The 67,166-nt window shown below is 41.9% G+C and overlaps 4 protein-coding genes across 9 annotated transcripts in view; 3 read left to right on the top strand and 1 right to left on the bottom strand.

Annotated features, from left to right (window-relative positions):
• Positions 1–2,227, bottom strand: part of LOC308079361 (protein bicaudal D homolog 1-like) — a gene marked incomplete at its 5' end in the record, with an annotated part of 59,238 nt that extends 57,011 nt beyond the window's left edge. For both annotated transcript variants that reach the window (XM_080420813.1, XM_080420812.1), the window contains one exon: positions 2,006–2,227. In XM_080420813.1, the coding sequence (XP_080276939.1) occupies positions 2,006–2,227 (222 nt within the window). The remainder of the gene's footprint in view (positions 1–2,005) is intronic.
• Positions 2,228–6,809: 4,582 nt separating this feature from the next.
• On the top strand, positions 6,810–16,952 carry strap (serine/threonine kinase receptor associated protein). Its single transcript, XM_080420671.1, has 9 exons — positions 6,810–7,277; positions 7,778–7,913; positions 8,604–8,685; positions 8,988–9,060; positions 10,264–10,363; positions 10,812–10,949; positions 11,439–11,575; positions 14,617–14,766; positions 16,056–16,952. The coding sequence occupies exons 1-9, from the start codon at positions 7,166–7,168 to the stop codon at positions 16,118–16,120; spliced, it is 993 nt and encodes a 330-aa protein (XP_080276797.1). The 5' UTR covers positions 6,810–7,165; the 3' UTR covers positions 16,121–16,952.
• A 2,627-nt stretch (positions 16,953–19,579) lies between these two features.
• On the top strand, positions 19,580–41,050 carry tmpoa (thymopoietin a). Its single transcript, XM_080421727.1, has 6 exons — positions 19,580–20,310; positions 26,077–26,194; positions 28,522–28,671; positions 29,374–29,537; positions 38,660–38,760; positions 39,320–41,050. Exons 1-6 carry the CDS (start codon positions 20,032–20,034, stop codon positions 39,744–39,746), a joined length of 1,239 nt encoding a protein of 412 aa, XP_080277853.1. The 5' UTR covers positions 19,580–20,031; the 3' UTR covers positions 39,747–41,050.
• A 2,349-nt stretch (positions 41,051–43,399) lies between these two features.
• Positions 43,400–52,093, top strand: slc25a3a (solute carrier family 25 member 3a). Of its 5 annotated transcripts, none has more exons than XM_080421707.1 (8): positions 43,400–43,504; positions 44,151–44,311; positions 46,637–46,761; positions 47,229–47,408; positions 47,964–48,145; positions 48,893–49,065; positions 50,891–51,001; positions 51,548–52,093. In XM_080421707.1, the coding sequence occupies exons 2-8, from the start codon at positions 44,167–44,169 to the stop codon at positions 51,706–51,708; spliced, it is 1,077 nt and encodes a 358-aa protein (XP_080277833.1). In that variant the 5' UTR covers positions 43,400–43,504; positions 44,151–44,166; the 3' UTR covers positions 51,709–52,093. The 5 variants fall into 5 exon arrangements, with proteins under 5 accessions (XP_080277833.1, XP_080277832.1, XP_080277829.1 ...); XM_080421706.1 differs by lacking the exon at positions 46,637–46,761 and adding an exon at positions 45,618–45,742; XM_080421703.1 differs by lacking the exon at positions 46,637–46,761 and adding an exon at positions 45,615–45,742.
• The last annotated feature ends 15,073 nt before the right edge of the window (positions 52,094–67,166 follow it).

Here is a 67,166-nt window from a genome sequence, read left to right as displayed (position 1 = left end):
TGCCGAAAATAGCCGATCTACACGCTCACACTAGGGTTCAAGAGTAAAAACAAAAAAAATATCCTATCACAGAAAGATTTTGCGGCCCCCTTGTAGTAACTCTGAGGACCCCCTGGGGTCCTGGACCCCCTGTTGAAGACCCCTGCTTTATATCAATCTAGGCTGCGGTGTCACAGATTAAAATATGTGATGCTTGACCCAGACCTATTGTGTGATGACAGAATAGAAATGTGTTGTGTCACCCATGGGATGGGTTATCCACCATGAGCGACGGATGAGAGGTGACAACTTGAAATATCAATATGGCGCAGCACGTGTCCTTAGCTTCACAGACAGTGACATCATCATGGCATTGAGATGATGGGGAGGGGGTTTGTTTCTTGGATCACTTGAGAGTGCTCCGGACACAGTGTGAGTGAATGAGCTTTACCCTCGCCTGAGACGAGACAAAAGACAAAAGGCTCGGCCTCATTAGTCACAGAGTGGCATGTTGTCAAGTGCTGCGAAATGTGTGTTGTTGTTGCAAGCTTAATGCTGCACTCAAACTGGCAGCTAACAAAAGACACAAAACTACAAAGCGGCGCAGTGTATCAGTCGCTAATGAAGTGTTGATCGACACGCTCGTTGACGTCCACCAAGCGTGCGTCTGACGATTGAGAAGAATATGAAGGAAAATAAAAGCCTGGGGTTAAAAAGAACTGCTGAGGGAAATGATTAAGTTTTGTAGATTTCGTAGCGGCTACAAACGTCAGGCGTCGCTTTATATCTTCATGGCGTTGGCCTCCTTTGAAATTAATGGCTGTAGCTGCCAGTGTGAACACAGCATAACACACCAGAAAACACACACACACACACACACACACACACACACACACACACACACACACACACACACACACACACACACACACACACACACACACACACACACACACACACACACACAGCAAGCAATATTGACATACCGGTAATAATCAATATTCCTGTCAACCATACAGAAAAAACTGTTTCTACTCCATGCTGGTTTGAGGTTATTACACTTGTAATATGCATACATTTGGCTTGCTACCAGTATAGGCTAATATACACTACCAGATACAAGAGAACTGGCACTGTCTAGAGACAATAAATCTTACTCTGAGAGTGTAAGGACCCAGACTCCCGGAGTGCTTATTTAAATTAAAAGTCTGTATTTTTATACTGAGATTGCATTGAGGCTAACAGACAGTCTTTCACGGCTGACGGCTCTAAGCTTTAGAGGCCACAATCAAATATTTAAAATGTGTGATGATGTCCTTCTAGCCCTAGAAAACCATGGACCTGCTGAACTGAATGTTGTCAGACCCATTATGTTGTCCATAATTTATGGTCTGTCATATGAAGGCGCATGTGCGATCTACAAACTCCCATCCGTGAGTCTATGACAAAGTAGCCTACCAATAAACCAGTCAGACACTCTGTAGACAGATATGTCAATAGACACTGCACTCAAATTTAAATATATATATATATATATTATTTTTTTTAATATATAAAAACAAAAAAATCGATAAACATTCTCCTAGTTGCAAGCACAAATTGAATCTTAAAAATAAAGGATTACTTCAGCATCCCACCAAGGCAGCCTCTCTGTGCTCTGATTTGCGCAGAGCATCAGGTTACTACACTGAACCCCTCCCTGTTAGTGGACTCCATCCAGGACAATGAAGACCATCCCTTCCCTCTGTCAGACATACCCCCCACACCACACCTCCTCCACCCCACACACACACACACACACACACACACACACACACACACACACACACACACACACACACACACACACACACCCTCCCAGATCTGCAGATGGGCCAGTGCCAACTTCTGGAGATGATGATGCTGCGGAATATAGCTATTTTAGCAGCCTATATCAGAATATATACCTATAGTTAAACACACACACAACCCATGTCAAATCCCATGGGGCTGAGGAGGAGCCCATCCATCCACAACATATACATACCTCCTGCAGTTGCTCCAGCTCCTGCCGGAGCGCCTCCTGCTCGGCCTCCAGGTCGGCATACTGCTGCTTCAGCGTCTGGTTCTCCTCCAGCACCACCAGTCCGCACTCCGCGGCGCGGACCTTCTCCCGGTTCGCCTCTGCTAGCTCCCGGGTCAGGCGCTCCACTTCGGCCCGGCACTGCTCCACGGTCTCCCCGCATGATCCTCCTCCGCCCGCAGCCATCGCCCTCGCTCCCGCACCCCCCGTACTGGTGGTTCCTCCGCCGCCGTTCTCCTTCTCCTCCTCCTCCTCCTCCTCCTCCTCCTCCGTGTCCCTCCCTGATGCGTCGGATGAGAGATCGGTTCCTCCGGAGGGAGAAACAGCTGAGACAGACAAGCTGAGACAGACAACAAACCCTCCTCCGCCTCCTCCTCCTCCCCTCCTCCGCCGAGCAATCACACCACAGTTTAAAAACGCATAAAGAAAGATTCCAGTTAATATTTAGGCTATAATATCATTGTCATCGACACCCATCAAAGGTCGTCTTTTCATGTTAAATGCTGTTAAAGGGAAGCAATGTGTTATCCTTCTAGATTAAAACGTTCAGCATCTCGTGGTTCTTCTTGTTTTTCTGCTTATTCACCGGGATGTGTGGACGCCATCTCTGCCAGCAGCCATAAGGCAATAAGGTGCACTGATCACAACTCTCTCCCATCCTTCTGCAAGTGACGTGGAGCAGCAGAGAGCTGTTGGGTGTGTGAACGCTTTGTGAATGCTTCTAGGATACAACAAAAAAAAAAGAAAAAGAGAGAGAATCACGGGGTGCCAGTAGGAGTGCCAGCCAGATTGCGCCCTCTTGAGTTGAAATAGTTTCACTGTTGCAGGGGTTTCCAATCTGTGGGCCGGGGCCCACTGGTTGGCTGCAAGGATATTGCCTGTGGGCCCCCAAAACATTCAGATTTGATTGATAACTAGGCACTGATTTACGTTTTTTGTCAGTGTCTGCTTGTAACAGAGAGAGGTCCTCTGTTACTTATGTTTGCACATGTAACCCTTTTTATTGAATGCCATTTGCACAGCACATTTGCACTTTTAATAATTTGCACAGTTAACCTTAGTGCAATTATGGAGAGTGTAATATATTTTTATGTGGGTTAACTGTATAGGTATTCATTGTATTTTAAGGTTTTAGATTTAGAATACACCCCTTGGAATGGAGCAGTCCAGGCTCATTAGCTGCAACTTGGTATAAATGCTGCCAAGGAGCTAAAGGGTAGAAAGCTGGACACCACCATGCCAAGAGGTTGACAGAATTGGTTGTCTTTGTTGGTGTTTGGTGAATAAATACACCGTCTGATTGGACTCTATACCATGCCTCTGTACTAATTCCAACCACTAAAGGTCCTTGCACACTGGTGCGTCTTTTCGTTGCGTTTTTTTTACAACAATGAAAAAAATTGAAAAAACAATGAAAAAAAATAAAACGCAACGAAAAGACGCACCAGTGTGCAAGGACCTTTAGACGGTCATTCTCACACTGCTCAAAACAGTTGAATGCCACCGCCACCATAAACCTGCAATAACCAGCATATATGAATTGTTGGATTAAGTATAGCCATGCACACACATTTCAGCACCATAGGGAATGAACAGCGACACACACGCACGCATGCAACAAGTTAAACAAGTTAAATCAGTACACATGTAAAGAAAAAGATTGATGCTTAAGAGTGTTCCTGAAAACTCCCATTGCCCCCTAACCCATATCCCTCACTGCATATCCCCCAACAACCCATACCCCCATTTTCCCATCCCTTTTGCCTGAAAGCCGACCCATACTCCCCGCCTTACCCACCCCAACCCATTCCCTCCACCCCCCCCCCCCCCGCATGCACCACCATATCCCCCCACCCCACTCCACTGACTCCATACAGAACCCCCACCCACATACCCCCACCCCCCTATGCACCACCATATACTTTTTACATAAAAATACACACAAAAAATATTTTTCTTTTTACATTTCTTTTGGCATATTGTTAAGTATGTCCTCATATGCTTTAATGGTGTGAAAAACATATTTTTCATTTCATTAGGTCTTTAAGAAACTTATGTGGAATATTGGTGAATGAGGCCCATTGTATAGACACTGTTATGGTCTATAGCTGCCACTGGGGATTAATTCAGCTCCACTCCAGCAGAGTGGCCATAAGTGCAAGAAGTTGGGCTATAGCCTGCACATAGTTAGATTCCATTACAACATACAGTATGGTGTATTTGCGCAGCACCAGAGACAGCATAATAGGCTATAGAGAAAATAAAGAAGGAGGTAATGCCCTTCACCTCAATAGCCTATAATTCAAATGGTCACAAAATCCAGACGATATGGTCTGTTCAACAGATGTTAAAGGATCATACCAGCCTTTTTAACATGGGGTCTTACTCCTTTGTCACTTAATTACTTTGATACATTTAATTCCTCAAAACATTATTTTAAATATATTTTTCCATTATTAACTTGAGCCTCTGCACACAAACACCTCGAACTTCATCAAAATTCTATTCTGATGTTAATGGTCTCACTTACAGTTTCTAATCTAGGTCCAATTGTGCCCCACACACAAGTAAGTAATGGGACTGGGTGGGATATAATAAATACATTTAAAAAACTCATTTTAAAGCGCTTTTTGAAACAGGGTTACAAAACATGCTCTACTTTATTTTATTTTAGGAATTAAATCCTATAGAGAATGGCAAAGGACCAACATGACAAAAAGGTTCATATGGTCATTTAAACAGCTATAATTCTGTAAAGTGATATTGATGATAGCCAACATCAACTTAGGTTTTTTTTGTGGCTAACTCCATCAGACTTTTTAATTTGCAGCTGCTGTCAAACAGTTGGAAGGAACCCTCCTGGGTCACCAATTTTGCAAGCAAAATGGGCTACACTAGTTACAAATATCATTTCAGGCACAGGTGGTGTACAATGCTGCATTTTATTCGTATTTATTTTAGCAAAATGTGCATACGTGACTAGAACTTTTAGAATTTAGAGCAGTGGTTCTACCATTTTTTCATGTGAAGGATCCCCAAATTGATATTTGGCCATGGACTCCCATCTCAAAAGATTTTGTGCCAGGGACCCCCAAAAGAGAAGATTTGTGTTAAAACATTTCAAAATGATTCCACATTTTTTAAATATTTTTCTAAAAGATTAAAAAAAAAATGCGTCTAACCCCGTTGTGCGCATGTAGATCAGCTATTTTTGAACAGCCTAAGTATAAAATAGAGTTAAACAAAGTGGTTAAAAATTTGCTGGGGTCCCTGGACCCCACTTTGAGAAACACTGATTTAGCGGTAAATTCTTGTATTGTATTTTGTTTCATCGTGATGCCAAGTAATGTGCATTCGTACTTATGTACTCTGGGGGGCAACATAACTGTCTTTTCCTGCAGTAGAAGTTCATGATGCCGGAAGTGTATTGTCTGTCAAATAGATCCCATATCCAGGAGAGATGGTCCCCCTGTGATTAGCTAGTTGGTTGCCAGGTAACTGTTGACGCGAGGAGATCCACCATGGACTTGAGATCTACTCATCTACCCGTTGTAGATGGTTAGATAGATGGGTAGATTACCGGTAGATCAGTCACTGATCCACTGATCATCAGTGTGGTTCTCAAACCTTTTCATTTCAAGGACCCTCAAATTAAGATGTATTTCGCCACGGACCCCCATCTGAAAATATTTAGTGGCCAGGGACCCCCATACAAGATTTGAGTTATTACGATGTATATGATGCCAGTGGTGTAAAGTAAGTACATGTACTCAAGTACTGTACTTTACTTTACTGGAGTATTTCCAGTTTTCAGTCGGCTACTTTTACTTCTACTCCACTACATCCCAAAGGCAAATATTGTACTTGTACTCCACTACAATTATTTGAAAACTTTAGTCACTTGTTACTTTGTAGATTTGGATTATTATTATTTTTAAACACACACTAACCACTTCAGCCCTATATTCTATATTGCAGTATTGATACTTTTACTTAAGTAAAACATTTCAGTACTTTTTCCACCACTGGATGTTCAACAAATATTCCAAATTTCGGCTCAGACAGTCAGACTGTGAGGAAGCCCAACGTGTCATCACCAGTTGCCTAGGCAACCGTCTTAAAGCCAATCACAGCGCGACCACCCATCTCTTCGTCAGTGTTGCCATGTCTGCTTATTATAAGCAACTTTGGGCTTGTTTTTCTGTAAAGTTGCTTGTAAATATTGGTAGCTGCGGGATGCGTTTTTTTTTTGGGGCTTGTTTCTGAAGTGTAGTTGCTTATTTGGGCTTGTTTCCTAATGTTATTCAAACCAGTGGTTCTCAAACATTTTCATGTCGAGAAACATTAATATGTTTTTGTCCGCGGACACAACCCCCCCCCCCCATCTGAAAACATTTTATGCCATGGCCCAGGGACCCCCAGCCATACAACATTTCAGTTGTTAAAATGTTTCAAAAAATATTCCACAATTCTTTCAAAATGTCTTCAAGATGTTTTTGAAAATAGCAGATCTACAAGCTCACAACGCGTCATGGCGTTGTGAGCTTGTAGATCGACTATTTTCAAATAGCCAACGTATGTTTAAAGGGCGAAGGGCTCGCTTCTTTTGGGCTTGTGTTCCCTCGCAGATGAGTGAGGCTGGGACCGAGGTTATTGTGTTCCTAGACATGGTTGCTTATTTCTCTCGCACAACCTGGCAACGCTGCTCTCCGGGCTATGGGACGCAGCCCGTGCCTTCAGTACCGTGGTTATATTTGTGCGGTAGCCGCTGATGATGCACGTTTTGCTAGTTAGTTGCAATGTTGTAGCTAGTAGCAAGTTTATTCCTATGCTGGGAGGACTGGAACCTCCTCGAACACTCACTCATTTTTTTATTTTAAAATCAATGAATTACTTATAGACGCTAAGCTAAGCCAACGACGTTAGCTACATGACAAAACTCTAGCTATATTATTTATTATCATCGCTTCCTCGGCTTGGGTTGTTGCCGGGTCATAGCATTCTGAAGCTAGCAGTGTTACGATCGGCTAGAAGCGTTTAGCGTTTTTATACTCAGTTCTCCAATTCCCTTTGAATCGCTGAATTTAATCATTTTTAACATCATTTTTTCGGGCTGTTAGAGTCATGGCTATGAGACAGACCCCACTCACCTGCTCGGGTCACACCAGACCTGTGGTGGACCTAGCCTTCAGTGGAATCACTCCCTATGGGTACTTTCTCATCAGTGCCTGCAAAGGTGAGGAGAATCACATCAGCAACATCTGTGGATCTTACGTGATGTGGACTTGGGTTCATTTGACCAATGGGCTTTATATTATTATTAGTATGAATTATTATTATTAAGTGCTTAACAACTTTCACTCTGGTATTCCTATTTTGGGCATGCCATTATAGGTAAAGTAAAGTATAAAAATACCAGATCTACCAGCTCACAATGCGATGCAAGACTGTAGATTGGCTATTGTTTTGAAAATATTTGAATAGGGCTTAAAGTGTTTAAAGGCTACCTGTGTTGATTACAGTGTAGGATTGTGGTTGATTGTTGTTATTCAACAGCGTACCACTATAATTTGCTTCAACCATGCACGCATGCAGCTGTGTTGACTACTGTTGGACTGTTGCAAATGACACCACTGACAATTATTATTAGATTGATTGTTTACTTTGACAGTATGATTGTGTTGGAGACACTACACCGTGTGTGTTTTTAAGAACTATATAATATACTTTTTGCAGATGGTAAGCCCATGTTGCGCCAGGGAGACACAGGGGACTGGATAGGAACGTTCCTGGGTCACAAAGGTGCTGTCTGGGGAGCCACTCTGAATATGGATGCCACCAAGGCAGCCACTGCTGCAGCTGATTTCACAGCGTGAGTGTCGAGCGTGGATCTATCCCCTATCTATCCCTTAACACCTGCAACACATGTGGATCTACCCCTTATCTATCCCTTACACCACCTGCAACACATGTGGATCTATCCCCTATCTATCCCTTAACACCTGCAACACATGTGGATCTACCCCTTATCTATCCCTTCTAACACCACCTGCAACAAATGTGGATCTATCCCCTATCTCAGTGGTAATCAAACTTTTTCGTGTCAAGGACCCCCAAAAGTATATGTATTTGGCCACGGACCCCCCATCTCAAAATATTTCGTGCCAGGGACCTCCAGAAGCAAAGATTTTAGTTAAAAGAAAATCGCTTTAAAATATGTGATTCAAAGATTTGCACAAATTTTAAAGATTTTTGAATAGCCAAACTATAACACTTGGTTAAAGTGTTTAAAATGATTATGACGCTATATTAACTACTTTTGCTGGGGACCCCCTGGTACCACTCCCCCCCCCCCCCCCCCCAAGGACCCCTGGGGGTCCCCGTACCCCACTTTGAGAACCAATGCCCTATCTATCCCTTACACCTACAACACATGTGGATCTAACCCATATCTATCCCTTATACCTGCAACACATGTGGATCTTTGATATAAAAAATGTGAGGCATTTTTAACAACACATCTTGTATGGGTTACCTGGTACCATGTCATGTTGTTTTCCAGGAAGGTGTGGGATGCAGTGACTGGAGATGAGGTCCTTACATTGGCACACAAGCACATTGTCAAGTCTGTCAACTTTACACAGGTATGCGCATGGATGCTGCATACAGAAATGCTAGTAAATGTGTTTGAATGCAATGCATCTAAGTTACTTTGAAATAATAATAAATAATGAAGATTTAATGGTACAATATTCGTATTGAGTAACAACAATGCATGTCCAAATGTCTGTTAATGAACAGTCTTGGCTGTTATTTAAAAGTCCTGTTAATAGCTCATAAAACATGTATGTATATTAAATAATCGGGATTGATTTGAAGTCGTATCACCCATTCTACTACTACTACTGCCCCTCTCTTAATCTCTCCAACGATCCTCCCCCAATAGGACAGCACTTGTCTGCTGACGGGAGGAAATGACAAAGTGCTGCGCATCTATGATCTCGGCAAACCTGAAGCCGGTGAGTAGCCACTTTTCATATAGAGATCCCGCAATAGTGGCGTAACCTAGAGCTGTCATTAATTCCAGGCTTTGCTTTTTTTTACAAGGAACCAAACAATGCTTTTACATGGCCTGCCGGCGACTTGCAATCAGAGGCGTGACATGTAACACAACACTGTGCCGGTTAAGATGACAGGCTGTTTTATAAGAAGATCAATTAAACCATTAAAGTCTACCATACCAGCCCTGACAAAAAAGGATAGTCATTTTGTGTTTTAAAGCAATTATGTTGATGCCTGACCATGAAAGATGTAAAAAATACATTCTACAAAACTCGCATTATAACGTAATTTCACTCTCAGAAATATGTTGTTGCCATTGGGTCTCGCCCGTTTTCTCACAAAATAAAAGCTTCATATTTTTCTGTTGGAAAAAAAAGGTGTGTGTCATTAATGAATGCAGGGCGTGTTGGGTTGTGAAAAAGATGCGTTCAAGCCTTGTTTGTGTGAACAGAAATGCATTTAGAGGAGAAATATTGAAGTGAAGCAGGGAGCGGTTCAAGGCAGAAAGCTGCACGGACGTTAGACATCACACCCCTGTCCCACCTTGCCGGCTGTGCCTTGTACACAGACGTTGATTCGGCTCAGTGGCGACCTTCACTACTGGCTCAAAAGTGACACGGGGGAATGCTGTGTAAAATGGGCTATGACAACTTCACCAAATGTGAAATGTCTTTTTGCAATATTGTTTTTTTCCCAAGATATCTGTTGGGGTTCAGATAATGTGTGATGAGCATTTACCATCATTTTGTATTTAACTACCTTATTTTACCGTAATTTGATATCCTATACTAAAATTGGCTAATGGGAGGGCTGGTGGGCGGGCATGGATTTGACCTATGACTTAGACATAAATAGAGGCCGGCCTGTGGCCCGTCACTATGACTCAGACATAACCCCGTCACATGCCCATATATTGGCATATGCTGATGACATCAGGGATCTCCATATACAGTATGGGCGTATCGGTCGGAGCGGCCGTGCGACGTATGTGTGAGGGCCACATTGCGGCCTGAACCTCTAGTTGCAAACTATTTGCAACGTTTAATCATATAAAACAAATAAGTACTTTTCATGGATGTGACCTAGATATGATTTGAATGTATTTATTTTTGTATGATGGTCATCTGACACCACTGCTGCACCTTTGTGCTTCCTTTTAGATCCACATGAATTCCCAGGTCACACTTCAGCCATAAAGAAAGCCCTGTGGTGCAACGATGACAAGCAGATCCTCTCATGTGCTGATGACAAAACCGTACGGTCAGTGACAGGATGTGTATAAAAGCTGGACATTACATTTGGACAGTTTCAGTGGTCTCAGTGACCTGCTATAGTGGGTGCTTTTGCACGACTCAATGACAATTAGCAACTATCGTCAAGTGTTGCAGTAGATAATCACTTAGTAAAATGGACATGAGTTGCACTGCACTTGGTGCACCCTTTTTTTCCCTCTACACCAAATCTCTTCGCCGAAAATAGCCCATCTACAAGCTCCCAACACCCAACGTGTCGAGATGTTCAAGTGGTTAATTGTGTAGCACCTTTAATTCATAGCAATGTAAACTCTAGGTGCTATTTTCCCTATGTTCCCTCAGTTTAGGGTTAGGCTTGGGGTTGGTGTTAGTCTTGATGGAACATAAGAGCTGAGGGAACATGGCTACACTTCCGGCATATTTATATGCAAATGCAATTGTATGTGTGTCTCCAGTCTGTGGGACAGGAATTCCACGGACGCCGTGAAGACGCTATCCTTCGACTCATCACCGAGCAGCATGGAGCTTGTGGCTGATGGGGAGATTCTGCTCATCACCTACGGAAAGACTATCGCTTTCTACAACGCCCTAAGGTATCCTCTTCAAAGCCTGAGATGAGAGAGAGGCCAACTTGAGCAATGTTTACATTTACTTTGTTGTAAAAGTGATTTCCAACCTTTGGTTAAGGGGTCAGATGGGTGGGATTTTCACAGCATGTTTTTTTTAAGGATTAAAAAAATATTTGATTGTGTTCCGGCTGTTCCACTATGAAAACTAAATTTTCAAGGTTTTAAAGAAGATGGTGACTTATTTTTTTATATATTAATGTTAATCAATACAATCTTAGTGTTTTGCCAATTATTTGGGGGCCCACTTGCAATATCCTGGTGGCCCACGAATGTGCCCAGGGCCACAGGTTGGGAATCGCTGTTGTAGACGAGTATCGTTCTTATCCAAAGCGACAATAAGCTCAACAGTCAGTTAAACTTTCATGTAAACATCACAAGCAACCAGTAGGTGGAGTCCAAGGTTTAAAGCAACAATGTGTTGGTAAAAGATGTCTTTGTGTCTTTGTGTTCTAGCTTGGACCTGATAAAGACAGTTGAGGCACCAACTTCCATCAGCTCAGCTTCCCTTCACCCAGAGAAGGACTTCCTTGTGGCTGGTGGAGATGACTTCAAGCTCTACAAATATGACTACAGCACCATGGAGGAATTGGGTGAGCGAAAAATCATAATGCATGTTTTTAAAAGAATGGCTTCTCACTACCTGCAATGGGTTGTATGGTTTTGTGAAATATACAGCTTTTCATACAGGGAGCGACACAGCTCCTGCATTCTCGCTTGGATCAGCGAGATCGCACTGCACTCCTCGTGTGAATAGATGCGTTTTGACACTTTGCTTAGAAAAAAGCTCTTCACATTTCAACTCGGGGGCGACAGTTTCACGGGAGAAACCTGTGGAGGTTGATGTCAGATAGCCACAGTCACAGAGGAGCATTAATGCAAAGCATGGAACTAACTTTTTCGTCTATGGGTTATAGCAGCATGTGCAATTTACTACGCCAAAGATTTTTCTTTTCTTTTCCCAAATATTAAAATAGGTACATTGGCAGGTTGCATGCTGGCTGAAAAATGATTAGCCACACTACAAACATATCTGGTTCTGGCTGTTGGCTTGTGTAAATACTCCACTGTAGATATAAAGATATAAGAATACTAGCATGGCTGACATGTTTCCTCAGGAGTGACTCCAGAGTCTGGGAAGACTTCATTGATCGGCAGATAATGAAGGGACTGTCCCCTCAGGGCTCTGTTTGGATATTCCCATTTTTAACGCATTTATACCTGAGGCCGATTGTAAAAACGCCTTCTAAATCCAATAAAGCTTTCTGAAAAACTTCAAATATTTATTCAAAAATTACAAAACAATTATGTACAAGTACCCCAAAAGGGGTTCCCGGATTGAAAGGCATAGTTATGTATGGGGGTTCCAGGTCTAAATGGGTTAATCAAATTGCACAGTCTGTATTACATGCCACCACATGAAACCACAGTGCCACAACGAGCCCCCGCATCTTCTTGTGGTTGTCCGCAATGTCAATTTGAAGCTCAGGGTTGACTGTGCCTTTGCTGTCGCAGCCCTTAGACAGTGTAACAGTATTCCCCTCCTTATCAGATCTGCCCGTACACGTCATTAGTCTTTTATTCCTTATGCTCCCTGTTGTGAAACGACACGTTTGAATCATTTTGTGGCGTCCTAATTAATATTAATACACAATAATAGTAATACACAGAAGACATTGGGTGATTTAGCCAGACGATCAGAGATCTCTGTCTACTGATACGTCTGGGGGCATCTAAATTCAGTGATGCGTTTGAATGCCGGAGAAAACCAGCAGTAACGAACCTGCTTTTAAAACCAATCCTCTCCCGATACCATCCCATATGAAGGAACGCCCTAAAGTCTTTACATTGGTTCTGTAATGCTGGTATTTTTTTACATTTCCAAAAAATTTTCCACATCAGCAAGCAGAGATCTCTTAACGCCTGGCTACGCAAGAGTCGAGACTGTGTTTTTGCCACATTATATTATTGATCTCCTCACATCAGAACAATGCCATTTAGATTGAAAATCATTGGATGTTTGCTTAAAGGTGATACACCATGCATTTAAAAAAAATATCATATATTTAATATCATATTGTTTATGTCCCTCAAACGTTTTTCAAAAGGTTTGAGCCTAAATCAAGCCTCAGATATACTCATTCCAATTAATGTATAACTTCTCTCTGGCTTATAAAGCACTTTCACCTGCAATACCACATTGTCCTTATTTGGCACATGGCGCTATTGAGCCAGTTTGTATGCATGTTATCTCCTGGTTCTGTGTGGAAAAGTAGGGAGAAAACAAACTTTTTTTTTCTTTGTAGGTATCGCATGTGACGTCACAGGCGGGGGCAAATCAGTTGGCCTGTTTTGAGACCAATTTACATAAAACCCCAGATATGCTGTGAAAGCCTGAGTGCTCAAACTTGGGTATTTTTTGGGATAGAAGAGAGGTATGGGAGACCAAAAACACACACAAAAGAAGGAAAAGTAAAAATTCATGGTGTAGCTCCTTTAAGTCTATGCTCAAAACTCACTTATATTCACTTGCGTTTTAATCTTCTTGAAGTGGTTGGTTTTTCGCTTAATGCATATGCTCATGCATTGTTTATTTATGCCTCTAGGCACTGTGTCTGTAGCACTGTGTCTTCCACAGCACAACAACAACGGGGTTGTTGTTGTGCTTCATTATTATATATAAATTTGACTTGCCTTTACTCTACTCCCTGTTTGTTTTTCCGGTATCTCTAGTTGGGTCGTAGCTAATTTATTGGCTGGCAAGGGCTGTTGTGCATTCAAATACAACCAATCAAAACACTATGAGAGACTGAGAGAATACAATGATTCAGCTCACTCTACCATGAAGGCGCGTTAATCCAGAGTCCAGATTATTAGATGTATCTGTATCAACATTTACCAACTGTAATACTATTATTCTACTTGTGTTTTGAATACTTGAATAGTTTAGTCGTCAGATCATCTGCATGCTAGAGCATGTTAGTCAAAAGGTGTGTCAAGTTCAGTGTCAGGACAAGTGTACTCCGCATGAGTGCACCTGTTCAAAACACAGTAGGGTGCGGATTCCCCCTGACAAGTCTGACGAGATGTAAATGCTGAACTCCTGCAACCTGTACCCAATTGTGAATGGAGCAGTGGTCAAATAGCAGTAGCAAAATACTTGGTTCTCTTGTATACCTAAACAGTACATGTGTAATTTAGCCACGTTCAACCTGGCGTCCTTTTTTTCAAACATAAAAAAAATGAAAAATAGCGAAAATGGCTGATATATGAGCTCACAACATGTCTCATCACACCGTTGTGCGCAGGTAGGTATTGGTGTCGCTTTGCGGCTATTTTCGCAAGGGCTTCAGTGGTTAGCTCACATCTCTGTATTTCAACTTTTTATGTTTTCGTTGTAAATTGATGCCCTACGTCATCATACAAGAGTCGCACAAAATTATTGAAAATAGCAGATCTGTGTGAGCTTGTAGAATTTGTGAGCTTGTAAAATCTTTTGAAAATAATATTAAAAGAAAGTGGTTTTGAACAGGTCTCAAGGTTTCCCACCCTACAGCAACGATATGCAGTACACTGTTGTTGGTGAATTATTGGTTTCATGTTCCAACACTGGCATGTTCTGTCCCGTTTGTAGAGTCCTACAAGGGTCACTTTGGACCGGTCCACTGTGTGCGCTTCAGCCCAGATGGGGAGCTGTATGCCAGCGGCTCGGAGGACGGGACACTGCGTCTGTGGCAGACGGCAGTGGGCAAGACCTACGGCCTGTGGAAGTGTGTCCTTCCTGGTGAGTCTCGCTCTGCATGCCCAAGCTCTGCACCAGCTGGTTGTCAAACTCTTTCATGTCAGACAAGGACCCCCAAATTGATATATTCTATTATTATATTATGTGTTGTTAAAAATTATTCCACATTTTCAAAGCTTTTCAAAAAAGAAAAAATAGAACCTCGCTATTGTTGAATAGCCGAAGTATAAAATAAGATCGATGTAGTTAAACTGATTTTCATGATGTATTAACCGATTTTGCTGGGAACCCCCTGGGGCCTCCTCAAGGACCCCTGGGGTCCCCAGACCCCACTTTAAGAATCACTTCTCTATACTACGTCTAAAGTGCAGATCTCAGCATAATACTGCTATTTTGTTTTATCCAAAAGAAACGGATCAATAATCAAACCGAACCATTTGACTGAACCACAGACCCACCAGCTACAGTTTAACCACCGTCTTAAATCCTCTAGCCTTACTGAAACCGACCTGAATTGCAACTGTACTTGGACCCCTTATTTTTGTCTGCACCAAATCTCTTTGCTAAAAGTTGCCGATCTACAAGCTCACAACCCCGAGGATTTCAAGTGGTGTAAAAAAACAACAACAAAAAAGACAGCTTTTGGCTGATGTTGATTTCTCTACTCATCCGTTGGTCGTGCTGACATGAAAATGGTTTTGCAGGAATGCTATTCTACACTGCATAACCCATTAGCCAAATATGCCTACAAATATGTAAAGAATGTACTACAATATGTACGGCTTGTGCATGGAGTGTGCCATATGGACAGAATGTGCAGGGTGTGTAGTTTTGCATGTGCACCATGTGTCTGTAGAAAAGCATTGTACAACATGTGCAGGTAAGAAGAGAAGACGCCTGCCCACTGTCTTCGCTTGCTCAATAAAGATTTGATTTATTAAATTGTAACATACTGAATACAGGTTATGTAAAGGTAGAGTGTATTTTTAAACTGCATTTGTGAGCTAGGGGTATCATATGCTCTACACTGTAGAGCGTATGATACCCTACCCCTAGCTTACAAATTGCAGTTTAAAAATGATTGGTATGTATATAATGAAAACCCTGAGCTCTTGGCTATCTCCTTATCATATTCATCCATCCAACCATCTAACTCCCATTTAAATCACTGGAGGACACCGGAGGCAAGCTGTCTTTCTTGCTGTGCCCTGTTTATAAACAAAAAAAGTAAAATAAATGGTTGCATTCACTGTTGTATGTTAAAAAATAAAATGCATGTTGGGGGACGTGAATGCTACATGTGTTTCATTCTCTTCATTTCTTTCTATCAGAGGAGCTAGCATCAGAGACCGTTGAGCCGTTGATCAATTCCACTACAGTTGACATCAAGGCCTGATGATCGAGATGAAAGAACCCCATCACAGGTGGGAAAACGTGAGACGAGGGAAGGACGACGAAAGTGAGGAGATGAACAGCGGGGTATTCCAGTGTCTTCATACCATGCCCCAGCGAGGAGCAGAGTTCATTTCACTACATCTTCATCTGTAACCGATGTGGATGTGATGACAGGTGTTACCTGTCATAGACCAGTGCATTACACACACACACACACACACACACACACACACACACACACACACACACACACACACACACACACACACACACACACACACACACACACACACACACACACACACACACACACACAGTTTGAAGCAGTCATATATCATTCTGGGCTCTAGAGTAAAGCAGTAAACCTGTGAGCGTCTGTGGCTCATCGCTGCCTGTTTCCTCTCTGATCTAGCCCAGTTCTGTATACCTGCTCTCTTCTGTAAACTAACCCCCCCCCCCCCCCCATTGGAAATGACAAGGAACTTTTTTCGTTTTGTTTCAAGTCACAAACTTCTGGTCTGAAGATTTTTATTTGTAGTTTATTTTATTAATACGAGAAGACACACGCTTGCTGCACAAGGTGTGGAGGAGGTGTTTAGAATTGGAGCAGTTTCATTTATATGAAATTTGTATGAATTTCAAAATCTATGAATGTTTCTGTGGGTTGTACGATTGGAGCATATCCATGCTAATGGAAAATCTTATTTTGTGATGAAGTGGAAAGGGAAACACTGTCACTGGATTTAATTTCGCCTTTGTGTTTTATGTCGTTATTTGTGTCCAGTGAATGAATAAACGGGTGCTTTACTATTTTGTAAATGCACAAAAGGCTGTCATTGTGTCTTTTTAATTGTGTGCATATCAGCTAGTGCTGGGCGATATGACTTCGAATCAATATCACGATAATGTTTGTAAATATTGTGAAAATAGCAGATCTACATGTTCACAACGCGTTGTGATGTTGTGAGCTTGTAGATCGGCTAATTTTAACTATTTTATGTATGCCACATTGTACAACATTGCATTATACAGGGTTAAGTGGTGAATCAGACTAATTTAGTCGATTATAAGAACTACTGTATATTAGGATTGTTTTTGAGTCGATTCATTGATATGTAAGACATTTATTAAAAATGATCCAACCCCTCCCCCGCATTCTCCAATTAACCTACCTGAGCAAGATTAAGTCGGTTATTGATCCTAAATATGGGTTTTGACATAATTTTATATATACTGTCTCGCAGTTAAGAGGGGTTGGACTAACAGTTTTTAACGTGCGGCACGCCGTATGGGGTATCCTGGACAAGAACTACTGACTTAAGTGTCTAACCAGAAGTACAGGGCTACAGAAAGATGTATCCCTGTACTTCCTGTTGGACACGTTTGGCAGTACTTTTCCAGGCTTTTTCCAGGCTTTATCTCCTCATGAAATGGAGATAAACTGGGAATGGAGTTAGGGTGGGGAAAGTTCATGTTTTATTTATTTACTTGTTCATATTTTTGCAAATATACCAAATTTGACCTCTGCATTCATCCATTTTAACTTGTAGGAGCAGTCAGCACTTCTTCCCCCAAACAGCAAATTACACTAACATTAACATGCGATGTCTGATTGCTCCAGGGAATAACAAGTGTCTGTTTATAAGTATTAAATATTATATAGGATTACTGGTTCCATGGATAATAAGCCTTATATACCTTAATACATTATAATTGCCCTCTATAACAAAAATTAAATATTTTAGAAACGGTTGAGGGACAGCACCCGTTGCAAGTTGATGTCATTTGACCATGTGTGGTCCAGCCCTATGGAATGCATGTGCAAATAAAACATTTAAAATATTTTTATTTTGATGCTCGTATTAACCTTAGGAAGTGTTAAGTAGTTTTTTATTTGCACATTCATTCCATTAATGGCATAGGACTAGACCGCACATGGACAAATGACATCAATGTGCGATGGCATTGTCCCATTTGAGTAAAGATGAACTATTTCTAAAATATTTAAGGTGTTTTTAATTTTGGTTATAGAGGGCAATTATAATGTATTAAGGCATATACAGATTATTAGCCAGGGATCCTTTTAATAATATAATAAACTATATTTATAGAGCACTTATCAAAAACAAAGTTGCAATGTGCCTTACACAAAACTGAAGAAACATCTAATTAAACAATAGAACAAAAACAGGTGCAACAAGTGAGGTATGAAGTACACAGTCACCCTTTATCTTCAGCCTTGACACAGGAACAATCAACAGGTTCCCACCTGAGGACTTCACTTATACAGTATGTTCTCTTCTCCCGGTTTTACCTAAAAGCCTAGCAACAGAGTTCTGTACCAGTGGCTGTGGTTCTCAAAGTGGGTTCTGGAGATCCCCAGGGGTCCTTGAGGGGGTTCCACATCCACAACACCCACAGCCACAATACTAGAGGGAGCGTAAACAACGATCTGGTAACACCCACCTATTAAAAAAAAATCTCCTTCTAACAGCACTGCCACACAAGTGTGGAATGCCCTGACCTTCCTTTAAAACAGTCCTGAAAATTCACCTTTCAGGAGGCCATAGGGGGATGTACTTCTCCCTTATGACAGGCGAGGCGACCTCCCCCCTCTTTGCCGGACCCAGGGGGTCTGGCTTACATGAGGCTTTGTACCTGTTTTCTCCATACATGGGCATGGTCACTTTGTCCTTAGGCCCCAGCCATAAAAGTCTGTCCCCCTTTCGTCCATACATGGGCATGTTTTGTACCTGTTTTCTCCATACATGGGCAAAAAACTGGTTTTGGTCACTTTGTCCTTAGGCCCCAGCCATAAAAGTCTGTCCCCCTTTCGTCCATACATGCGCATAGACACAGGCTGACACGTCATGTGAAGTCTGGGTCTGGCAGAACCAGGTCTCCTGGTCTTGCTTCTTTACACCCCCCCCCCCTTTTCTACTCTGTCCTTATAGTGTTTTATATTTGTGATGATATTGAATGTTTGGTGCTATTTTTGTTGATGAATTGAATAATTTAATATGGTGTTATCCTTTTAGACAAAGTGTTTGACCGTACTCGTGCTGTTTTACATTTCTGCCTCATAAAATATTCAATCAATCAAAAATAAAATCACAGTCCCCACCTAGTAATACCTACCACTACTATACTGGACTGAATTCATTTCCTACCTATTTGTTGCTATTTCATCTCTTGCCAGGTCTGATAAAAGCCCAAAATGTTCGAACAATTTGGAATAATGAGTACGATTTTTAATAACACAAATCTGCACTACTAAATCTGATGGGGGGTCTTCTTGTGGGTGTGGGGGGGGGGGCGTGGCGTGTGTGCGTTCTACACTTTGTGCTGTGCGTATTCAAAGAGCGCTAGCATTTTGTGGGGCTGCACGTTCCACCAATGGCAGAGCCCGTTCTTGCGGCAGTCGTCCAATGGGGGCAGCTCACACGGAGCAGTCCTGGTCCCACATCATCGCTCACAGTGTGGCAGCAGCTGAGCAGACAGAGCGAACTGGCGTATCTTTACTTGGACAAAAAGAACGCTCAAGAAGTGAACCTACTAGCAACATACTTTACTCACTTCTTCATTCTATACGGGGTTAAAACGGATAAGAAGAGGAACTGAAAACCAGCAACACAAGCTCCAACTGTTCAACGCCTGGGTGAATGTTCTTGCAGTGTTGGCCACCTTTTTACTATTTTAGTTCGTGCGGATTAAATCCGATAAGAGGCGCTGGTTAGCCGCTCCAGCTCCCAGAACCCCAACTCTTCCCTTCTTCCTTCGCCATTTATTAGAATTTTTTTTCTCTTCCCTGTCACGGCCAAGTAAAGGCAGGACATCTCTTCTCCTCCCCACCACCATAACAAGCCGTATCTGTAGCAGCCAGCCCAGCACAGACGCACAACCACCACCACCATGCCGGAGTACCTCGAAGACCCGTCCGTGCTCACCAAAGACAAGCTGAAGAACGAGCTGCTGGCCAACAACGTGGAGCTGCCGAGCGGCAACCCGACAAAGGACGTGTACGTGCAGCTGTATCTGGACACCCTGACCGTGCAGAACAACCAGACGAAAGCCGCCGTCACCACGACGACGACGACGACCACCATCACCCAGACCCTGGACGCCTTCAGCAGCGACGAGGAGCTGCCGCCGCCCGTCGTGTCCAACCGGAGTAGTCGCTCCTCCGGCAGGGTGAGTCTATTAATGAGGAGGTGCTGCTACTTTGCAACTTTGGCTACAATGTTGCAGCAGCTGCTGCCTTCCATGCAGCCTGGATACAATAGTTGCAAGAAGTTGCAACCTTTTACTATCACTTTCGATGGCCTCTCATATTATAGGCTGAAGGAAAGATTCGATTGGTTCATAATTAAAAACGGGGCACACCACACGCCAGTCCTGGCTGTCCTTTTTTTTTTAAATTATGAACCAATCGAATCTTTTAATAGAATGATTAATGGCCGATTCGAATCTAAACTGATCGCAGCTGCTTCTAAAGGGCCCTCAACCAAGTTCGTGCATCGTTTCCTCTGACCGTGGCACAGCTGTAAAAGGGGTTTCCCGCTTGAATGTTATGATGGCATAATGCTATCCGAGTGTTAAAGGTGCTATCCGTAACTTTTATGTCGCCTTTTATGTCCTCCTATTTGGGGTTTGAACCATCGGATTCGGTCTCCCCCGCGTGGAAGACTTACATTTGTATCACTGAATCTAGATAGAACTGGCCTGCTTGCTTGACATGGGGAGATAATTGCACCTATGAGCTTCAGGCAGTACTGCTTGTGTAAACCTGTAGGTGTCCTACCCGACATCAGGGTCTATATTTCGCAATGGAAGAGTAGGGAGGCCACCTCAAAGCACTGCAGATCATGTAGGCATTCTAATAGCTAGCCTATAACATTGTACCATACAGTTAGAATGCAGATATATTCTTTGAAATAAGTTCCGGATATCAGCTTTAAGTTTGGAGTGTATTTTGGAAGTAATTTGTTCATGTACAGTCACTAAACATAATTTGCTGCAGGTGGTAAAAATGTCCGATCCAAAATTGCATTAAGCTGCATTTGAACACAGGATGGGGAGATTTGCAGAGGTTTGAATGAATGGAGCCTTTGTTGAAGCACTTGTAGTTGTTGTTGACGTTCTTTGGTCTCAAGCCCCAAAGTCACTGTCTGCCTGGGTCTCGAATTTCTTATTTAAAAAAATAAAAACAACTTGTCTGGTAGGACTCACGGATTTTCCTTTTGTAACAGCATGGCTACGCTACTTTGGCTACTGTCCAGTGCTGGCAAGTGTGGTTTATGCATGGAAGTTGCATCATCAGCTATTCTCAGTGTCACTACTAAGTTATGCCTTGTGTGACTTAGTTTGGCAGAATTTATAATCAGACATGAAATCATGTCTGTCTCTGTTTTGAGTCATCATGTAAATTGTTGGATAAGAATGAACCTTTTGATCAATGTTGTGTCATTGAAACTGTGTCATTTAATATACTTGGTTATATTTAGTGATTTTCAGTGAATGAGTTTAGTTTCATTGGTTCATTTGTTGTCTCTTTTGAGCATTACTGCATTTGTTCAGGACTCATTTACTTTACTGATCCAGAGTACGTCTCATTCATTCTAGTGTTGGTCTTGATTTTGATTGATTGATTGAATACTTTATTAGTCAGAAATGTAAACAGCACATTGTACAGTCAGACATTAAGGCTAAAGGGATAACACAAAAATGTCCTGGGGGCTTGTTTCCATCGTGGTCCTATTAGACACCTTTTCTACTACAACCTTTTATATACAGTCCATGTGAATAAAAGGCATGCCGTGAGCAAAGTAGAACTATGACAAACAATTCCCTGTTATTCCTCTAATGATTACCATAATAGTTACTTAATAGTGATTTATTTTGATTCACAAGCATGAGTTGCAATTTCACTGATGTTTTATTTGATGCATGTGTGGCTTTGGCTTATTAGTTCATTTCAAACCTGAGCCCTTGGAATTGAGGTAAGGTCATGTCACTTGATTTGTGTTTGTTTGGTAAAACCACACAGAAGCTCTCTTTTGTGCTGTACATATGAGTATTGTGAGGTGTAGACAGCTGGACCATTGATCTTGTGTCCATCATTTACCATCCAGGTAATTACTGTGGACAGAACCTTCAGTTTTAGAAAGGACCGTTTTTTTAATGTGAAAAAGTTTGTGATAATAGCAGCAGCACTGGTATGTTGGATGCATTTCTTTGGGAAAGAAAATCTAATCCCAGGAAATTGAAGCTTGATATAGCCTTTTAGGCTATGATCTCACCCTATTACCACGTTTACTACAAAAACAAGTAACTTCTGCGTTTACTGCCGGTTCTCTTTATTTGAACAGAGTACATTTTGGATCTGAGGAGCTTTGAACTGTGATCTGATAGGCCTATGTATAGTAAGTAGTATTGTATGAGACTTTGCTTTTTGTTCAAGTTGTAATATATAATTGTTTTGTTTCACACATTCCAATCATATAGCCTGCCTGCTACATCACAACACTTTCTAGTTTCAACACTTGGTTAACACCCATTTTTCAAAAACAAAAACTCAAATACCCTGCCTGGCCTATTTTTGAAAAAGAAATTGACAATTTTCACAAATATTCACCTAAGATAAGTTAATGATTAAACATTAGTAATAATAATGGGTTGTTCTATTGTGGCGTTTTGGGGTGGGTCAAGATTTGAAGGGGATCACCAACCTTAAGTCCTGTTGCGGATGGGACTGTTTTCCTATTGGGTTTGGTTTCTTTATTGAGGAAATACTTTCTCCAAACGAGGAATGCGTGCTCTGACTGCTACCATATAGAATAGATGGGGCATGTCCCTATGTGTAAGACTGAGTGCATAATGTGTAAAGAGAGGGGGTGGGGGACAAAAAGTTGACGTGTGTGTAATTTGTTTAGTCTCGATGTTGCATGGTGCTGCATAGTAAGGCTGCTGTTGTTCCTTTGAAACCTGACACTTAGGCATGTCTGAGCGATTATAGGCTTCTGATGAAGGCTGGAATTAACCATTCAGCACAGGACATTCATTCCTGACATACCGACTTTTGAACACACATAGTTTTGTTCACTAGAGCATACAAGAATGAAGATGGAAGTTTTGTACAGACCAAAAATGCATGCATACTTTTGGATAGTTTATTTTTTTATATATTTTTTCGGCCTGCACGCTTTGTGTGCAGACCTCAATTTTTGCCATATTGGGAAAAGTTATAGTAGAACATGGTGCCAACCAAGGCATGAGGGCGTAGTGGAAATGGGAAGACGCATACTATGAAAGCCACCGCCTCCCAGCTAGTGTAAATCATGGTTAACCAATTTCCCACCGTCATTACTCAGGCCCGCAGTTTGTCTGAAAACCACCTGGCAACCGTCACTACCTCATTACATCACCAGGCCACAGTTGCGGGGCCTGCCTTGGCTAGAGCACACACTACCCCATGCAGACGTTTGTAAAAGCCTTATGGAAAATAAATACAAGCTGTGTTGAGATCATTCTCTAATCCATACTGTGCTCATAAACACTGTTTTAAAATAAAATCATAGTTTAGCTTACTTCATAGGATGTTTTGACGGTACAGGGCCAAGACGATTATGAGCTTACGGTTCAAATATGCCATGGGCGTGGTTGCTATAGTGAGCAACGCAGTTTTGTGTTTTTACATTTTCATTCCGTCTTCCTTATTCTGCTTCTCCCGCTTTCCCTCCGTCTTGGAATGTTGTGATTATGAAACGGACTGTTTTCACTCCAGCCAAGCCCTACTTTCCCTGGCCTGGCCCTGGCCCACAGTAAACCAGAGCCAGCTAGTACGCAAGTCAGTCCTTCCCCCGTCTCTGTGGCGTTCCCTCCCTGTCTCTCTGTTTTGGTCTCATTATTTCACATATCTGGAATTCTGATCAGAAGTTAGTACCATTGTTAATGTAATAAGGCCTACAGCCCTACATTCCTTACATTTTCCTGTGTAAGGCCTACAGCCCTACATTCCTTAAATTCCTGCTGGAGTTTATCAGCATCTTGAAAACCTTGTGATAGTGACGTTTAGACGACAGTTAATTGGCACATCACAAATTAGCAGGTGAAAAAGAGTGGGTGAAATTATTTTCTGCAAAAGCTTCCACGAATTGCAGTTGAAAAGCTTTGACATCTTAATGAATAATGTATGATATTCGTTCCGTGTTGTGTGTGTGTGTGTGTGTGTGTGCGTGTGTGCGTGTGTGTATATATAGTATTTTGTTAGTTTTGCGGAGGTGTGCATCATGCAGGGTAACACTGTGTCCACAACAAGCCACCTCCAAACAAAAACATTTTATGACCCAAGTGCCTGGCTCGCAACCACGCTCTTATTTGTAGAACACACAGTACTTCACTTCAGAGGGGATGACTTCAAACAAAGTCTAATTTCCTGAAGGCTAGTCTGTGAGGGGCTCATGTAGGCTACTAGGCAGGTTGTTTATGCTCTGAAATGGCAGCTAGCGCACAGCTGTTAGCGCTAGCGTGGACACAGTACTAAGCTACTATTGTCTTTTCCTAGCCCTCTGTCTTTAGAAGCAGGAGGATACTGATTATCCTCTTGCAAAGTCTAGCATTCCATTGTGTACAGTATGTGTGTAGATGATGCATGTCTAAGACACGTTCCTCCAAATATTTATTGGGCTTATGCATGAAGCAAGCACTGTAAATTCATACCGAGGAAAGAATCTGCCCTGTTCAATTAATGCTGCACCTACTGGAACTTGTTGTGCAGGTTTCTAATGAATTCCTGCAGGCGCTCGCAGCGCCTCAGGAACACACCTGTTTGGGTTGATGCAACAAACGTCATAAAGTTTCAAACTAGGGATCCCGGATGTACCAGTTTTTACATCTGTATCTTGACTGCTGTCGATGGATCAGTAAATAATGACATTCACTAATGCCAGTGGCTGATGTTTGTTTCATAAATCTATGGTTGAATTTGTGCTATTTAAAAAGATGTGGATGAAGGCCTAGAATGCTTTTTTTAGAATGAAGATGTATTTGTTTCCCTGGTACAAATGTGGGAGTGAATAATAACAAAAATTACAACAATCGGCCATTCGTTCATAACCCAAATTGTTGCTTTAAACGTTGGCCCAGAATTTTCCAATCTTTCCAATCGGTGCATCACTGGTTCAAAGAGACTGTGGCGGTCATGAGGGGGACAGACGGAGGCAGTAAATTGTTAGATGTCAGGGAGCAGCCAGTCGATCAGAGTCAACGTGGCCCCAAGCAGTAAGGAGTACAAGGAGAATCCCTGGCACTGGGCTAATAACTTACCTGCTGTGCTTCAAGAATGATTTCAAAGCACCGTACGTACAACACCTGTGCTGCTGTGCAGCAGTGGTTAACACATGTGTGCAGAATTTCAGACCTGAACTGAATGTGAACAGTAACACGGCTGTCTCCAGCCAAGTAGGGCTGTCATGATCACGCAATCTTGGTTAACATCCATTGTTGTACAAATAATTGCAATTAACAATTTAATTGTGTTTTTGGCAACATTGGAACATATAAATAATACTTGCCTCTGTAAACATAAATGGCACAGGACGGATATGACAAATAACTTGTATACATATACATTACACACAGAAATGATTGACAGCGACCGCTACCAATAATCCAAAATAAATGTACAATGACCAAAACGGGCCATGCAAGGTAATAATTTCATGCTTTCAAACATTTTCAAAAAGTAGCGAAAATATGTGTTGCGAGATTGTAAATCTGCTATTCTTTGCTATTTTTCAACAAGATGAATTCATAGAGATGAACGAAAACGTTTCTGACGATAATTATATGAAACATAATTTCGATTATCTCAAATAATTGCAATTCGGTGATTATGTAACAATTGTGAAAGATCTACTTCTACAGCCAAGCTGACCTCTGCTGCTTCTCCGTCCACAGAAAGCCACCAGGAAAACAGACAAGGTTCGCTCAGATGAGCTGGACGTGACTGAGCTGGCCGCCGAGGGCCTGAGGGATGAGCTGGTCAAGTACGGGGTGGACGCTGGGCCTATCGTGGGTGAGTCACATGTGACCGCACTACGGGTCCATTTTTACACTCAGATTTAGGTTGATACTCAGGATTTTACGGTTTGATGTTTTATGTGGTCAGTGATTCTCAACCTTTTTTAATTTCAAGGATCCCCAGTTTATGCAGATTAGGCCACATTTGATATGATTTAGTTTTCTCTGGGAACTCAATCGACCCCAAATCCTCAAAGTTAATTTAACTCATTCACTGCCAGAATAAATAAATCATTAAATCATCACCACTGCCAATTGGTCGATTTTCTTACCTTTTCAAGTGGTCACAGAATATTTATCTCCAGTATTATCAATCCCCTGATGGTTGCTAAATCACGGAGGGTTTCACTGTGCTGGAGTGAGGAGTGGGGATCCCTCAAGGAAACCTGGTGGTCCCCGGACCCCACGTTGAGAACCAGTGGTGTACGTCAGTGGTTCTTAAAAGGGGTCCCTGAAAGGGTTCCAGGGGGTCCCCAGCAAAATGTGTTAATATAGCCTCACAATCACTTTAGCCACTTAACCTATCTTATAATTAGGCTATTCAAAAATAGCCGATCTACAAGCTCACAACGCTTCAGTGTGATGCGTTGTGAGCTTGTAGATCTGCTTTTTATTATTTATTTTTTTATCTTGAAACATTCAGGTACAATGTAAGAAAGAACACACATCCCTTCTGAGAGTTCATGGCACAAAATCTTTTCAGAAGCCAAATACAAGTTTGGGGGGTCCTTGACATAAAAATGTTTGAGAACCTGTGGTGTAGGTTACATTAGGCCAGGGACGTGCGGCAGCATCTGGCTTTAGCCCAAACAATGCACCAGTGCACGTTCACACTTGTGCCCAATGTATCATGTAAGTGCCACACTCTGTACGGAGGTGGGGGAATTTAGCAAATGCTCTTGACATAATAGCTGTTTGCAAACAACCTTTGGCACATTTTCACATTTCCAGACTGAGAATTAGCTAAATCTGCTCACACGTGCACTGACTCACATGCGCTTTTCAGTATTAACCCATTCAGACCGGGAACGCATCTGTGTGTCATTTTAAGATTTCTTTGGGCTATTCAAAAATAGCAGATATACAAGTCATAGGGCGGCACAGAGTGCCGCGGCACAGAGTGCCACGCTATGAGCTTGTAGATCTGCTATTTATTTTTTATCGTGAACATTTGTGCAAATATATACTTTTAAAGCAAACCTTTTTTACTCTGTTACATCTTCTGGGGGTCCCTGAAACAACATATTTTGAGATGGGGGTCCACGGCCAAATACATAGAATTTTTTAGAAATTACAGCAACAATTATAGCAACACAGAAGACATTTGTAGAATCCCCAGAAGCAAAGATTTGATTAACAAATGTTCCCTTTTAAAAATATATATATTCAAAGACCCATGATTTTCCAAGATTTTCCAAAAAATAGCAGATCTACAAGCCGAGTGCCGCGCTAGGAGCTGGTATATCTGCTATTTTTGAATAGCCAAAGAAATAAAAAAATTACACACAGATGCGTTCCCGGTCTTAATGGGTTAAAGGAATATTTGCTTGCACACACAACATTCAACGCCACAAGCATTAAAGATGGAACTCCCTAAAAACAGGTGTTTTGCCCGGGGACAGCCCCTTACATCCCGTCATGCATTTGTTATTTTAAAAAACTGCCATGTCCTGATAATAGCCTACACGTGCATCTGGGTGAGAACACGTGGTCTCTAGTGAGTCTCCTTTGAAGAGCTGTCAGCTTCCTGCGTTAGTAGTAGTTACTCCTGTCACCACTGGATTGAAGGTTTTCCTGCTCTTTTTGTTCTTTCTACTTTCATGATTTTTGGACTATCAGTTGCGTCTGTGTTTGTGCTCATGTGTTGATCGACTGTCTTTTTTTTGTTCTTAAACTTCTGCTCAATTTAGTCATTATGCCAATAAAAATGTTTTATCATCAATATACATTATAGACCAAATCATCATGACGTCACCAAATATTTATTTCCAGAAAGATAACGCCGGCAGCGTCGCATTGGAGCAATAGTATTCATTAAGTTTATGTCTGGAAAAACAGGACACTTGATATTGTTAGGAATATATTATTTTGTTCCAAATATTCACAGGTTTACTACTAGACATAGCTAATGTTCTGGACACTATAGACATTCTACACGGAAATGTCTGTTTGTTTACAAACATTCTGATCTGGTCTATAATCAGAGTGGTATATTTCTTTACATTTCATAGTAGAAATAGAACAGTATTAATGAAGTAACCGACCAAACCTTAACCTTGCACAACCTGTTGCTGTTCCTCCACCCTCCCCACCCCCTACCAGCATCCACCCGTAAGCTCTACGAGAAGAAACTGCAGAAGCTGATGGACCAGGGTCCACCGGAGCCCCTCACACCTCAAGTAGTCCCCACAGAGATCGATGCCAACCACAACGGGAACTCTGACTCAGACCACTACAGCGACAAGGAGGAAGGTACATAACCACTGTTATGCATCGATTAGCATAAATGTGTCACACACAAGCGTACTGCAGAGTGTAGCGTGTTTGTATGCGTGTTACTGTTACCACCACACATGCTGTGGTAATTGAATGTTCGCAGCATGTCAAGTGTTTAGTGTTTCCTGCAGTTCAGTATTTCTGTGCACGCCATAAAATAACTTTTGAGATAACATGATTAGCTTAATGATTTACTGATGTACTCTTTTTCTATACTTTATTTTAGTAAAATCTGGTTGTGAGTGCAACTGGTGGACTATGCACACTGGCTCATTTTCTGAAAGGAATTATTTCTGTGTTGTTGGATTCCAATTCTAACAGAAAGTACAGTCGTTTTAAAACCCTTATTAACCAGGGAAATGAACGGCATGTTTTTATTTGTAGTTATTGAACGGGGAAATGAACACACAGCATGTTTTTATTTGCAGTTATTTCCTGAGTTGAGTATTTCAGTGAGTCAAGTGAGTAGACCAGTGCTTCCCAACCTTTTGTGGATCAGGGCCCACTTAACCCGGCAGCCCTGTTAAGTGGTCAGAAGGGTGGTCCGTGTGCACAATTTTGATGATGGTTCCAACTTGGATCAATGGAACTAACATAGTGTACTTTAAGTTCCCATTCATGAGTATCACAATGAAAATACATTTTCAAGAAAGAAGTTTTGTTTGTGTGTGTTGACAGATGAGCCAGCAGTTCCAGAGCCAGTGGTACAGGCTGAACCAGAACCAGAACCTGAACCAGAGCCTGAGCCAGTCCCAGAGCCAGCTCCAGTGGTGGAGAGACCCTTAAGGAGCCGAGGGAAGGTCCCAGTCACCACCCGTGCACGTAGCAGCCAGCACAACAAGGTAGATGGCTCTTTATTTATGAAGGTTAACCCAGAACCTTCCACAACCTGAAACTTTCCAGAACCTGTGAAGTTCTGATATATATTTGTTGTTTACTTCTCCATTATATCCAGAACCACTCCTGAAGGGAGAGGTATGTCATAGAAAAAAGGAAATCCGAAAAAACTAATTTCTGAGTAGAACTCAGTTAGTACCACGTCCTGAGCAGGCCCCAAGGTTCTGAGAACCGTAATCCGAAACGGAGCCGTAGCGCATGGAAACAAATCCGGAACCTGTGAAATACATTAGCGGCATGGCGCGGTTCACTTAGGTCTTGTAGTCAAGAAGAGCCATTAGAAATAAAAAAGAAATTTAAGGACCACACTGGCAACAAGGCACACCATTGTCTATTCACTGATCAACCAAATATCCTACATAAACATTGACCCATTTTCCAGTTTTTCCTGTTTTTGGCTAGAACGAACACCGTGCACCGCTGACCGTGCAATCATATTCAGCATGTTGAACTACTTCTCTCAAGTTTCCATTCTCTTAAAGTTCATTTTCGGTACTGAAATGAATGTGGTATCTTGCTATCTTCCTTGAAAATGAAACAGAAAATGGTCGGCAGTAATGTCGGGTATACCTTGAGTCACGGTACAGTATATTCAATGGGCTAAACATGCCAGATCCCTGATATGGTCCTTTAATGTTAGAGGATGGATGGATCCTTAGACCTATAACTGGTAACAGTGTTCTCTAGTATCTACACCCAAGGGCAGAACACAAGTGACTTGATGTTTGCATCTGATGATCAAAACTTTTATTACTCTGTTTGTTTTTCCTATCAGCGTGAGTGTATGATGGACAGCTACAATCCTTCAAATAACGCCCTCTTTTGGAGGCATTGTAAAAAAGAAAATATCCTTACCAGAAGTCTGCTTTTACCACCAAAAATGCAGGAATGTATGAAATATATCCCTCAAGACCAAAGCATAATTAACCAAAACGGTGAACATTCCTTTTTCTCAGAAGACTGAGATAAATGGGATATCTTAGTACTTGTTTGTGCCACTAATTCTTGTACTAATGTTTTGAGGTGCATTATCAGTGAAATATGTTTATCTGTACATTGACTGATTTGTGTTTTAATTTTGGTATGCTTTTAATGGGAGATTAATTCTCCCCTGCTTTGTTGATGTTTGACCTCCTGTGTAAGTTAATCAGGGGCCTCCAAATGTAGAGAATCACTACTTTGTCATGCTCCAAATGATAATTGGTAAATGGTGTATTCATATAAGCGCCTTAATCCAAAGCACTTTACAAAGTGCATTACATTAGCCTGTTGACACACCGATGGCAAAGGCCATGCAGGGCAGCAACCTGCTCACCACGAGCAGCAGTTAGGGGTTCAGTTAGGGGTCTACCGGGAACCTTACGTTTCCCAAGAGGCCGCTCTGTCTCCTGACTCTGAGCCACTGCCTTTCATTGAGTGATGCATTCAACGAAAAGCAGTGAATTTACGAGCACACACATACATACTTAAAGCGTAATTTTGCACACCACGGATGGGATGATATGAACATTTCATGTTGCAATTATTGTAGACAAAATAATTGCGATAAGCAATAAAAAAAACTTGCACCCTGGCATTCATAGTCTGGGGGGAACATTAGCCAAAAATAGCAGATCTACAAGCTCACAACGCAGCTATTTTTGGTGAAGCGCCAACTCGGCTCCAGTGTATGACGAAGGACAATTTCTCGATAAATTAAAATCTCTGCGATATGATTGTCAGTTTTTTTTTTATCGTTAAACACTATCGTCCTCGTCTCGATCCACCACCATCATCTCAGACACAAAGCAGGTCCTACAGGGCAGCTGGAGTTGATTAAGTCGTTTCTCCTGAGCTGTGGGGGAAGGAAGTGTGTTTCATTGGACCCAGCATGTCACGGGAGGATGTCTTTCCCAGGTGTTTCGCCCAGGCGGACAGTGTTTTGAGGTTAGTTTTAGGCATTATTTCTGTGAGGTTAGGCATAGTGTTTGTGAGGGTAGGTTTAGGCATAGTTTTAGTGAAGTTAAATGTTAGGGTTTAAGCGCAATCAAGGCGAAACACCAAGGAAAGAGGGAGTCCCCACACACCCAGCACTGTGTGTATGTGTCCGTATCTGTGTCAAGAGCACATGATGTGGATTAGGTTTTTCTTTTCTTTTTTTCTCTGCCGCTACTCCATGCTTTTTGACTCTTTCACCCTCAGCCCACTGTCGCCCCACCCCCACCCAGTGGTTGAAGAAGTACTTGGATGTTTTACTGAAGCAAAAGTACCAATACCACAGTATAAAAATACTCTGTTAAAGTAAAAGTCCTGTATTAAAAATGTACTTGGGTTAAAAGGTGCGAAAGTATTGCCATCAAAATTATTATACATACAGTAACAAAGTAAAAGTACTCATTTTCAAATAGCCAAAGTACGACTTAAGTGCTTAATGTATGTTTTGTATTAATTTGCAAAGTAACCAGTATCTAGTGTCAAATGATAGTAGTGGAGTAAAAATATCACAAAATGGAAATACTCAAGTACAGTACTTAGTTACTTTCCCCACCCGCCCTGTCTCCCGGTGCTCCCACCCGCCTCCTGTCCCTGCTTATCTAGCCCGCTCTCCTCTTCCCTGCACTCTCTCCATCTCCCATTTCCATATTGGAAACTAGCCATGTTATTAAAGCATCACGCCTCATGGTCCTAATTGGTACAGTAAGTACTTGAGAGACTTGTAGGTCATAATTTAAGTTGCAATAAAAATCTAAATGACAGCGGTTGATTAAAAGCCTATGTGCACTTCTTGGGGAAAGAGCGTCCTCGCTTAAACACAACAGCAGTCTGAAATTGTTCCCACGTGATGCGCAGTTGAATCGTGGAGACAAATAGTTTGGGCTCAACACCGATGTGTTGTGCTGTTTGTTTGCCGCCTCCTCCTGCTTTCCCTCCCTCGTGACTTTGTGTTTGTGAGCTGCTCCCCCCTGCTGGTGAGACGGTGAATGTTCGCCTATTGATCTGAGACATGAGAAATGTTAGGCATGTGAGAGCTGCGTTGGCATGCCAAGAACATCTTTATTTCCCTGGCATGTGACCAGATGTCGAAATGATTTTTGATGAAGATGCTACAGGTATGTGCCAGTGGGTGCGCGCACACTTTGTGTAAGGCCAGACATTAATTTCTCTCCATTCTTATATATTGGAAGGAAAAAAGATTTAGCCTATAATGATGATAATATCGATTAGTTTGATTTACTCTCTTGCAGCCCTAAGGTGGATGTGCGTGTGTGCAAGCATGCGCGCAATGTCTTTTCCTCACTGTGTATGCAGATGGATGAGCCATTGTGTCATGATGGTGTGAATGTAAAGCGCAGATCCAGGAGGTCAGCCAGAGTGGAGCCGATCCTCAAACCTTGGTCTAACAATGTAATGTAACCAACGGATAAAAGCTTAAACACGGCTGGTGTCAGCTTTACTTTGGTGGCGGTTTTGATGTGATGGCCGTTTGCTGCTTCGTAATGCGTCTCTTTTTTGACTGCAAAGGGCAACTCGGAACCTCTCATAACCGTCCTGGAACTTTCCAGAACCTGTGACAGGCTATTTTTGAACAATTCTGATATGTTATATGTTCTGAGTTCTCAGAGCTCAGGGTTGGTACGACCTCCTGAGCAGGGCCCAAATAAGGGTTTGAGAATCGAGTCATAGCATATGGACACAAACCCAGAACCTGTGTGTGAAATACGTTAAGGGGCACAGCATGGTTCACTGAGTTATTGTAGTCAAAAAGAGTGCACTGGAGCAGTGAAGAGTGCTCGGTCTTAAAGCGGCACTATGTAACTTCTTTTAAATGAATAAAATGTAATTTTGTCCAATCTCTATGGTAGAGTATGTTAATACAATATAACTTGTACAATTGGGGTGGTTGTATTTTGTCTCCCTGCTTTTCTATTAAGACATTTAGATCATATCAAAGGTCATGTCTCACCTAGACACAGGATCAGATCAATTTAATTTAATTTATCCCTTGAGCAAGCAGACGGGCTCTATTAGCTCAATGGTAAAGATTTCAGCACTTGCGCAGGAAACCGGGTTCAAATCCGGGGTAGAAAAGGAAACTTACATAGTGCAGCTTTAATGGCTATTACGCTTTATTTTATTTTGTATTTATTTCACTTGTATAGCACCTGGTCACAGAGCAATGGGTGTGCACACTTCAACTCCTTTTTCCCTGGTACATTGTATCTGGTGCTTCCTCCACATTCCATGCATTCGTGTTTGGAAGTGACGACCACTACAGTATTGGTATAAAATTATATTATCTTACTACCCCATTTTAAAACGACAAATATAACACATATTATATTGTAATGCACATTATATCTTTGCTGTCAGTCAGAAACCTTGTATGATCCATTTCAGGGAATGGATCGAATGTTGAGTTATTATTGTAGCTACCTTTACATCACACTGGCATACAACGCACTGAACGCAGTATAAAAAGAAAGAAAGATGGATATGCAAGGTTTCTGCCTGACAGTGATGATCTATAACTAAGCACAAGAAGCTTCCCTTCTTATTTTGTAATTGAAGCATCCACTGTTGAGACGGTCAAATGACATGCAGCCCCCCTCGCTGGCTAGTGGCTAATTGACCTAGTCCTAGGACTGTCCCCTCATAATCGATTCATCAGTCTGTTTGTACTTGAGTTTGCTGCATTGTTTTTCAGCTTTTGTTCTCTTGTAAACTTTAGGTATAACCCTTTTAATTCTGTAAATATGTAACTTTGAACAGCTAGCTACTACTAGCCATTGTGAAATCAACATTAGAATGTTCCACCAACCTCTGAAAAGGCTGCTCTCTGCTGGATTGTATGCAGCAAACGCCATTTTACATTGACATTTAAATCAAGTAATTGATTAGTTGACCAAGAACGTGTTAAGTGAAGCACAGCCCTCTCTGTTGCTCACTCTTCTCAAAATATGGACCTGCTCCCATTCTGAAAGTCTACAATGGTGAGATGGTCACTGCTTTCTTATTGCTTTCTTATATCAACACCTCTGGGTTTACTGAGGCTCACACTGCTTCTGCACACAGCTGAGAGTGAATCATTGGCCACTTGATTCACATCATGAGTGTTAGGGTTTTAATTCTAGTGCATGACCATGTCCTGTTGGATGAGGGCACAGGGGAGAGATGTTATGATGTGGGTTTCCCCTGCTTGGCCAGATAATATTTGGAATGAATGGAAAATGAATTAGAATTGTCTTCTTTCTGTCCACAAAGAGCAGTCATCATAAATCGGGAATAGAATGTGAAACTGGAAGACAGGAGAATAGAGCACCGAAGTCTGACGTAATTTACGCATCCTACCTAGGTCTCGGTTCCCTCCCCATTCTGAATTCCCATAGACGCGTTTAATATCACGGCATATAAGAATTGTGTTCCAAAAATAAACAAATGAGCACGGCGGTTTGACTCATAAGGATATGAAGCATCAACTGACGGTGAAAAAACGTTATCGCCGCCGAATTAATTACATTTTCACCAGAAACGGACTACATCATATATGAGTGACTGACTATCGTAAATACAGAGGCACCTCCCTGACAATAGCGCCGGGACAGTTTGTTTATTTTTTGGACCGCAATTCATATATGAGACGATTCTAAGATGACCCAATGTTATTTTCCATAGAGATGAGCGAGTGACGTCAGGACTTCGGTGCTCAAAAGAATCACGGTTGGGTATTTGGTGTGGTCACATACAGGTGCCTTTTGGATGCTTTGGGTGTGTTGTTGTACTGTAGTTCAGTTATTGTTCTCAAACGCTTTAATGTCAAGGACCCCCACATTGATTTGTATTTGGCTGAGGAAATGTATTACCGGTAAATTTGTTTTCAAAACAATAAAATATTGCCGATCTACAAGCACACGGCCCAGTGTTGCATTGCGACACGTTGTAGAGCTTGTTGAAGTATAAAATGGTGTTAAAGTGGTTGAACTGATTTTGATGCTATTTTAAACTCATTTTGCTGGGGACCCCCTGGAACCCTCTCAAGGACCCCTGGGGGTCCCCAGACCCCACTTTGAGAACCACTGGTGTAGTTGATGCTTTTTATTGTTAGTTGAACATGTATGTTGTCATTGGTCACCTCCTCCAGGCTTCGTGGGAGGTATCGACCCCTCATACCCCTCCCCAACAACTGAAGGTCAGTTTATAATATCATCCAGAACTCATAATTTTTCAGCCCTCCTTGCTCTATCATTCTTTTTTTTTCTTTTTTTTATGTATTGTAATCATTTTAACAACATTTTTAGTTCTAAAGGCAATGGGGTAAATGGTAAATTTACCCCATTGTTTATCCTGTAACCTGTGTGAGTTCTCTCTCCTGATCGGATAAAATTGGTATCCCGACCTGAACATGCATTTTCAGTTTACTAAAGAACTGGAGAGACGGGGAAACCCCTGTTACTGAACAAACACTATAGCAATGATTAATATTAGAATATAGATCAACAAAACAAAAATAATATCACTTAACCTATCTTTTAACAAATTCTTATTTACAACAGCGGCCTGATAAAATGCAAGGCGTCTTGATGGAGAGGGTATGAAAAATCAGACTCTTACAAACAAGGCAATGCAACTCTAGCATTGGTTGTCATCTGTCTCTTTTGCTTAATTGATTTAGTTTTTCTGTCATTGTTTCCAAAGGATTTCAGGCTGGGGCCTCTTTTGAAACATCAGGGCCTGCTCAGTCCAGCTAATAAGACCGACTCTCGTTCACTTTCGCCCAGACCGTCTGAGGTAGCTCTTTCTACAGGAGAGACGTACATTATAGCAGTGGTTCTCAAACATCAAGGACCACCAAATTAATATGCCTTTGGTCGCAGACGGACATCTGAAACCGAAGTATAAAATGGGATTAAAGTGGTTAAACTGTAACCCTCTCAAGAACCCCTGGGAGGTCCACAAACTCAATTTTTGAGAACCACTGCAGTTGTGTAGTATGCTCCCACACTGGCTGTTTGTAACGGAGGGGACTCACTGGTCTGTTTTGTTTGTTTTTAATGAGTGATGAGATAATGCCCTATTTTTATAGAAGTTTAACTTGTTGGGAAATGTCACGTCAAGCGCTGGCTAGTGGCTACACATGGGTAGTTCTTTTTGTTGTTCACGGCATTGTGGTGTTGAGGCTAATAGTCACAGATATGAATAGATTCACGTTGGGTAGTTCTGTTGGTTGTTCACGGCGGTGGTGTTGAGGCTAGGAGTCACACCGGCGGTGGTGTTGAAGCTAGGAATCACAGATGTGAACAGATTTCCACCTGGTTCAGTGTGTCAGCTATGTATTCACAATGTCTGTCCGTTTCCCTGCATCTCATTCTCTCCAGCATTCATTCATTGACAGTTTATATCTGCTTGTTCTGCTCGTTCACTACTGTGCCGCCATAGCTGGTTTCTGATGCAACCTTCTCCAGTGCTGTGAGGCAGAGATGTGTGGCTCTCAAACCAAGGCTCTCTCCAGTGTTTACGGCCCCCACTGACTGCCACACCAAAGGCCTACCAGCGAGGATTAAGAGCCCTTCAACCTGGAAGAAGGTGTTCATTCACCACTCGGTGTATACGTGTAAATGTATAGGAGGCATTTTAATGACGACGGAAATTTCCATTTTGTTAAAAAAGCAAAAACATTGTGGTTCAAGGTTGGAAACCAGTTTGGTTCTGTGCACATTGTTGTTATAATCATAAAGTGTGTGTTTACATGCACTTATCGTATGTTCTTCAAACCCATAGGCCTATGAGGACAATGTGCGTCCCCCCTCTCCTAAACCGATCAAATGTCAACCTCATCAGCCAGCCCCCATACTCGACACAGCAGTGGTAGAGGTTGGACTCGCTTCTGTCTACTCCTATCTAACGTTCTCTAAAACTGATTCCTAGACAAAGAACCGTTCAAATGTCAAGGTCATCTTGCCCCAGTAGACTGAAGCAAAGATGTATTGAGCAGAGTATTGGGCCAAACCCATGGTCTGTCACATGTCAATCTCTACTTGCCTTTTCTCTGATCACCCTCACTGTATAATAACCCGTCCTAACCAGCTAACATGACATCTGTTTGGTTTTTGCTAGCTTTTCCATCACTGTTTTGTTTTCAATTTATTTAGCGTTCATATTTGTATTATTCTGATCTCATACAAAACTATTCTAATCCAGACGGTATTTCCTGGGGACCCATGTCCATATGATCCAAGTCCATTGGATCATTTGATCGGAATCGACCCAGTTACCCGTACACCATTTTGCAACATATCACCCATCAAGTTTGAGTTTGATTCAGTGATCATCGCTGGCTGTCTACCAAAGGTATTGTTCCATCTTTGGTGGCACTGGTATTACTGATTGGCAGATGATTTTTCATTGGGTTACTGAATTGAATGTTGTGTACAGAAACACACTGCATAGTGTGAACACGTGGTCGAGGATGGTGAATGGGGCTCTGTGTGTGCGAGCTGTGTGCATGCACATGCAGCTGTTTGTCCCTGCACATTTGCGTGACAGCTGAACTGTTGGATCCCTGAACGTTTCTGTACACTCATAGACCTTGTTTCTGACTAGGACAAGCAAGTGCCAACAGGTGTCCATGCTGATACAAGCCAGCAAAAAATCACCCGCTTCCTCTCCGCTCCTCTTAGCCCTGCCAAGAAACATGGCAGTAAAACCATGGTTCCCAAGGACTCAGGACTCAAAGAGGTAGCTTTGCTATTGCAGATGGCTAGTTGGCCACTATCACAAACTGTCTATTTATATGAGAGTGTGTGTTGTCTGCACTTCACATGGTGGTTTCTCTTTGTTTTGGAAAGTGATTTGTGTTTGGTAAGTGGTCACATGGGGAGAGCCATGGTATCCAATTTCAGGTAGTGAGCCACCTGGTGGTTACTAGATGCACTTACAGGTGATTGCAGTTGATGCTAACTGTAGTACAGTGGTTACATTTATTATTATTACTTTTTTTTACGTGTTAAAAGTTTTGAGAATGATTTTACATTTTCGCCTACACGGAAACCAGAATTAATTTAACACTTGACTGATCTAAATGTCTGCGTAGGTGGAGAAGATAGCAGCCAGTGAGGAGATCACCAGAGTGGACCAGAGGGACATTCTCAAGGAGTTGTTCCCCAATGACATTAACTCTCCTACAGGAATCAGGTAAGTCTAAACATACACCCTTTAGCCTGAGCGGTCCTAACAAACTACCCATTTCCAGTCCTGTGGTTATTCTAGGTGGAAAGTGGTTAAAAGAGCATGGACAACAACATGGAAATAATGATTAATGATAAATGATAATTTAATTCAGAAATAAATTCGAACTATTATGCAAAAATAATTGCAATTAGCTCAAACAAAGGCATCCCTCTAGCAGCCATTGTGGGGCAGCGGTAGCCTAAAGGTTAGAGGAGCACGTTTGTGACCGAAAGGTTCCCAGGTTCGATCCCCTGGACCGGCAGAACAAATATGGGTTGGGAAGTGAATGGCCACCACTTAAACCCCTCCCCAAACACCGCTGAAGTGCCCTTGAGCAAGGCACCGAACCCCCAAACTGCTCCAGTGGAGCTGCTCAGTGGCCAACAGTATACGACTGTGGTTGTACTGGGCAGTTCCCAGGTTTTATGTGCTTGTGACTGTGAAGCAGGGCGTTGCAAAACTTACAAAACAAACAAACAAAAAAACATTGTACTCTCTCTCTCTCTCTCTGTCTCTCCTGTAGCGCCACCTGTCGACGGCCCATCCGAGGAGCAGCGGGACGTCCCCTGAAGCCCAGCGACCTCTTGAACGACGAGCACTTCCTCCGCTCCCCGAGAAGCGTCAACACCACCAAGACCACCACCTCCTCCTACACAGAGTCTCGCTCTGTCCACAGAGTCTCTGCCCTGCCCCCCACCTCATCTTCCTCCTCCTCTTCCGTGGCGTCCAGGCTAACGGCCACGGCAGTGGCGCCCCCCACCAGCCAGAGCAAAGCGGCGCGGCGTGGCCTGTCTCTGTGGATAAAGCTGTTCCTGCTAGTCACCGTGGCCGCCTTCCTCTTCTTCGTCTACCAGGCTATGGAGACCAACACCTTGAACCCGTTTGGCGACTCCGGAGCTCCGGAGCAGATCGGCGGCGGCGACAGCGCAGCCGAGGTCACCAGCAAGTGAAAGCCAGAGGGAGCAGCGGGTTGATTTCAAGAAAAAGGCCTTTTTTGTGGGGTTTGGGTGTTTCTGTTGGCACGCCACTGGTTCTCAAACTTTTTTAATTTCAAGGACCACTAGTTTAGTATGCATCAAGCCACGGACCCCTCCATAACTACAACAGTGTGCAAATGGAACCAAATGGACCCATACATGTCTGTACACTCTTGGAGTTACAAACATGTATGGGTCCATTTGGTTCCTACCTACCAATAATTTAGCTGATGACCCGTGGGGGACCCCGGACCCCACTTTGAGAACCACTGTGGCAGCCATTCGGTTAACGAGCTCCCGCCGACCACAACCGCCGTCGCCGTTCGTCGTCACTGTTATAATCTCTTAATGGTTTGTTTTGTTTGTTTTCTTCTTTATGTGTCCTCATTTAAAAAGCCGATTCTAAGTGAATATGTCGAGTAGTACTGTAGCTGTCTTCGTGACACTCTTCAAAGGATCTCCGTAACACAGCGTGAAAGGACAGTGTCGGGTTTTTTTGTCCATGTCGTTTTTGGTTCCTTCTTCATCCGACTCACTCCCAGCCTTGCGTGACTGAGAGAAAGCCAGTGACTTCACCATGTTCCATAAAATGAATTATTTTGTATTATTATTTTATATAATACCTGCATGGTGTGTATGCATGGTTGAGAAAGACATATTTTCCACACTTTGCCTTCAGCCTTAATTTATGCTTTGTCATGCTAGGGCGCCGCATGCCGGAGAATGGCAGTTTTTCGGGGCATGGCGCCATCGTGCCACCAAGTGTAAATTAGGCTTCAGTGTCTTCAATACTGTAATTTGGTTTTATTGAACGTCTTTTGTTTATGAGACTGGGAGGCTTATTATAACTCTAAAATGCTTAAAGGACCACCTATTTTCAACCTATCTTTGTATATTTGGTCCTCACTAATGCTGATTAAAATATGGTACAATTTTTGTTTACTCTGTCTGCGTCTCATTAATAAGAAATGACCAAAACCTGCCTACCGATGATGTCACTGGTAGGCCGGTTTCTGAACTGTCCACAGGCCTCCTCTGAGACGGAGTGAATAAACAGAAATGGTGCCACATTATAATGAGCATTAATGAGGACCACTTGTATGAAGATGGATTGAAAATGGGTGAAGTGGTCATTTAAATGTTTTCTGAATCGCTTATACATTTATTTTCTCGTATTTTTTATTAAAGATGATGAAAATGATGCCCCTGTTTATTCTAATTATGTATCGTGGTAAGGAATTCTAGATAATCCACTCAATAAAAATATTGTATTGTTACTATGGCTGAAGGATTATTTTATTTCTTAGAATTCAGTTTGCTCATAGAGTTGGTGTAAAGCTCTCCTGTACACAGAAGTAAAACGGTTCACATAATAGAATGTCAAATATTGGTGTGAATTGTTATTTCGCTGTATTCACATATTTTTCACACATTTAGTCTACCAACACATAAGGAGTTTTTTCCCCTTGTTAACCTTGAAAAGGAAGGTCACTTTAAAAACAATACTTTTGGTTCTAGCAATGCCATAGCATACCATCAGTAATAATACATGTTTTAGTCAACACAATGGGTAACATTTCAACAACAGAATCTGAAGTTAGTTTTTGTACCCAAAATCTTTTCTCTGCCGTCTTCATTAACCAATCTAGACTATAAACCAAAGATGAATATCAATTTGATGTGACCTTATCTATAATTAATTATAGGACCTATACCCTAAACCAGCAATGAATCCACAAAAGTTGAAATGAATGTTCTCAGTTTTCCAGATTCCTAGATCATTTATAAGCTAATGATATGAACTATTGACCTTGAACATAAAATAGTGCTTATTTTGAACAGTTAGTTTTGTGACCTAGGATGTATTTTTTCAAGAGAAAATGTGTTATTTGCTTGTTTGATTACTGTTGTGAAAGGGAGGGGGGCCTGAATAGGGTTTGATTTTCATAAATTGTGAAATGTGCTGAATAAAATCTATATGTATGTTTGTATTATCACTTGGTCTTCAGTGTGTACTGCAGGTGATTGAAAAAACACTCATTATGAACAGCCGTTTCTCATCCTTGAGTGCAACATGTGTAGAACTGTGTTTCCTAAAGTGAGGTCTGGGAACCCCCAGGGGTTCCAGTGGGTTCCCAGCAAAATGAGGAACAGTTTAACCACTTTAACCCAATGTTATACTTTGGCTATGGGAAAAATGTATGACAATTTTTAACAACCCAATTATTCTCTTACAAAATCGTGTCACAAAATATTTGCAGATGGAGGTCCGCAGACAAATGCATATTAGTTTGGGGGTCCTTGCCATGAAAAGAACCACTGACATAGTGAACACCTCAGTGAGGAACGAAGGCTTTGCTCTCAGCTTCGATGACCGGACAAAGGACAAGAATAGAATGCTGTCAACAGATAATCTACTTAGAAGAGTGCCTCACTCTCATTCTGTTTCTACTCCAACCTGCCTCCTTCCCTCCTGCATAATCTCCTGCTCCACACTCCAGTCCAGTTGGTGGTGGTAATGCACCTCCAAGCTAGTTTGCCAGCTCTATGCTCCAGACCCTCTGTCATTGGTTCTTGTGACACTTTATCCAATGAGGTGCGTCGCCGCCATATTTAAAGCCCACAGTGTTGTAATTCATTTGATTCCTTACTATCAATCAATCTCACAATTGCCTAGAGGGTGGGTGGATGTCACAAACGTAACATCCGGACTTGCGAGGCGCACCGTTGCTCCAATCCGCACCAAACTTGGAACAAACACTGTTCAGTGGTCTTTGCTAAATCCGGTGTATTTACGTTCATGTGACGTTCATTAATATGCTCTGTCCTGTCTAAATAAACAAATAAAGTAAGGCATGAGAATAGTCACACAGGGATCACGTGAGGGCCCCAAGGGGCCACAGGCACTCCGTTTCTCTAATCCGTGGCAGAAAACTGTTCAGTGGTTTGGTATGAGAATAGTCAAACAAAAAAAACGACATTGCACACATATGGGCAGTGGTGTGTTCTACCGTGTTGCGCTATATACGTAGTGTGACCTGCAGAAAAAAATCATAGCCAAGCGTAGCCCTCCAATAACCATTTCATCCATTGAAAATGTGCACGCGTATACCCTAGAACACCTAGAACACACCACTGCATGTGGCACTGCAGCAGTGTTACAGCAGTGTCGTAACACTTCAGATGGCCATAGTGCTCTGATTAGTGAAATAGGCTAGACTAGATTTGAGGGCGCTTTGTGGCCTGAAAACCTAGTAAGTAAAAAATGTGAGTACCTCTATCACTGGTTGATTCTGGCTTATCTTGGAGGATAGGCCAGAACAGAAAATCCCCCAGTTAATGGGGCTCCATTTTTTAATGATCAATCTTTTTTTTTATGAATTAATTCATTTTATTTGTTTTATTTCTTTGAAAATGTCTGAAATTCTTGCATTGAATTATTATCTATTTCTTTATTTTTTTGGGGGGGGGTGAATTGATCCGCGACCCAAAAATGGGTCCCGACCCATTGTTTGGAGAAACACTAGATGGGGGGAGGCTGGGAGGGGCTCGGGCGTTGATTGACGGCAGCCGTCTCGTCTCGGATAGGCCCGCCGCGCAGTTTTCCCGGGTGACGTACAGGTGACGTCACGGAAGGACACATTCGATTTACCGGGAGGTCATCGGGCCCTTCTACGCCGCCGGTTGCAGCACTACACACAGCGGAGGCGCCATCTTAAGACGGTAGCACAGTGAGTGACTTTTATTTCAATGAATAAATGAATGAAAATGGCCGCTGGCACCACACAACGACCCGCACGCGTTTATCCTTGAGGCCGTGCGTGTTTTGTCGCTGCGTTTCCAGTCATGTTTTGCGTTTAGTCTCAGCCTCTGCGGTGCCTTCAGCCCGTCCTTGGCATCACGGTCAAGTCGGCTAGCATGGCTAATGCTAAAGCCAGCTAACACAGTAACGTGAGCTTTTGACACAGAACGGCTGTTTATGTATTTTAGACCTCACGTTTTTATTGTTATTTATTTTATATTTATTTTATATATTTTATATATTTTATATATTTTATATATTTTATATATTATATATATTTTATATTTTTTATATTTGTATTTATTATATATATAATATTTATTATTCACGTTGAAAGTGTGTCTGTTAGAAAGCTATAACGCCAAGTTACTTTTTCCTGAATCTCCCTCTTCACCATTTAAATGTCAGCCAAATGTCAGTTTGAGGTTGTCACTCGTACGTGTCACGTGTGTGTGTGTTCAGTGGAGAGGGGGGCGGGTTGTGAGTGTGTGACAAGCTAAACCCCCTGGCCGGCTAGTGAGCAGCCAGCAGCAGCTGTAACGGGGTTGTTGTCCTTCCTTTCCTTTTCCATTCAGCAGCTCCAGAGACACTATGTACCCCACCGCTCTGACCCAGCTGTCCCGGGCCAACCCCTTCAGCGCCCCGCTCTTCTCCCTGCAGCAGGTCGAGGAGCCCAGACAGAAGCTCCAGGATGGGGAGAGCACCAGCACCCGAAGGCTGGCTGCTGCCTCAGCTGGTAAGTAAGCCCCTGCATGGTCCCCCCCACACCTTCCTTCCCCTTGGTCAGGCAAGCAGGTCCAGGCTTAGTCCAGTAGGCCTCAGCATTGGCTACATGGTTGATTTAAGTCAGAGGGCATGCAAATGTAACACATTTGCATGCCCTCTGAGTTGAATTAACTCAAGGGCATTTGCACACACATAGATACATTTAAAGGCTGAGGGGGATTTAACTTGGTGCAGTAGGACAGCTTGTCCGGTACTGTATAGGAGGCCTTAGCATAGCTGGCTAGCTCTGCTACTGTAGATGTGACTGACTTGACCTCGTCTGCCAGAGTTAACAACATGGCAGGGTCAGACAGCAGTTGTTTGTGACCGCTGCAACCCTGTGTTGAATTATTGATGTTTTTTTAAAAGTGATCAAACCGAGCCATTTATACCAATGTGAATGTCAAGCCGTATAGAAGCTAGGCCCCTGGCTATGACATGCTACCTGTGGAGGACAAGGGAAGGGCAAAGCACAATGTTGTCCTTGCATTGCAGGAAGTCTGTCTTCTGGTGTATTAACCCCTGCTGGTTGTCCTCTTAGGGCAGGTGAAATTGTTGAATTTCAAGGCTTTTGCCTTAAAAACATGTGCAGAAATGTCTTGACCCCTTACTTTTAAACGTCACAGTGCTTGCCATAAACTTTATGGCATAAAGTCATCAGTCCTCCTCTGGGATAATTTGGTACAGAGTTAACCAACCATAAGTGGATCTGTATCTTGTTATGATAGTTTACATATTTGAATTGTCTTTTTAAAGGGCATATAACGTTTTTAAAGTGCATATGAAGATTGATTTGGGCTGTATGAAACCATATGCTCTGTGTCAACTACAGTCTACATGTCTCTTCCAAGTTTCATTCATGTTGCAACTAGGGATTTGGTCTACGTTTATTGAGTAGGACTGGTAACCTACCAGTCATACTCAAGAACTGTGGATTATAGAGCTTAGCTTGGATTTGTTTTCATTCTAAACAAACCTGTTGGTTGGTGATTTAATGTTGCATAAGACGACAAAGTGCAACCTACCACCTGTATTTTTCATAGTTTGAACATATATTAACTCACTCTTTGAGGTGGACTTACATTTAATTTCAATCATTGATTATCTTCTCATAAGCCTAAACTTAAACACGACTGATCAGCTGATTCAGTCTTGAGGCCTCAAAGCAAAACAGCCATAGTATTTCCTCAACTCCAGCCCCCCCCCCCCCTCATATTTTTTTTTTTTGCTGCCCTATAATTCCCACATTTAAAAGTTCTACATTTGTTTCTTAGCAGAGGGAGACAGTTGTGAGTTCGGCTCTCAGAAGTATTTGATGCTGTGTGGCTTTGGTGGAATTGTGAGCTGTGGCATCACACACACAGCTGTCGTTCCCCTCGACCTGGTCAAATGCAGAATGCAGGTCTGTCTCTGTGGCTCGATGCCATTTTTAAACACGCCGCCAAACCCCTAACTGTTGTTGTTGTTTTTTTTGCATTAATTTGCATGAGAGAAAAGCATTAGCGTATTTGTCGTCATTATCCACTGATCCTCACAATTAAATGTTTTGGATTAATTTGATCAACATGGCATGGTAAGTGTGATTCACCTGTGGTGTTCCCATGTGTGGCTAATGATTCCTTTTCACCCCCACAATGTTATCACCCCTTCTCTTCTTCCTCTGTGGCTGAAGGTCACTATAGGCAAAGGGAAAATATGGACAGAATGTTGACCTTGCTATTTTTGAGCCCATCAAATTGTCCATCCCCCTTTTTATTGACTGAATTCATAGGTGCCCTATAATCGGAGTCATGCATGAATGTAGCACTTTAATTCTGACATTCTCCAGGCTGACTCCTGTTTGTTCATTAACACATTGCCTGATAGTGGGCTTTATAGTGCTAGTTTAACCTTCTGTGTAAGTGTTTACTAAGTCAAAGTACATTAGATAATGTTATGGTATGATGGTGGAAGAGGTTTAGGGTATTGTGTCTGTGTGGGCTGAAAAATACAATTGTTACAATCATGTTTCATCATTGATTTTTTTTTAATTTATATGTGAGTTATAATCATAAATTACTAATACAAGCTTGGTCTGAAATCAAATGTGTGTGGTGATTTATCAGCCCTTAATGTGTTCTCCTAATGATTGGCATGTTGGTGTCAGAGCCATGTTCATTGTAAGAGTTGTGTCACCTATGGCCTTGTAGTCATGTCCCTCGGTGACACAGCTTTTGCTTGACATGGTTCTAGTTTGGTGATTTTACCCATGTTGCATGCTGCATGTATGTTGTGTCTTGTGTCCCCCCTTAAACAGAGGAAGTGAGCTGTGAGTTTGGCTCAAGCAAGTACTATGCCCTGTGCGGCTTTGGGGGTATCCTGAGCTGCGGCCTCACTCACACAGCAGTGGTACCCCTCGACCTTATCAAGTGTCGCCTGCAGGTTTGTACAGTAGCCGAGTACATGTAGCAGCCCATAGTGAGCACTGAAAAGTGAAACCCCAATGTGAGATTTACTCATAGTAGTCGTAGTCATATAGGTACTACCAATTATAGTTGGCTTTCAGATAAATTCTTCCTGGTAGAAGCAATTAGGCGAGCCATATTGCATGATAACACGGCATGGGTTAAACTATTCCTATAAATGTGTACTATTTATTTAGGCAAATGGTGTGTCTATCTAAATGACATTAACATGAACAAGTAACCAACGTACACCTGCAAAGTATCATTAGCAACTACCTAAATCATTAACATGCAGTATACTGTAGGCTAGCTACACAACATCAGATGTTAGTGGTGTACTTGAGGTAGCTCCACCCTAGCCTACCTGGTCACTAATGATCACTAGTGAGTGAGTGATACCTCTTTGACATGACTAATCACTGATGTTATTCTGTTCCCCTTCAGGTGGACCCAGACAAATACAAGAGCATCGGTAAAGGCTTCTCAGTCACACTGAAGGAAGATGGGGTCAGAGGCCTTGGCAAGGGCTGGGCTCCAACGTTCATTGGCTACTCCATGCAGGGACTGTGCAAGTTTGGCTTCTATGAAATGTTCAAGATCTTCTACAGCGACCTTCTGGGCGAGGTGAGTCCAGGTGCAGGCTTGGTGTCCTACCTGACAGTGTTGTGCAGTTATGGCAAGTGGCGGTGTCTTGTCATCCAGCTAGTTTGCCATTTGGGACAACCCACTTGTCCTAGACGGGATGAGTCTCGTAAATGTCGTTTAGTGCATTTCCTATGACTCCCAAAGGCTGACATCGTTTTCCATTTAGTTATAATGGCAGCAGGAAGTTTTTTAAATCCCTCGTGGTTGGGTCTTCTCTCTGCAAATACTTCTAAACACGGACAGTAGGCTGCGTAATGTTTTACTTATCTTAACTGAAAATGATTTACATAATACATTTGTTTCGTTTTATTAAATTTAATGTAGAACAAGTCAGCCTGGTGTCAAAGGCTGTTAACCACTTTTTGAATAATTGTATACTTATTTGTACAACGGTGTCACACAGCGAGAAACGATGCCAAAAACATTAACAAATCGTTAATCGCAATTATTTGTATGACAATTAATCGTCAACTTAAAGTTTGTAATTGTGTGACAACGCGCTGTATCTGTAACGGTCGGGTCTCCTCCCAACAGGAGAACACCTACCTCTGGAGGACATCGTTGTACCTGGCTGCCTCAGCCAGTGCAGAGTTCTTCGCTGACATCGCCCTGGCCCCCATGGAGGCATGTAAAGTGCGTATCCAGACCAAGCCAGGCTATGCCAACACCCTCAGAGAGTGTGCCCCCAAGATGATGAAAGAGGAGGGGCTCTGGGTGTAAGTATAATCCTCGACTATAATCTCAGTCCCAATGACGGCCTAGAAAACAATGAAGCTATATCTGAGCATCCTATTTATCTGAATGTTATACATAATGACCTGTTAAGAGTGCATAACGGTCAGATAGACAGTGACACGTTCCTTAGATCCACCTCTGGAGGGCGCTGCGGCTTCACAGTTGTGCTCCTCCCTCTTGAGGGCTGCAGCTGTGGAAGCAGCAATGCTCCTCGGCAGCTTTGCTGGCTGTACAGTTGGAGGTGCTTGAGTCATTGGCGTGTGAGATCAGTCGGTCTTCCCCTTGAGCCTCACCTGCTGCACTTGCAGCCCTGCCCTCCACGGGCAGGGAGATCCCACTGCTGCTGGGCACTGTATGTGATAGTCCAAAAAACAATATGTAAAATAATTCAACTAAACATGCTCTGAAAATGCTCACAGCCCACACATCTGACCACTAACACGGCAGCCAAACGCTTTCGAGATTTTCAATCGGGAGCCTCTGATCCAGAAACGTTTGGTAACCACTGTTATACTCTCTCTTCCTTTCCCCTGGCAACATAATTACATGCTACTGTTCCTCACTTAATGCCCAATCTATACTGTGTCCTACAACAATGCCATGTGCCGAAAATAGCCCATCTATAAGGTCACGAGCTTATAGATCGGCTATTTTAGGAGCGTAAACTACGCAGTACTGTCCGCCTTCTCTCTTCCTCATCACACGGTCTCCTCATCCGTCCCAACCAGATTCTACAAGGGTGTGGTGCCACTATGGATGAGGCAGATTCCCTACACCATGATGAAGTTCGCCTGCTTTGAGCGCACAGTGGAGTTGCTCTACAAATACGCGGTGCCCAAGCCTCGCGCCGAGTGCTCCAAGTCTGAGCAGCTAGTGGTCACCTTCGTTGCCGGTTACATTGGTGAGTAACTATGAAAAGCAGAAATGCAAGTTGCATGGTCGACCTCTGGAATGACTTAAACCACATGATCCCTAGTGTGTGTCAGGGGTGAACGTTAGGCAAAATGTGCAGATCTACGCGTCGCAATGCGACATGTGAGCTTGTAGATGAGCTATTTTCGGTGAAGAGGTTTGATTTCTACAAAGATCTTCCTCGCAGGCATGTTTTTCCTCCATCAAGTTGAAGATTACTTCAATATTGATTCAGACGTGTGTCATTCCTTAAAGGAGCACTTCACCCCTGGAAGAAGTTCCAGGGGTGACCACAGGGGGGACCACGGGGGACCACAGCGTATCACTGCCTATAACTTCAACTCCCAGAATGCTTTGGTGCCTTGTGGCAGGGGAGGTTCCATGTGGGTGTGATCTCCAACAATAACATCCAAACAGCATGCCAGTGTCGCCATGTCTGCTTATTATAAGCGGCTTCTTTCTAAAATGTAGTTGATATTTGGGCTTGTTTCCAAATGTTTTGATTGCTGTTTAAACCAGTGGTTCTCAAACATGTTCATGTATTTTTCCACAGACCCCCATCTGAAATTATAATTTGTGGCAGGGAGCCCCTAACAAATATGTGTAAAAAATATTCCACATTTTGAAAAGCAAATAAAAATATTTTGCAAAAAAAAAAAAAAATCCACATTTTGGACTTTTTCCCCCTCAAGATTTTTTTGTAAATAGCAGATCTACAAGCTCACAATGGGTTGCGAAGCGTTGTGAGCTTGTAGATCAGCAATTTTCAAATATATAATATCCCATGTCTAGGTAAAGTGCTCTTGGCATAGTTATTTTTCTTTTGGGCTTGTTTTCATAGACCTGGCTGCTTATTTCTCTCACAATATCTGGCAACACTGGCTGTCCTCGCAAACTTCATCTAGTTACATATATGTCCAAGGATTCGTTAGTGATGTCATATCACTGGGACATCCTTAGTATCTTCATGCAGTTTAACTTCCGTGTCGCATAGTATTGACATCACTGTCACATCCTTGGTATTATGATCCTAGCCTTTCGTGACGGTGTTTGTTTACCAGCGCTGCTACTCCACGCTGTATTTTTTTTTTCAAGCTTGCGCTTATGAAACACTACACAGGATTATTATTTCATGTCAACATTCAAGTACAACTATCAGAAGATAACTCAGGTAAAGTAATGCCTCACTCTACAAGGGCCGATGGCCGCAGCTAATGGGAGTGGCCGAGTGGGGAAAGAAGGTTGAACAAAGTGTTACGGACACCCCATTGGGGCTGTCTTTTGAGATGGTCTGACTGAGACACGCCGAGACATGTAGTGCGGAAAGGAATGAGACCAATCTCTCATGACGCAAATAACGTCACGAATATTGCGAATATTACTAGATATCTAAAAACACAGATTACTCAAAAAAAAAACCCAGGATCTTGTTTATTGACTCCTAAACTTCATTAAAAGACCGAAAACTTCTTCCAGGGGTGAAATGGCCCTTTAAGACAAACTGAGATGTAATTCATCCTTCCTCTTGGAAATTATTATTATCCTATGTCAGGGAAACAAACGGAATATCAGGTACTGTTTGATGTGATTTCTGACATTTTAATTAATTGTTGCAGTCTATCCAACTTAAAATGTTTTGTCATACCTGTATCAGTGCAGCACTGCTCATGTGCATTAAATATGCTGCCACAAAGGTTCATTAAAATATTTGCATGTTTATAATGGATTCATTCCTTAACTAGAAAACATGAATACCTTCCTCCTGGGTGGCAGATGTCTGATGTCAGTCTTTGTTTTTTTTCTCCTCTCTGCAGCTGGTGTGTTCTGTGCTATCGTGTCGCACCCTGCTGACTCTGTTGTGTCTGTACTGAACAAGGAGACGGGAAGCACGGCCATGGGAGTGCTGAAGAAGCTGGGACCCAAAGGTCAGTATGATCACTACGGGGGTTGGGATCCTTTAGGATTTATTCCCGTTCCTTAGCGATTTCCTCTTAGCGGTCCGATTCATTAACAGTTCCCTTTAACGATTCCTATAGGGGGTTCCAAATGGACCCTTACAGGTCTGTAACTATGAGAGTGTACAAATGGACCCGTTAGGGTAGTCCTTGAAATTAAAAAGTTTGAGAGCCACCGGTATTGTAATTGTATAGCAGACGTACCACATACCAGCTCTGACTGCATGATAAACCCGTTCGGGAAACCAAATGTGATGGAACCCATTCTGATTCCTCAATGTTGGATCCAGTTCCTGATCCCAACCATAATCGTTCCTTAGTTCCTTAGATCCACCTCTGGAGGGCGCTGTGGCTCCACAGTTGTGCTCCTCTCTCCGAGGGCTGTAGCTGTGGAAGCAGCAGGGCTCCTCAGCAGCTTGCTGGCTGTGCAGTTGTGAGGTGCTTGAGTCATTGGCGTGTGAGTGAATCTCACACGCCGTGAATCTAAAACTAATGTCTATCGTCTCTCTTCTTCAGGTGTGTGGAAGGGCCTGGTCGCCCGTATCATCATGATCGGAACCCTGACTGCCCTGCAGTGGTTCATCTACGACTCAGTCAAGGTCTACTTCCGTCTGCCCCGTCCCCCTCCCCCCGAGATGCCAGAGTCCCTCAAAAAGAAGCTCGGCCTCACAGAGTAAAAATCCCCTTCATGCACCTCTCCCCAAACCTTCTGGGACCCCCCCCCCCCTTCCATCACAGTTGGCCCACCTCTCATCTCGAGGGGATTCTTTCCAGTCAACATCACCTGAGGCCCTCCCTCCTGACTACTGCAGCGCACAGTTGTTTTCTATATTTATGTTCCTTCCAGCTCAATGTCGCTCTGTAACTGAACGCAACGCTGCTACTGATGTATATTTAAAGAAGCAAGAATGCAAAGAAAAGAATGGTAACTGCCATTCCTTTGGCTTTCCAAAGGACTGGTGGTTGTGAAAGTACTTCTGTGTAGAAACGGTCTGGTTTTATCAAATCCTCATTAGTTCAAGTGGAAATTATAATAATTAAAAGAAAGCGTTCCCTGGAAAACTGTCGACTTGTGTATTTTGTGATCCCCTATTGTGTATTTTTTAGATTATGGTTACCTGTTTTGGCAATATTTGTAAATGGTGCATTTATAAGTGCCTTTCTCCAAAGTGCTTTACAATGTGTATTACGTTCACACACCGAAAGCAGAGGAAGACATGCAAGTCACTAACGACTAACCTACTCATTTCGAGCAGTTATGGGTTCAGTGTCTTGCTCAAGGACATTTTGACACTAACCTAGGGAGGGGTAATCTCTCAAGAACAGATTCTGCTCAGATAGTACAAACAGCAGAGGGCGCTGTTTTTCATTCTCATTTGGCTTTGGGTTCCCAGATTGAGGGAGGGGTGAGGGGGACGTTTTTGATATTGTTTAAAATTGTTTACACGTGGGTATATTTTCCAAAAACTAAATTTAAATACTAAATGTATGCTAAGAAGAAGCAAGCATAAATTGTCAATTGTGACATATCCCTTATTCAACACTAGAGGGAGCTCTAACTCTTACTATGGGGATACAGTGGTTTGTATTTTTTTGGTATTTCTAAGGGGGCATTTGAAGTTCCTTTGGTATTTGTTCGCTACATATTCCTGTTTGAAGTCTATCTGCCACGCATTTCTAATTTGTGACGCTGGTAGACTGTTGTAGAATAGACTGCTTGATGAATACAGAACAGATGTTTCTATCATATGGGATTTGTAATGGGGATTATGGGTGGCAACTTTGCCTTTATCTGAAATCTGAGGAAGAGCTTGTTGCTTGAAACATAACGTCATTGCATTATATACAATCTTAATGGGATCTATTTGATGTGCAGAACTTTCTGCTCTAATCTCCTAAGGTGGGCCACTCATGGTTTGAAAACCATAATGTCCAACTCCAAACAAATGTGTGTCAGTCAGTATTAGACAAGGTACTTGACCCCACTCCCTGTCAAATATTACTCCACAACAAGTGAAAGTTGCTCTGTCAAATTTGTACTCGAGTCCTGGAGTACTTGATAAAAAAAAAATCAATGCATTGCTATAATACGACATTTAGACAAAAATTTTCCAGAAATGTAAATAATTGAAAAAATGGCACAATTACAATTTGTCTTTGAAGTGAAGTGCAGTGAACGTCATGGATTCAAAAAATACAAATACTCAAGTAAAGTTACTCAAGTAAATGTACTTCATTTCTGTCCTCCAATGGCGTCAGTCAGTTATGAATGACAAACCTAGCGGCAGATATCTAGGAGCCAGGAGGTGAGCAGGCTTGCATGTGCCACTGCCTGCTCCAGAGAGATATGAATTATCTAATGGGCCTGAGCCTCACACGGGGGTCAGTGTATATAACCTCTAATCCCCCTGCCAGGCTGCACTGGACATCCTGCTGGGACTCGGGAACTCTTGCTGTCATTATAATCCATTTGGTTACTCATAAAAATGGCCGATTTGTGCACCTGTCTGATGCTTGGAAACAATGGTGCTGTGTTCCATGAACAGGAGAGTATTTCAATCTAAAAGGGCCCCCGCTGTCTGTGAGATGTTGAAAGGGGTCATGGGAAATGGAGTCCATTTAACCGTGTTCTTTTTGTGTAACCTTTGCCGACAGCATGCTTTTGTAATGGATCCAAATATCACTGCTTTTCTATTTGGATATACGTACATCAAACCCATGTATGATGTAATGTGGCCATATTACTCACACATATCCTCCCTCGGGTTCATTCAGTAACTACTGCCTACATTGGCAATGAAACGGAAGTATTCGCTGCAGTGTGCACAGTAAAATCCTCAGTGTTAATAATTTATCAACTTGTAACTCAAAGAGTGCACAAATGTAACCAAATAAATGGACCCCTACGGGTCCATTTGGTTCCATTCGTGCACTCTCTGAGTTAAATGAACACAGGATTTTACTGTGTACACTATGCTATACAGTACATCAGTGATTCTCACACATTTTCATATCAAGGACTCCAAAATTGATATGCATTAGGCCACAGACCCCCATCTGAAAATATGTTGTGTCAGGGACCCCCAGAAGAGAACATTTGTGTTCAAAACTTTCTTATTCGGGGCGGCCATAGCTGAGTGGTTAGTGAGCCCGCCTAGGGAGCCAGAGGCCCTGGTTGCCCCAGGTACGATTCCAGGCCACGCCAGCATATGTGTCGATGAAATGAAATTTGTCCCTGAGCAAGACTCTTAACCCCTAATTGCTCACAGGCCCTCATTGGAAATAAGCCCGCAAGGACTTTCATGAACGTCCTGTTAAAAGGAATTATTATTGATTTCCCTTAAAAAAAACTTTTTTTTTAACTTCTTTGTTCTTCAATATGCCTATGTCCGTTTCCAAAATAGCAGATCTACAAGCTCACAGAGCTTTGCGGCACGTTGTGAGCTTGAAGATCGGCTATTGTTTGAATAGCCGGGTTAAGGTTGTTAAACAAATTGTGATGTCTCCAGCTTATTGAGCTGGGGACCCCTTGGAACCCATTTAAGGACCCCTGGGCGAGTCTGCGGACCCCTCTTTGAGAACCACTGCATTGTACTGTACATTCTACTGTACTGTATATAGAGACACTAAAACAAGCTGACAGTTGCGTTAAGAGAGCTCATGTTACAAGCCCCTGATAGCATAATCAGTTGTGCACATTGGCATTGTCCTCGTCACTGAGTGCCAGAAGCTTGTGATAGTGGAAGTACATCTATACTGTATGTCTATTTAGAGGAGTGCCAGTGGAAACAGCTGTGCTCTCAGTCAGGTACAGTTAAGCTCCTACAGTCCAATAAGAGCCATGTTTCAGCAGACATGCTGAATAATAATAATAATAAAAAGATTTACCAATGGAGTAGTAGTTCTCAAACCTTTTCATTTCAAGAACCCCCACAATTCTGAGAGTGCCCAAATGGAATATTACAGACCCGTGAGGGACCTGAGGGTCCATTTGGATCCGCCTCAAGGAACGCTGAGGGTCCCTGGGCCTCACTCTGAGAACCACTGCAATAGAGATATCTGAAAACAGATTAATAAATGCATAATTCGAAGCATTCAATAATAGAACACGTTAATTAAATGTGTTAATTAAAATTAATACGCTTCAGGCTTTCACATTTCGTCATTATTAATTATCCTTGCTAGTTTGGAAGCTTTTGTTTTGAAACTAGTTGCTCTTGTGCTCTGTCTCCTGAAACAAAGAAGGAAGGAAATGGTTAATAGTGTGTCTCGACTAGCCCCAAGAGCGGAACAAGGGCAAGGGAGAGTGCTGCCGACGCATGCGTGGCTGCAGTGCATTCATGCATGGACGCTGGAAGGCAGTCGTCTGGCCCATTGTCTCTCTCTACCCTTGTGCTGGGTTCTGGAGGTCACTCTGAAATAGTAGTGTTCATAGTGAGTCACATGAGCAAGGGGGGCCAGGCTTGGCTTGGCTCGGTCTGTAGGAGTGGAATTTGCAGCGGGAGGAGGGATCAGGTCTCTTTAGTTGATCCCAGGCTCTCTGAGAAGTTAGGAAAGTTTTTGCTGTTTAGGTTGTCTGCACAGGACTAAACAGGTCATAGGTTGGACAGGCTGATGAATTATTCTGTCACATAATGTGCTGTATAATGTGTGAGCCATACCATGTGAACATACACATTTTTATTTACAGTACATGAAATGCCAGATAGTTTGCTTAGACTGAACTAGGAAAGGTTCTTCCAGTAGTACATTCTAAGGCAAAGGCCTCTCTTTACCCTCTAAAAATGACCAAGAACTTAATCATGATAATAAAAAGAATATTTCAGATTTATATAGTAATTTTCAATGAACTCAATGTTGCTTAAACATAAAGAGATTTAAACTTTATTAGCTAAAAGAATGTGTTGACAAAGAACCATAATCACTTTCTACCTTGTGATAGCACATACTAAGGTGCCTCATTGTTTATAGAAAGTCTGAGGTGCTACACAGTATATTGTATTGTTTCCAATTGAAAACTCTACGTATACGATTTGTCATTGCCAGATAATTTTTAAGCATTCATTGGTAGTAGTTAGGCACTCTCTGGGAATTGTGTGTGTGTTCATTGGTCAGTAGCCTTGACACAGCACTGACAGGTCATATAGGGTTGCCCTTGGAGAATTTCAGCCATTTGAAAACACTGGCATCTCCTTTCACTTCTTTATTGACACTAATAACTGCACGGACAGGCCATTGTTTCTCTCAACAACTGAGCATGCATGTAGTTTTTTTTAAAGTCTGAGGTGCTACACAGTAAATTGTATTGTTTCCAATTGAAAACTCTACGTATACGATTTGTCATTGCCAGATCATTTTAAAGCATTCATTGGTAGTAGTTAGGCACTCTCTGGGAATTGTGTGTGTGCTCATTGGTCAGTAGCCTTGACACAGTACTGACAGGTCATATAGGGTTGCCCTTGGAGAATTTCAGCCATTTGAAAACACTGGCATCTCCTTTCACTTCTTTATTGACACTAATAACTGCATGGACAGGCCATTGTTTCTCTCAACAACTGAGCATGCATGTAGTTTATCCACTCAACACTGCTCATTATATAATCTGGCTTTGTGTACCAATTGATTTTTCGTTTTTTGCATTTTGCCTCAACCTGAACACACAATAATTATATGGGCACAGTTCATATAGACTACCTTTCTACTTGCAACCTTTCAATTACAATTGCTTGTAAAAGTTTGAAGTAGTCAAAGTTCTTCTTTAATGCTTATAAAATAATTGTGAGTGTTTATGGAGTACTGTTTGGTAAGAAGTTAAAGAAGTAACATTGATTCTGAACCATAGCTACTTGAACAGTTTATGGTATATTTATTTTTTATTTTCAATAATTCTTTGGGCTTTTCTGGCATTATTCGATAGCAGAGAGACAGGAAACAGGGAGATAGTTGGGACGACACAGCAGTGTGCCTGATGCCTGATTGTCAACAATGATGAGTCTGTCTACAGGGACGAGGTCAGATCATTGGCACGCTGGTGTCAGGAGAACAACCTCACCCTCAATTTCAACAAGACCAAGGAAGCTGATCGTGGACTACAGGAGACAGAGGACGAGACTACAGCTTTCAACAATAAAGTTGATTCTGATTCAGTCTGTTGGAAAGTTTGTAACAAAAAAAAAGGCATGGGTTTCCGAGGCTAGTTGGAAAGTGACTCCCAGGGCCAAATTTGGAAAATAAGTTTGCTTTGAAGGAGGGGGGGGGGGGGGGGGGTAGAACGAATGCAGGCTTTATCTTCATTAGAACATATGGGTACCTGCATCAAATCATGTTCCTCAGAAGAACAATGTATTTTAAGGAAGTACACACTGGGTAGATGCAATATTAGAACGCAAGCTCCATGCAAAAAAAAAAGTACACATACATACATACATACACATGTACATTTACATGTTATGGTTTTAAAGTATGTTCTTTGGCTGACATTGTCTTCATTTTGTCATTGTGGAGTCTGCGTGACCCAGTGATAAACAGCATAAAGCTGCTATGTCAAAGCTTCTATCCAAGCTTATCATAACTGTGTTGCCTCATTACAGGAGTAATGCAATGGAAAGCAAATATGCAGTTTGAATTTGTAACACTTTCCAAGAGGGATTAAGCTAATCACGGTCACACTTTTAAAATCTTGGTTGTTTAAACCTAAGTCGTACCATGTATTTCTGATGTTTCACACATCATTCAGAGTATGGTGAGAAACAATGTCTGTTTCTCTTTCTCTTATCTTATCTTGCTTAGACTTTAGTAACATAAACCACTGACATTGTTGACCCTAATTGTTGACCCTATTGTTGACCCTAAGCAATGACTTCCAGTCAGCAGTTTTCGGAAAACTTAAAAACGCTAGTTGACTCTGCTATGTCAGTGGCAATAAATCAGCAAACGGATTCAAACATTATTAGAATGATAATTCTGATCAGCAATTAAACTATATCCTGTTTATTTTCCCACAGTTGTACACTAAATCATTTACATTTTACAGTATAGATATATCAGCAAAACTATTCACAGATGGGCCCTCTGAGCACTGTGAAATGAAAGCCTATCATAGAACAATTTGAAAGCCTTTGGCAGAAAGTAACAAAAATCTCTCATGGGCTTTAGCTGGGCCCAAGGTCAAGCCAATACTGATAGAGTGTGTTGCTGTGTAAACAGTAAGAATTATGAAGTGTTCACACCAGCGGTTTCCCCAACACATGATCAAACAAATGCTAAACAGTGCTAAAAGCTGTTTTTTTCATATACTCCAAATAAAGAAATATACGTATGGAGCCATAATAGTATTATGTTGTTCAAGATCATGGCCTTGAACAAATGTTCCCCCCTCTACACTACAGTACTGCTTCACAGAGCGTTTTTCTGCTGTTTAGTCTACTATAACCTTCCATTAAGTAGTTTCCCCCACAAAATCCACTAATCTTTTTTCATTGGACACAATCCGTTAATCTCAACTGCCTGTATGGAACCGTTTTAGCAATCTGTGAGCTTGTTCTGACTGGTTTGCACGTGTGTGTGTGTGTGTGTGTGTGTGTGTGTGTGTGTGTGTGTGTGTGTGTGTGTGTGTGTGTGTGTGTGTGTGTGTGTGTGTGTGTGTGTGTGTGTGCGTGTGTGCGTGTGCGTGTGTGTGTGTTAATCCACATAATTACAATAAACTTAAGATTTACGCAATTATAGAGAATCAATATACTGAACCTTATTTATAGAACAAAGAAGTAATTTTATTTTCACACAGACTAAAATGAATTTCTTTGGGCAGGCCTGCAAGCCTCCAGCGGCAATTGTGTGTTCATATCCACAGGTAGTAAATATAAGCACCATGAGACATGAGCAGCTGAGGACTGATACTGGGTTCATTTGAGACAGCTTTGTGCAGACCAAACCTACAGCATGTCCACATTTGTCACTGCTCTTGTGTCCTCATTGTCACCAACTGATGGTGAGACTGTAAGGAGAAACATCATGAGTGAATGTTAATTATTTTGACATCCCACGTGATTTTTTCAGGGGGAGGGAGACTGAGAGGAGAGAGGCAAAGAGACATGAGCTCATAGCGAAGGGTGGGTCAGCTTGTGGGGGGGCTTTATGTTATATAACAGCTTCACTGGTGGAAGAAGTACTCACATTTTTTACATTTATAAGTAAAAGTATCAATACTACAATGAAGGAATACTCTGTTACAAGTAAAATACAAAATAGTAGTAGTATTCAAAATGTATAAAAATCTTTTGAAAATAGCAGATCTACAAACTGAGCTTGAAGATCGTCTATTTTCAAATAGCCAGAGCCAGGGCTGAAGTGGTTAATGTATGTTTTATATATTTGTCTCTGAGATGCAGTGGAGTAGAAGTAAGAGTATTGAAAATCGGAAATACTCCAGTAAAGTAAAAGATACCTCAAAATTGTACACAAGTACAGTACTTGAGTAAATGTACTTAGTTACTTTACACCACTGAACAGCTTCATTGCCACACCTTCTCACACGCAGTCCAATCTAGTGCTGCTCATCGCTCTCCTCCACGCTGTGACCTCACACGCTGTCTTGCCCTACGTTTTACACACAATGCCCTTCCCTGCAGTCGACAGGGCGTCTGTCAGCGATCAGCATCCTCTAACCTCATTGGACAAGGAGGGAGGAGTGACTACAGCCTCCCATTGGGTCAGGGCTGCTGCATCATCCTCATCATGCAAGACTCGTCTGCAGCATCCAGAGAGGGATGGAGGGAACAGCATGTGTTTTTTCATGTTTTTTTCATGTTTCATGTTCATGTTTAGGAACATTTTGTTCCAGTGCCTAGAAGATCACACAATATCGCTTGCAAAGTTCCATCTATGATTGTGTGATGAGAATCAAAGGTTTTTTGGAAAAGACTGAGTCTCCCCTCAAAGCTGTATAGTGTCATCGTTCAGAGTATGTTCAGAGAAAGTGTCTCTATCTCTTATTTCACAGACTTCCTCTTTCTCGCATTGACCCATTGACCATTGGACCTTGTACACGTCTGTTACTGTCTACCAAGACACTTGTTTTCATTTCCCTAATTTGCCCTCTCCAGGTCCAGAGCCCACGCTGCTAACGTGTGGCTGTGTGAGTGAATATCAAAGGTCCAGAGGCCTGGGAAGCGTGGTGCAGGCAAATTATATATGAGGACACATATGAGGATATATGAGGATTCTTATCTCAATGGCTTGCTTGCTTGCCCATGTTCATTCAGCGTGTTCATTGTTGTTATTGAACTAATAAATGAATCATTGAAAAGGACATAGGTCTAAAAAAACTGTTGTGCTGCTGTTTTACAGCATGCACTTCCGATTGAAGTTCAGCTCAAGCAAATATTATTTTTCACCTGATGAAAGGGTGATGTTACTTTTATTGAAGCATGTATGTTGCTTCTAGAGGTTTAAAGTCCACACTAATCCAGCCACACCCAGACAATGCAAATAGGTCTGCCTTCTCTAACAACATAGTTGTCAAGCTGCAAAGCTTTCCTCTCTTTCATTCTCTATTTTGAACTCATATTTTTGTCTGTTTTGTAGTTTTGAATTGTTTAATGCATTACTATTATTTTTGTATCTTTTGTCTTTATTTTTGTCACTGTGATGCCAGTGGTAAAATCGCTTTTTTCAAAATGAGTCAGAATAATCCGGTAAGGGAGTGGCCAGACACATAAATAAATAATTCACACACACACACACACACACACACACACACACACACACACACACACACACACACACACACACGCGCGCGCGCACGCACATTGCACATGCACGTTTTATTATTATTTTGCAGGGGTGACTGACGTTTCGACTTGCATCTTTCTCAGAGTCAAACGGAACAAAGGACAGAAGGGAGGGTATATACCCTCCCTCCAGACCCAGTCGAGTGCTCCATTATTTTATTTGGGTAGTCTCCTCTGAAGTGCCCAGGTATTTTTCTTCTTATTCAAGTAGTCCCTGTTAAGCACCCATCCCTTGTAACTTTAACTGGCTGAAGCGCGTTGGACCATCTCTTTGAGACAGACAGACAAATAGGTAGAATCTGTAGTATTTCTTGACCTCAGGAGGGCCCCAGGAAGGTAGGAAGGCCCCACTGTGTCAAGGTGCGTGATTATGTAAAGTAGTTGCAAGGGTACTTAAGGACAACATTACAAACAATCCTATGCTGTGAGCGAGACGGTTTAATCTGTAAAAAACTCTCTCTTAATACAGTCTCAGTCATCTAAGCCTTCCTCAGCTTTACTAAGACAGCTTATTGTCAGATAACCTACTGACCTGAACTATTTCCAAGCTCAGGACCTTTTCAACCTCTGATTGTGAGATACCAATAAAATTGGTCCCATGCACCTCCTCCACCAAACAAAGTACTCAAAGTAGTGGACACTGGACATACTATGTCTTGAGAGGTCATTGAGTCATTCCGGACATGCTATTTTAGCCAGTTTGCATTCTCAGTGAAAGTAGCACAATATGGCAATGTTTTCCAGTACCCATACGCTCTTGTAAAATGTAGGCTACAACATATTTAACACAATCTTAAGGAATTGCTTATTGCCAATCAGTTGTGTGAGCATGATTTATAACTCAACTTCCCAACGCTCTTTACAACTGTGCATTGCTTAATATTTGGCTGTCTCTTATGTTTTTTATTATAGGCCTTCTCCCTTCTTTGACTAATCAATTACTGTTAGATTAATCATACATCACAAATAACATGCTTTGCTTGTTTATATACTGTCACGGCTGCGTGTGTGCATGGCATGCTTGCATATTTTCTGCCTGCATGTAATCTGCTGCTCTGCATTTGTCAAATATGTACTGCACGTCTGTCTGCCTGTTTTGAGGTATAGTCTATCGTTGTGTTGACCTGCCAGTATCTTTTACGTGTTTCTCTTGTCTTTTAGATAATGGCTAGTTAGCCTATGTCTGTGTTATGTTTGGCTTGTAGGCTATACGTAATGCTTTTTATGTTTTTATGACTTGGCTATACAGGACAAGAGTTGAACATTAGCCCCTTTGTTAACTGGCCGATCGAGTAATGTGTATTGTCCCTGATCATTTTAAATATCTATAGATAGATAGATAAATAAATAAATGAATAAATACATAAATGAATGAACAAATGAATAAATGAACGAACGAATGAATGAATAAATATAGCTAGATAGATAGATAGCTAGATACAGAATAATAACAATAATGCAGAATACACATCATACAAAAATCCTATCATAAAATAAGCTGGGAGAGTGGGCTTGTCAGGGGTGAAGTCCAACCATCCCAAAAGGTTAAGAGAGGGAGAGAAACAACTGACACACTATAACAGTGGTGGAAAAAGTACTCACAGTACTGCACTGTAGAAATACTCTGTTACAAGTAGTCCCTTACAAGTCTGGAATTCAAAGTATTGGAGTTTTCAAATATATAAAAATCTTTTGAAAATAGCAGATCTACAAGCTCACAATGCGTTGAATCGCGACCCATTGTGAGCTTGTAGATCTGCTATTTTCAAATGGCCGAAATGTATATAGGGCTGAATAAGTGGGTAATGTATGTTGTTGTGTAATAAATAATAATCAAAATCTACAAAGTAACTAGTAACTAATGTTTTCAAATAATTGTAGTGGAGTAAAAGTATAATATTTGCCTCTCTGAGGCTCTGAGATGTAGTGGAGTAGATCGTAAAAGTACAGAAAATTGGTTATATGTAAAAACACCTCAAAATTGTACTTGAAGTACAGTCCTTGAGTAAATGTACTTAGTTACTTGACGCCACTGCACTACTACACTGCACTACAATGAGCCAATTTAGTGCAAAAAAAAGGGGAGAACAAACCAAATGCGGCTATAAATCAATGAATTACATTGTAAATGTCTTGCATCATCAGAGCAGAGTCTCCTATATATAATGACATTGGTAACAGAGTGTGTGGCGATACACCTCCTCTTCCTCCTCCTCCTACTCTCTCTTTCAGCTCTGCCTCTCCACAAGTCTTCCTCTCTCACTGCCGACTGTCGACACTGCAACATCATTTCTCTCTGGACCAATAAAAGGATATATTTCTCATAGAAATATCTGCAAACAAAATGTACGTACTGCATCTGTTACTCGGCTTTTCTCTTCAAAGGTTCAGTTAGTTGTGTTGTTATGTGGAGCGTGCGCGTCGACCCAGCAGCAATGGATGCTCCAGTCTATAATAGATGGAATGCACGAAGCAAGGAAACCATTTTATACCCAAATAATATATACGCTAGCTAGCTGCCTATTTGAGCGTGTGTTAGTGAACCATGTGGGTTATATTTTGGCAGGAAAAAATGTGAACTATTCTTAGAATGTTAAAAACAAAAGTGCCGGTGCCACAATTTATTTAAATGATCTTGTGTGCATTTTTCTTTTGCTCACAGAGTACAGTGTAGCCGGTAACCGGAACGCTCGCCCCAAAACACACTCACCCCCATTTGTCCCTCCAGCGGTTCTTCTTGTTTTACTGAGGTTACGTTTAGGAATAGGGTTAGGCATAGTTTTACTGAGGTTATGTTTAGGAATTAGGTTATGTTTAGGCATAGTTTTACTGAGGTTATGTTTAGGAATTAGGATATGTTTAGGCATAGTTTTACTGAGGTTATGTTTAGGAATTAGGTTATGTTTAGGCATAGTTTTACTGAGGTTATGTTTAGGAATTAGGTTAGGTTCAGGCATAGTTTTTACTGAGGTTATGTTTAGGAATAAGCAATAAGGTTGGGTTTAGCCATAGTTTTAGCTGAGGTTATGTTTAAGAATAAGCAATAAGGTTGGGTTTAGGCATAGTTTTACTGAGGTTATGTTTAGGAATAAGGTTAGGTTTAGGCATAGTTTTACTGAGGTTATGTTTAGGAATTACGTTAGGGTTTATGCATAGTTTTACTGAGGTTATGTTTAGGAATAAGCAATAAGGTTGGGTTTAGGCATAGTTTTACTGAGGTTGCGCTTAGGAATAAGGTTAGGTTTAGTTAGGCATAGTTTAACTTTTATTGTGGTTATGTTTAGGAATAAGGTTTGGTTTAGGCATAGTTTTACTGAGGTTGCGCTTAGGAATAAGGTTAGGTTTAGTTAGGCATAGTTTAACTTTTATTGTGGTTATGTTTAGGAATAAGGTTAGGTTTAGGCATAGTCTTAGTACTGAGGTTACGTTCAGGAATACATGATGGCGACTGGCGACCATTCCGAGGTTGCCGGGTTTCGGGGTGAGCGTGTTTTGGGGCGAGGGCTCTTGTATTCGTGTAGCCCCCCTCTGGTCACGATCTGCCCGAGGCGATGCATTAACGGTGCTATCAAACTTTTAAACCCGCTTTATTGTAGGTTTAGAGAGGTGGCACCCTGACCATTTTAAGCAGTTAACCAGTTTCTAGCTTTACAGCTGAATTGAATTGACAATTGACCTGTTAATTACGTTTAATACGGGGGTGATTATTGCGGAAAGAGATGTCGACATCAGGAAATACACGAATGTCCCAGGAGTCCCATTATACAGAGGCATGCTTGTGTTGAACTGCATGTGTTTTTTTTCAGTCTGCAGAAAGACAACTATTGTAAATGTAAAATGTAACTTTACTACATATCTTGTGTCGCTGAATTCTTTATTCTAGTGGTTCCGTGTCCCCTCCCCTCCTAGAACGACCATATTTCCATTATAGGGCCTGGCAAGAGCGAATGAAGGACTCGCCGGCCCCGTTACGTAATAGCAATAGAAAATAACAATGAATCAAGTGAACATTGATGAAAAAATACAGAGAGAAATCACTTCATATTATTTCGTCTTCGTGTGAGCGTTCTGCAACAACCTACAGTACACAATGTCACCACCAGGTCGCTTTCTTTGTTTCAGCTGACCATTTATGATGTAGGCTAGGGCTTACAAAGATTATGTTTATGTTATAGGCTATAGGCTAATATTTATTATATTTGATAGATTTGATATAAATACTGTAGTGCCTCTTAGGCTATATTTATACTGTATTATACTAGTATATATTATATCAAATCTCCATATTTGATTATAATGTAATATAGAACTGGATTTGAGGAAATTACTGCCAGAAATGAGGTTTAAATGGGCTATTGGACAGTTTTAGAGCAGTTTTGGTTTGCCCCTCTGTAGTCTATTATTAAGTAACCATATTTCCACAACAGCTGACATCCTTGCCTTATTGGCAAGGGCACCTCCCTTGTACCGCTGTTATAACTGTATACCTCTGACCTTGGTTATGAAAGGATATCTGCCTTTATTAAAGCATGGCCAGAGTGCACGACCAGTACTCCAAGTGTACCGGTGCAGAACAGAATAGGCTCAGCTTTCAGATTTTCAGCCTTTTAGTTATGAAGATGTCAAATAATAACCTGGCCTACAACATCTGGCCATGGTAATCCTACGGGCAGAAGAAAATCCTTTTTGCATAGGGGTAGAGTATAGCAAGAAAGAGGGAGAAAGTGTGTGTGTGTGTGTGTGTGTGTGTGTGTGTGTGTGTGTGTGTGTGTGTGTGTGTGTGTGTGTGTGTGTGTGTGTGTGTGTATGTGATGATCTTCACAAGCAAAGAACCAGCCATTGTGTGTTATGGTCGTGTCTTGTGTGTACGTATATTTTCAAATTTCGGGACTGGGGAACAAGTGCACATTACGTGGAGGATCTAACAGGTAGAGGAAATAGTGTTGCTTGCTGCGGAAGCACACAGTTTTTGAAAGTGCAAACTTTGTTTTGTGGGACTATTCCCTGCTTTTGTTGTGGACCACATCAAAGTTAAGGAAACATGATCTGTTAAATAAACCTTCATGCTATTGTGGCTTTGTGTCAATACGCCTAGTACTACTAGCACACCAAGTACACTTGTTACAAATGGCCATAAACAATAAGAAAACATGTCTTGTCACTGTAATCCCAATTGCTTAAAGCTTTTAGATGAAATTGATAGCCGTTTCCGTTTATGCCTTAAATTAAATGCTGACATAAAATGTTATGGGGTTACGATTGCCAGACCTGCTTGTGGAACAATTGTTTTGGCTGCCCAGATTGGCTGTGTTGTCATATTTCTCTTTGCCTCAGAGCAAAACATGTGAAATTATATCCTGATGAAATGGGACAGCTGTCAACCCTGTCAATGTGGTACAAAGATCATGGTGGATGGATGGATATGAGTGATGATAAGACTATCATGCATATGTACAGGAACCATGACAGATTAGATTACTTCTTTTGAAATATTTTGAAGATTTTTTAACATTTGTAACGCAAATCTCCTCTTATGGGGGTCGTAGCACACAACACCTTTTCAGTTGGAGGTCCACAAGCCAATAAATATCAATTTAGGGTCCTCGACAATAAAGTGTTGTTCTTGATTGTAGGGTTGTGGGTCTAGATTAGAATAGAACCTAAATTATTCTGTTGGAACTTGGCCACAGACTAGTGGTCTGTGGCCAAGTTCCACCTCAGTTGCTGACCTGAATTGCCTTTGGACTGGAAGTATAGCGAGCTACATTTTCTACTAGCCTTAGCAGATGCTGTTTCAGACTGGTCAGAACTAGTTGGAGCGAGTGAGGAAGTGTGAACAAGAGAGAGAGAGAGAGAGAGAGAGAGAGAGAGAGAGAGAGAGAGAGAGAGAGAGAGAGAGAGAGAGAGAGAGAGAGAGAGAGAGCAAAAAAAGAGAGCAAAAAAAGAGAGAAAGGTTTTCCTGTTGCTAAGACCATGTTTGACTGTCCAAACATAAAACCCTAGTTATCCATATTGACTGTAAACTCGTCATCGCTATTCAATCCCTTGACCTGTATATTGTTGGAAAATGCAGGTCAGATACGGTCATGTGGTAACATCCTCTTTTGGTGTTGAATTCTGGGTCCACACTCCACAGAGCAGCAGTTGTAGCTGTTTGACCTCGGCAAGTTCAATTGACCCCCTTCTGCCTGATAGGTGTAATTATAACTCTCCCTCTCTCTCTCTCTCTCACTCTCTCTCTCTCTCTCTCTCTCTCTCCTCTCCTCTCTCTCTCTCCTCCTCTCTCCTCTCTCTCTCTCTCTCTCTCTCTCTCCCTCTCTCTCTCTTCTCTCTCTCTCTCTCTCTCT

This window comes from Gymnoscopelus braueri (assembly GCF_963280865.1).
Source record: "Gymnoscopelus braueri genome assembly, chromosome: 23".
Lineage (NCBI taxonomy): Eukaryota > Metazoa > Chordata > Actinopteri > Myctophiformes > Myctophidae > Gymnoscopelus > Gymnoscopelus braueri.
Note: the sequence above shows the minus strand (reverse complement) of the source record. Positions and strands in the feature narration are given on the sequence as shown.

Bases quoted from the DNA above. Each gene is read 5' to 3' on its own strand.
- tmpoa (XM_080421727.1), top strand. From the start codon at position 20,032: ATGCCGGAGTACCTCGAAGACCCGTCCGTGCTCACCAAAGACAAGCTG. The intron at 28,672-29,373 runs GTACATAACCAC...GTGTGTTGACAG, and splicing joins CTACAGCGACAAGGAGGAAG to ATGAGCCAGCAGTTCCAGAG. The intron at 29,538-38,659 runs GTAGATGGCTCT...ATGTCTGCGTAG, and splicing joins GTAGCAGCCAGCACAACAAG to GTGGAGAAGATAGCAGCCAG.
- strap (XM_080420671.1), top strand. From the start codon at position 7,166: ATGGCTATGAGACAGACCCCACTCACCTGCTCGGGTCACACCAGACCT. The intron at 7,278-7,777 runs GTGAGGAGAATC...TACTTTTTGCAG, and splicing joins TCTCATCAGTGCCTGCAAAG to ATGGTAAGCCCATGTTGCGC. The intron at 9,061-10,263 runs GTGAGTAGCCAC...GCTTCCTTTTAG, and splicing joins TCTCGGCAAACCTGAAGCCG to ATCCACATGAATTCCCAGGT.
- slc25a3a (XM_080421703.1), top strand. From the start codon at position 44,167: ATGTACCCCACCGCTCTGACCCAGCTGTCCCGGGCCAACCCCTTCAGC. The intron at 45,743-47,228 runs GTCTGTCTCTGT...GTTCCCCTTCAG, and splicing joins TGGTCAAATGCAGAATGCAG to GTGGACCCAGACAAATACAA. The intron at 49,066-50,890 runs GTGAGTAACTAT...TCCTCTCTGCAG, and splicing joins CTTCGTTGCCGGTTACATTG to CTGGTGTGTTCTGTGCTATC.